The sequence below is a fragment of the Artemia franciscana genome, chromosome 17, assembly GCF_032884065.1.
Source record: "Artemia franciscana chromosome 17, ASM3288406v1, whole genome shotgun sequence".
NCBI classification, from domain to species: Eukaryota; Metazoa; Arthropoda; class Branchiopoda; order Anostraca; family Artemiidae; genus Artemia; species Artemia franciscana.
This window is the reverse complement of record NC_088879.1, coordinates 9,669,271-9,741,306: the sequence shown is the minus strand read 5'-3', so window position 1 is coordinate 9,741,306 and position 72,036 is coordinate 9,669,271. Positions and strand designations below refer to the sequence as shown.

Below are 72,036 nucleotides of genomic sequence, written 5' to 3'. Positions count from 1 at the left end.
TGCTGTGCATTTTTTATTGCAATTTAATTAAAAGTATAATGAGTCATTAATTTAAATTTAATTCGATACAAGTATATTATTTTCCATTCAATGCCAATTTCAAGATATACAGCATATATAGAATATAAAGAAAATATGAGGGGTCGGTCAGGTGGCATGCATAAAAAGAAGAACAATATTTTGTAGCCTTCCCCTGAACACAAAGCTGTAGTTCGCCGTATCCCCCCCCCCCCCCGAAGAAAAAGGTTTGCTGAACAAAATCATGTGAGAAAGCATGGTGTGCTCTCTTGTGATGTTCAAAAACGAAGTTAACTCTGATTGTAGAATTACCTTAGAGAAATTCTAGCTTCAGCTATCCACTGCATAACCTCACATGGTCAATTAGGAAGTACGAGCACTTAAGAAAAGAAGGAACGACTTGTTCAATATTTTTCGGATTAATAAATGAAGGAACGACTTGTTCAGTATTTTTCGGACAAACTTAACTTTTTTTTAATTTGAAGGTTTGTATTGCCCTATTAGTCTCTGATTTTTAATCAGCAAGCTCAGAAGTCATTAAAAATCAATTTTGGTGGAAATCAGACACCATTTTTAAAATGTGTACAAAAGTATATTTTGATGTAGGAAAGTCGTTCTGCAAGTCAGTCATTTATTCCTTTTTCCACGTGTCTTTAAAGTTTCAACTTAACAACCTTAGCCCATTCCTTTGATATTGCTGTTGTGTCCTTTTGACCCTCTTGCATATGGTGTACTTTGATTTTGTTTGACATCCCCCTCAACATTTTTGAAAAGTTTTACCTTAAAATTCATAGCCTTTTTGGAGACAAAGGATACCAAATTCCACCTACCCCAATAACCAACCTTGCATATAAACAATGGGCTACTTAGATAACTTGCATCACTTGCCCCAGGGGCTCTGGAGACTAAGTCATCTCCGGAGGTATAGTTATTTGACTTAATCGACTATTCTGAACAAGATGATTATTCCAAAATTTTGATCAGATATATTCGGAGGGAGGACAGCTAAAAATGGAATGGGAGGGGGACTGACTGCCTTCCGACGACGTTTTAACATCTTTCTCATCATGCTCTGAAAGTCTAAACTTTTAAGGTTCAAAAATCCTCTTCTGTTCTTGTGATATTGCAGATATATTTTTTTCGTAAGCAGAATGAACATCATATCTTTACATTGGGTTTAACATGACCGTCATTATTCTCCCTAATAAATCCTTAATCCCAGCGACAAATCTTACGTGTAAAAAAGACAAGTTTCATAATTTACAATCCTTAACCTCGGGGCTGGTGGGAGGGGGCATTGTATCTCCAAAGGCATAGTTACTAAACCTTTTGACTGTTTTGAACAAAATCACTTTTTCAAATTTTTAATAAGAGATGAGGGGAGGTATAGTTCTTCGACTTCAACATGATTCAGGCGTCATTCTGAAAGAATTAGAACAAAATTTAAACTCAAGCATAAAGAGCGAGGTGTTGACGAGGAAGCGAACCTCCCCATATACGTAATAATTTCTGTTTGTCTAAAGTTTTAATGTTACTCCCTACTTTCAGTCAAAAAACTTGTCTTTTTTATGTTACATAGGCAGAAATGCCCAATTTGTAAACAAAGAAAATATGTATATTAGCACATTTAGGACAACCATAATTGACGGACTAATCCAATATTGAAAATGACTCAAACCATGTGAAATGTGGATACGGTGCTGAACGGTGTAGATACGGTTTGGTCGGTAGATAGCTCAAACCAACACTAACTGAGCTCCTTGTTTCTGTCCTTAAAGGGGCTCATTCTTATCTTGTGCTCATTGAGCTCACTTAATGGGCTCATTCTTATCATCAAATCGTGTTAGATGACAAAAGATAGAGAGACAAGGAATAGGGGACAATCCATCCGTAGGCCCCTGCTAGAATAATAAAAATCTAAAGCAGACATAATAATGTTATAAGTGAAAATCATGTTTTTAACGATGGTTGCACAAATTAATGTAAAGAGACACCATAAATTGAACAAATTTTTAATTTGTTCTATTTACGGTTTTTGTTCTATTATTTGTTCTATTTGTTCTAGGTATTTAATTTAATTTAAAAGCCCCACAGTACTGCCTTCGAACCAACTTTTTTTTCTTTTTTAATGAATGTTTAGGCTATTAACCAAATCTGAAGCGATTTTTGAAATGTAGACGTCCAAGATCATTAATGCCCGAGTATGAAGTTCTCAAATGAAAATACACAAAGTATATTATTTTTTCACAAATTGTGTTTTCCTTCGATGGTGCCAATTCAAAACACTGTCGAAATACAAAAAAAAGTTGTATTTTTATAATCTGGGGGGTGTCCCCCCCCAGATTGATACCCCATTTGACCCCCCCCCCCATTTGATACCCCATTTGGTCTCAATCAAAATTGAGACTTAAGAGCGTCCGTGATTATTACAAACCTGAAGCAGGATTTATCTGTATATATATACATATATAGCCTATATATATATATATATATATATATATATATATATATATATATATATATATATATATAAATGTAGTGTCCGTTACTTATAAATACAAGGTCCTAGCAAAATACCACATATCTTTCCAATTAGGTTTTATTCCTACTAAACGTGGGTCTAATAATTTCTGAGCATATTGATTATAGAACTGAAGCTAATATTTCAGTAATTAACTACAAACACAAAGAATATTAAGTACATGTTTTAAAAATATGGCACATTTTAAAGCTTGTTGAAAATCAGAACCATCCAGGTATTTCAACTTGTTTGATTGATGTGCCATTGGTTCGCTCACCCTCACAAACACCCCCAACCTAGCTCTCCATATATATATATACGCATATTGCCAATTTAACCTCATTGACCTAGCGCTGACTATAAATCAGCTGGGGTATCAACTGTATATTATCTAGAATGACCAGTTTCTTTTGATGGGATTTTAGAAGTCTATCATCTTCCAGTATTTCTTTCATGGTGGGTTTTGATATATAAGAGAATGGATGATCGTGCCATAGTAATTTCTTTTGCTATCGTGGTTTTGGCCGCTTGGTGCATCCCAAACAGGGCTAGAGCTAGGAATTTTTCCGATTTTATTTCGTAAATTAATGGTTTAGTTTCAGCATGAGTAGGAAATTGTTTTGTTCCTCCGCATAATATATCGCAAAACGAGATTTTGTTTGTATCCTAAGTGAGTTCTTACACACCTGTAGCAATAACCAAAATTTCCTCGCGGTACTGGGCCCCCTCCCTAAGCAATAAGCAATAAATTAGAAACCAAGCAGCACCGTATTCTAGCAGCACCACACAGTAGATGTAATTTTCCTTCTTTTTCCTCTGACAGCACAATTGTCGACAAGTATCAAACAAAACCGAGTTCATCCTTACGGAGATTATTTGTCAGGTAGAGAATAAATTTGACCTTGCTGCTCCATAGCTAAAGAGAACAGTTCAAGCACCAGACACTACCAGTCCAATATCTTTATGGTTGCCAAAAACGTCTCCATTGGAATTTCAATAAATAAATAGAAGCAGTCTTATACTTTGAAATCTTCCATTGGCAAAAATATTCGTTTATTTGTTCATTCTTGGTCTTCTATTCAATAATGATGTCTTGTTTCATATTTGTCAGCAGAGCAACGTGCAGAAGAGCGACTGGACTGTACAATGAATAGACAAGAAAAACAGGAACAATAAAAACAAACAATAACAATAATAAGTAATAAAAGAATAAACAAGAGCAACAAAAAAGAAAGCAGAATGTTAAAATTAAGCAAAGAGAAACTCCAACTTTTCATTGGCGTATTTTTGATAAATGAAATAATGAACTATTGACCAAAGTCTCTGAGATAAGAGCCAATTGCAGTAACCATGAGCACAGACTAATTTGAAGAAACCATAAGGCGTCTAAAATTCAATGGGAAATTTAAACAGCCTTCAGGAAACTACCTGTCTCTCAGGAAATTTAGTCATTTATCAAATCTGTCAGAAAAAGAAGTATAAAATTGTCTAAAAATTGAATAGAATTGATTTAAAAGAATAAAATATATTATAATATAACATGAAGTCTCGAAGAAAGGGAAAAAACGAAAACAATAAACAGCCGCCAGTGAAAAAATTTAAAATTATGCAAATATTTCGGTCAAGACCTCTGCTTGACCGTCCTCAGTGCAAAATAAAACTGACAAAATATAAAAAACTAAACCTTAAAACAAAATAAAAAATTAAAATAGGATGACCCTTTCTTAGTAACGGTGAGAGGGTAACTGAAATTCTAAGTGGCATTTCACAATTTTATCTTACGTAAAGCACTCTCAAAGGCTAATCCCTATCCAGATAGATTATTATCACAGATTCTATTTGACTGCGCAACGTAATTTAGTGGATGTATGTGGAAACGATCACAGTTAATAATTTCATCATAAATGAAATTTCGAAAAATTACTCCAGTGCCTCTATTGAGAGCTACCTTTCGGTATATGTGCTTTTTTATCTCAACTACCTCGCTGAAAACTTGCATGAGATCTTTAACGGGGGCAATAATGGAGGCGTAGTCAAATCACATGGTATGGATTGTCATACAAATGTTGAGCTAAGACGGAATCATATCAGTATATGTGTATTACTTAGACTAATAAGTGTTCTCATTCAGCAGTCAATGAGTGAACTTGTTTGACTGCATTGAAACTAACACAGCGAATGTTATGTGATGTTTTGACTCTGTGAATACTCGTGATAGCATGAAATAATTTTAATTGATAATTGGATAAGAAGGAGTTTCTTGCTGTAATTTTTGGCCAGCGATTTCTGTTTTATGCAAGGTATTTTTGTAAATATCTTTTGGTATCTTTTGGTGCACGCTAGGAACTAGCGTGGGTAAATATAGTTCATTTAAAGTAGGCGAATAGTCTTATTTTCATACTGTTACTATGGGAAAGAAAGGCAGCGGTAAACGTAACAGAACCGAAGCGGACTTATCGGACCCTGTGATGAATTCGACAAATAATTCCGATGGTAGCGTTCTCACTGACTGTCAGAGAACTAATGCTGAAAATATTATTAAAATACTGGAAATGGTCCAATCCATAAATACAAACATTGAGGCGCTCCAACATAATTTCTTGGAGTTAAAATCAGATATTAGTGCAGTGACTAATCGTGTTACAACGATTGAAATTAAAAATAATATGCTGGAGAATGAAATTGTATCAGTTAAATCGGAACTTCGGATTTTGAAGAATATTGTGGAGGGCCAAACGGATATTATTAATAAATGTAAAGAGGAAATAAATTCAGTAGTCAGCCAATCATTTGTGGAGGAAAATCGCAGTAATAAGTGCAATGTATTATTTTGGGGATTGAATGAAGTACCATTCGAGGATGTTGAGTCTTTGATTAAAGAAGTGATGGTACATGGATTATTTTTTAGCGAAAATTTGCCGTCGTTTAGTGTTATCCAGTGCTCTAAAAAGTTCGTTAAAATTAAAGTGGATAATACGCAAGTTCGATTTTCTCTTCTGAAAAATGCGAAGAAACTTAAAGGGAAAAAGTTCAGCACTTATAATAATATTTTTATTGGTGATGACGTTACGCCTCGTGTGCGTATTGTACGCAAGGAACTCCTGGCCATCCGTAAATGTCTAGTGGATAAAGGAGTGGAATGCTGGGTACCCCCTGTTATTTGTGTAAAAAAAGATAACACTGTAGCGAAAGTGCTTTGGTACAATGCAAAGGATCTGTTGATACCGTAATTTGTGTATTTTGGTGATCAAGTCTTATTGAAGTTTTGTTAAGTTAGTTTTTAAGTATTCTTACGATATTGTGATGTGTGCTTATTATTAAGTTGTGAGCCATTGTGTTAGAAGCTTGAGCTTTATATGAACGGGTTACAGGCAATATTTTCATGGCCTGTTATTTTTCTTATTTGTGTTATTATGTGGATTATTTTTGTTTTTCTTTTTTGTGTCTGTTTGTTATGTTTATTGAAACCATGTACCGAGATTTATTTTGTTTTTAATGACAATGGATAATTATGATAAATGTTGTTAAATGATAAATATATGTTAAATGTTGGATCAAATGATGAATGTGACCATCTTTTTGATGTATTTTCTTCTTCTGGGCTACTTCCTTCAATTTTTTTTCCTTCACGCGTTGACCCTTCAAGAAATTCTGCCACTTTAATAGATAATATTTTCACTTCTCTTTCTCCTAATTTGAAGTTCTCGTCTGGTCTTGTTTTCACTGATCTTTCTGATCACTTCCCTATTTATCTATCACTATCTGTGCCTAAAACAGAGATTACTGTGGATGAGAAAGGCAAGTCTTCTTTTAGAACTTTTACAGATAGAGAAATTTCTAATTTAATACATAGTCTTCAGAGTAATGATTGGTCTAGTGTTCTTGAAGCTAATGATGCTGATTGTGCAACTAGATTATTTTTGTGTCGTATGGGCACTCTGTTGGATAAGCATTTTCCTCTTAGAAAGAGGCCAAGGAATTTTACACCTAAATGCCCATGGATGTCTAGAGGTCTGATCAATGCAACCCATATGAAGGCGTCTTTGTTCAAGGCTGCATGTAAAAGTAAGACACAGGAAGATCTTCTGAAGTATAAACATTACAAAAATGTGCTCACTTCTTCAGTTCGCTTAGCAAAAAAGCTGTATTTTTCACGTCGAATTAATGAGTGTAAAGGGAATTTGCGCAAGGTTTGGACTGTAATTAATGAAGCTCTCTCCCGTAAGAAACTCAAACAATCTTCCCCATCTCTTTATAGGAAAGCTGATGGATCTGTTGTGGATAAAAAATCCTTAGCAAGTGCCTTCAATTCGTATTTCACCACACTTCCCTCAGTTCTCATTCCACCCCTGAGTAGAGTAAGTTGTTTTCCTATGACAGAGAAGTCTTTTTTCCTTTCCCCATGTAGTACTACTGAGATTTCTATTATTATTTCTCAACTTCCAAGTAGTTGTTCAGTTGATAGTTTTGGTTTGAGTAATAATGTCCTTAAAAAAATCAGTCAGTTTGTTTCTCATCCCATCTCACATATAATTAACCTCTCTCTTTCTTCTGGTATTTTTCCTCATTTATTTAAAGTTGCTACCGTTGTACCCTTGCATAAAAAAGGTGATTCTTCTCTAATTTCAAATTACAGACCTATTTCTCTTCTTCCCGTCATCTCAAAGGTTGTTGAAAAAGTAGTGTATCGTCGACTCTCTTCATTTGTATTTAGTACTAATTCGACTGCTGGAAATCCTCTCATCACTAACCATCAGTATGGTTTTCGTCCCTCATTCTCTACCTTGCACGCACTTTCTGATGCAACTGAGTTTGTGCGTGTTAATCTGGACAAGGGCTTGTGTGTTTTGGGTCTATTTCTCGACTTTTCTAAGCCCTTTGATATGGTTGACCACAATGTTCTTCTGTCTAAACTATCTTTATTTGGAGTGCATGGAGTCCCACTAGAATGGTTTAGGTCCTACCTCTCAGAGAGATCTCAGTATGTTTTGGTTAACTGTACTTCTTCCTCTACTTTGCCTGTATTGAAAGGTGTCCCACAAGGCTCTGTGCTTGGTCCACTTTTATTTCTAATTTACATCAATGATCTTGTTGATGGTCTTCATCCCCATGTTCACCCTGTTCTTTTTGCTGATGACAGTAACTTTTTCATTGCTGCGGTGGACCTGCCATCTGCCACTTCTATGGCTCAAGGTCTTCTTGATAAAATAAAGGATTGGTGCTGGTCAAATGGTATGGCTCTTAACAGCCGAAAGAGTGCCATTGTCAACTTCAGGACCCCTTACCGTATGCGAGACGTACAGGAGCCAATCACCCTGACTTTTGGGAATGATATTATACCACAAGCTACTGTGGTGAAATTTCTTGGTGTGTATCTTGACTGTTTTCTTTCTTTCAAACCGCATATAACTCACACCCGTTCCTTAATCCTCCGCCAGTCTTCAATGTTGCACCGGATTAACTCATTTCTTCCTCCTGATATTATGGTTTCTCTTTATTATGCTTTTATTTATCCTTACCTTTCTTATTGCTGCTCTGTCTGGGGTAATAATAATAAATCTCTTCTCTGCTCACTTCAAAGAGCCCAAAATAGGGCAGTGAAGGCTACTTTTCTTCTCCCTCGGCTTTACCCTTCCTCTGATCTTTATAATGATACTGGAATAGCTCCGCTGGATCATATTATAGGTAAAAGTACCCTTTATTTTGCGCATTCTGCTTTTCTAGGTACTCTCCCACCGCCCCTACAGCAGTTTTTCTCACGGACAGGCTCAGGTAGGTACTTTTCTTCTTTACGTAATTCTTCTCGACGATTTATTTTACCAAAACGATCTTCTACAGCAAGCCAGAGGTCTCCAGTATATCAATCAATTCTATTATGGAACTCCATCCCTTCGGATGTCCCTCTTTTTCTTTCTGCAAAGGCATTATTTCGTCGGGTATTTCCAATTCAATAATTTTTCTCTCTTTATTAATCCTTTCCTAATTTGTATGTCTCTTCTCTTCTTTTAAAATCATTTTCAGCTATATGTTAATCTTCTTCTAAATCTTCTATCTGTTAAATATCCTATCTATTCAATGTCCTTGTCTTGTTCCAGTGTTTTTTTTTTTTTTTTTTTTTTTTTTTTTTTTTTTTTTTTTTTTTTGTATATATTTTATAGTAGTGTTTTATTCTTGTTCTCTGTGGTCCATTACAAGCAAAGCTTCTTGGGCCTAGTAACCACTTTACTTTTGTAATAGTTTTTTCTTTTAGTATCAATAAATTGATTGATTGATTGATTTGATGATCGTGATTCCCGGAGCAGTAGCCGTCTTAATACTTTGGAAGCTTCTAATGTAGATTTTGGAGGTATATTTACGGAGCAGCTACATCGGAGTTATGACATTGGGGTAGCAGGGCATTATAAATCTATTAGTTCCAAATATTTGTTTAAAGATGGAATCCAATCTGAGTATGGAGATGCGAGAGGCCTCAATGTTTTCCATCTTAATTGCCAAGGACTAAATTCTTCGTTTAATTTTTTAAATGAAGTATGTGATCTTTCGGTTTTCCAGGTCATCGGTCTTACTGAAACATGGCTGAATGACCTCAACTCCGCTCTTTATTAATAGGGGATTATCTTTATTAATAGAGGATATAGTGAATCCCGCACCTTCGGGAACCAGAATCACTACACCCTTATTTGCTGATGATGCGACATTGATGTGTGTTGCCTCAACTGAACAACAACTTATCTCAACAGTTAATGCAGCAACGACTATGACATGTCTTTGGTTGAAGATAAACCGGCTTGACCTAAATATAAATAAGTCAAATTTTGTTATCTTTTCACGGTCCCCAAATTATTATCCTTGGATTACGGAAATAGCTACACCGAAGGGAATTGTTAAGCGGTCAAATTCCGTTAAGTACCTTGGGATTATTATTGACGAAATTTTATCATTTAAGTGCCATGTAAAAGCTATAAGTAGAATATTATCGCGGAATTTAGGGATTATCCGTAAACTAAAATATTTATTTCCTTCAAATGTTATACGGTTATTATATTTTTCTCTGATTCATCCGTCTATTTTGTATTGCTCGTCTGTATGGCTTGGGACATTCCCCTCAATACTTCGCCCAATCCGCGTACTGCAGAATAATGCCATTAGATCACTTTGTGGAATAGGGAACCGGGATTCGGTCAGGTCAATGTATAGTATGATAAATATAATGCCTGCAGCCGGATTGCGTGATTTTTATACACTGGTTTTTATGTATAAGTACCATTATGGGTGCGCTCCAGAATGTTTTACAGGAAGTTTTCGAGATAGGTCTAATATTCATGATCATAGAACTCGAACAAGTGGAGATATTGAGGTTCCTCGCCTAGTTTCAAGTAGGACTGCTTTTTCAATTATTCATAGAGGGGCTAAGCTATGGAATAAGCTTGTTCCAAGTATTAAAGAATTGCCCATTAATCAATTTAAGGCCGTGCTGCGTGTGGGGTTTCTTGGTAGGTATACCTTTGAAATAGATTGAGATTGATTGATTTAGTATTGAAAATAATTGTTTATTGTTTTTTTCTTTTGTTTTCTTTTCTTTTTTTGCTTCGGGATCATGATATTATGTTGTTTGATTGTGTTCTCGTTCACATTTGATTGTGTTCGTTGTGTTCGTTACTACCACTTGAGCAATGGTCTAACCATTGACGGCTTTAAGGATTCGTGCTCTAAGCGCGGCAAACATAGGCTCAATGAAATACCCTATGAAATAGGTATATGGTGTTGGTACAGCTAGAAAAAAATAATTTTTTTTTCTCGGTACACGGTTTCACCTTTCTGCTCATTTTAGATTAACTCATTGTTTTTCTGTTTTTGTTCTTTTTTTCTTCCATTTTTTGTTCTTTTTGTTAGTAACACACACTCGCAAGCAACGCTTTTGGTGTGCTACCGATTGATTTTGTCTGTATTATTTCCTTTGATTAATAAATTAATACTACTACTACTACTACTAAGACTAAATTAGCTATTACGGACATATTGATACTGGAAAAAAAAGAAAGTATTCTGAAAAACATATTAACACTGCTCCTACTACTAAGTACATATCACTGCAGCACCAAGCCGCCAGGAAGCCAACGTAGCTACGCACGGTCATTTTCCATCCCGATATTTTCAAAGCTTTCCTCTCCCTCCCAAGAAGTTCCTATTTCCCTTAAGGGAAATGGGAATAAATTTATATACTAATACCCAGAAAATATTGGAGAATTATTTCGTTCCTTATGAAAGGTTTTACGGGGGGGGGTAGTGACTCTGTCGTTATTTATGGTTCTGCATGCTGTTTGTATGTTTATTTTCATTTTATTTTCTGCTCCTCTTAATTTTTAAATTTAGTCTTGTTTTTTATGGAAAAACTACTTTAGCTTCGGTTTTTAAATTGAAATAATTTTAAGCAATAATATCCGAAATATTAATATTAGTTTTCAGTTTGTTTTTGTTTCAACTGTTTTATCGAATCAACTTAATCAAACAAGAAACATTAACCCTCAACAGTTATAGTAGTCTTCAGTTAAACACAAGTGAAAAATTGAATCTTTTAGGGATTTGGGGGAGGGATCTGGGGCAAAACTACACTCATTTGTGGTAAGTTTGTTGATGTAAAGTGTGTATTTAAACATCCGGCTTGGACTTCTATAACCCAGATAAAGTGACCATGTTTTTTCCGTATCGTTAGATACCTGGATTTTAACCTATATGAGTTAGGTTTACAATTCGGTTTATTACTTAGGTTAAACTAATTTCAGTTAAAATAATTACAATTAATTTATTTAATAACAATTGATTTGGTACAGCTAGATGTCATTAGTAGTTTGATTTAATCATCGTAATTTAACTGATATAACCTTTAAAAGAAGAAAAATGTTTTTAGAGACATCGTTGTTTAAATCTGAGTTTCATCAGTTTATGTCACTTATAAAATTTCAAGACATTAATCTGGGGCTGGGGTATTTTTCACCATGACATAAACGCAATAGTTCTTTGAAAATCATTAATCGGTAAAAATAGTAAAATATGCTGGGTTGCTCGTAAAATTCATCTTATTTGGGGTGTATGTGCTTGTTTACCATAAACAGATTGTTATAATAAATGATGAAAAAAAAATTTTCCAGTTTAGATTTCTTGCATATAAAACATTCGTAATGATGACCGTTTTATTTGGTAAATCATAATTAGCATCCGGTAGAATTCAAGCTAAAAGCTAATGGAATGGGTTTGAGGATGACCTCTTTCACATTTAATGTAACCTTTTTATGTTCATATTTAATATTGTTCTTTTTTCATATATCAGAACTTGTTGCTGTTTTATATTGTCAGTCTTCATATTTTACTATTTAAAATTCAGATTTACGATAATGAGAATAAGTGTTGAAGGAATAACAGCGAATGGCAGTATTTCACAAATTTCAAAAATTACTGGGCATCAATTAAATTAGCGAAAACATGTATACATCCTTAAAAAAAAGTTGGATAGGGAGGTCCAAGTTTTAAGCTCTGGATCTTCTTTTTTCCAGAACAGCGACTTCTCACATCTTTGGGAGGTTTTAATGGCAAGATAATCTAAAGTCCTGGATAGACAAAACGAAGGGATAATGAAACAGACAAATAAATAGAAAATTATTGTCAGTATCACTAAATATGGATATATAAAGTGAACAAAATTCCTGAACCCCCTAAATAATGTTTTAAACCTGCTTTATTGTGGGTCTATTTTATATAGATGTGTAAAACAGGTTTTTATGCCCTGCATTTTATGCAAATGAAGTTAAAATATATGGCTCAGTATATTTAACGCAAAAAATCTTTGATTTAGACAGTGTCAAACTATCAGTTTTTACCGCTGCCTTAGTTAAAATTTGAGACCGTTGTTCACATGTCTAAAACGAATTATTTTATTTTAAAATCAAAAGCTAGTACTGTCTAAGAAATTATTTAGAGACATTCATAAATATACCCAAATGCTGAAATAAGATGTGTGGGTCGATTTCAACAATCCTTACTGTTACGTTTTATAATTATTAAATTTCTTCTCGGAAAATATATCCCAGTTTTAGTTGGTTAAAAAAAGTTAACTTTTTAAAGCAGTTAAGAAAAAAAAATCAAGCTTGTATTTCAATTTGGCAGAAACTCAAAGAATCACTTTGTAAAAGTCAATAATATTAGACATTCGCAATAGGCTAGTCTTGAAAAAAAAAAAAATTCAAAACTAAGACGAACATTCCTTGAAGTCGTACAAGTATTGAAATGAAACATCGAAAAATCTGGAAAGACTTTTCGAGACCCTAATTTAGGAAGTAGATTCATCATTAGTAGTTCCAATAAGGGAACTGAATGGAATACTAGATTTTCTATCTAACAGGCGCGGTGTTTCCACTACTATCAATTTTTCAATCCATCTTCCCCCGAAAAAGAATAAACCGAGCTATTTTTTTTACCGAAAGCCTGCACATAACTCTCTGGCTACTGATTTTGTACCGAAATCATTGATGTTTTATGGATTGTCTGCAATCCAGTGAAAATACTTAACAAATTACTTCCTTTCCAGGTTCTACTTGTTTCTATTTGCTTTTTAAAATTGTTGTTCTTTTGATAAAGAAAATTATAGCTAAGATACATGAATGACATGTGTTCTATATTCTGCCATCACAATTATGCTAGAGAAACAAAAAATTGACGTGGAAAGATACTTATTTGCTTCCTTAATCCTCATTTTAGGGAGGCATTGAGATCATTGTTAGCTTTCTCCATGTAGGTTGGTCTGCAGCAAGGGCCTCTGCATCAGAAAGCAAAATCCCAGCCTGGTCCAGGAATTTCCCGAGACTATCATTCAACCGAAACTTGGTTCTTCCTCTTGGATGCTTCTAGCCACGTTCAAAGTCGTAAAGAATCCAAGCTGGAGTGTAGGCAGGCAGTTGCTAAAGATTTCTTAAAGATTTTAGGGCAAGAAACAGTTTTTTATAATATTATATTATCTATTTTTATCTACTAACACAAGGTTTTTTGATTTACTAGATCCATCTTAAACAAAGGATAACTGCTCTTCCAGGTCTCAATCTCTACTAATTTCAAAACTTTATGCCAAAATTCAACATTCTAATTGGTTGAGCGTTAGAAGCTAAGGGTCGGATATACAGTTAGGTTTAATTTTGATTCCATCAACAAGTTTGACTGAATTTGGCATGGCCGTGATGGATTTGAACATTATAGTCACTCTTTTTTTCGATTTCATTTAATTTTCAGATGGCGCGACAGTTTTACAACACAACAGCAACTTGAAAGCGAGGTTTTGAAACTTGCCTGCATTTTTTTCCCATAGCCTGCATTTTAATAGCGGACAGTTCTTACATATAACTTTGAAGAACAATGGCAGATGACTGGGGTAAATTGGGTTTTTATTAATATCGTGATTCTCTAGGGATTTTTTAGATTTAAGCTGGTTCTAAAAGAGACAACTAGCCTATTGCAGCTAGGCTAGGATTGTGCAGAACTGGCCCAATTTCCATTGTATGCTACTACCAGCCCCACTTTATATTTAAAAAATCCGTCCCTGTAATCCTTAAGCCCAGGAATTTGTTTGAACAGAACTAAAAATTCTTATAGCCTAATTAGACTAGGCCTACATGAAAGAAAAAGGCTGAGTAACATATGCCTAACCATAGAGCAGAGAGCAAAAACCTATATAATGCTAGAAGTGGAAAGTGATTAAATGGTAAATTTATACTTAACTATATATATTACCTAAGGAAAAGTGAATTTGTCATCTGATGCCTTTTTTATGCTCTTTCCAAGTGTTATAATTGCTTCTGGGGCAAATTCAGGGTATTAGCTTACAGTTTGGGCTGTTTTTGTTGATCAAATTGTCATTTTTTCCCATTATTATTCACTCTTTGAAATCATTTTTAACACAAGACCCATTTTAACACTACCTATTATGTATCACAAGATTCAGTTACCTTAAATTGCAGATTGGGGCAAGCTAATGGTTTCTCCCTCTGAAGCTCCAGAGTTGATCATGTAAGCTGTTTACAATGTTTGGTAAAACAAGCTGTCTAAACTGGAAATGGTAAAATTCTAGTTAATTGACTTCTTGCTATCTTGGAAAGAGTTTAGGTTAGGAAAATGAAACTTTCAGGGATGGGTCTACAGGCTAAAGTATATCCTGGGAAGGTATTTTAAAGTACCCACCTCCATTCCTTCTCCCTCTAGAGGGCCCTGAAATTTGCCTACATGACAGGTCTATACCTATTGAAATTTTGACAAAACAACATTTTACCTTAATTTTCAGTTACTAGTTGCTTTTTCTCTGTCTTTAGTTTTAAAAATGCAACTCCTGCTATTTGAGAATAATTTTGAGCCATATCAATTTTTTTTTTCAAAATTAAGGAAATGTATATGCATATCTTTAAAACCTTATAAAATGAAATTGAGCAAAGTTATGAAGCTGAAAACAATTTTGTTGTACTTCAATTAAGCAGGCAATCTATTTTGCAAGGTTTCACTTTTATAACACACATTTTTAAAGGTCAGGGCCCTCTAAATAGGGAAAGAATAGAGGTATTTGCTTCAAAATGCCTTTCTGGGACATACTTTAGTCTGTAGATTCATCCCTGAATATTTCATTTTCCTAACCTAAACCCTCTCTGAGATAACAGGAAGTCAATTAACTAGAATTTTACCCTAGAAACTATTACCCTAAATTGCAACTTGAAGCAATTGAAGGATTTTCCATCCTGTAGCATTGCTCAGTATTACTTCAAAAATTGCCATGTGGATTGATTTGGAATTGTTTTGTATATTAAGTTGATTTTATTGACTAGGGTTTATGCTATGGTCTAGGACTACAAGATGTCCTATTCCAGCCTCCATTCCTTATTGCTCCACTCCTTGTCAAATGAGACTTTGAATTCTTTGATGGTCTTTCTGGATACAGTATGATTGCTCAGGGAGTTCCATAGGTCTACTACCCAGTTGGTTAGGAAGTGATCATGTTCCCTCCTGTGAGTATTGACCTTTATGAGCTTCTTAGAATGAACTTCCTACTATACAGAAATTATGAGTGATGACTTGAATTAGTATTTAAAATGTAATTTTGTTCATATTGTACAACCCTAACTTTTCCCTTGGCTTCAAAACCCTGCCCACTTTATGCATTTTTTAGTTTATCATAGAGGAGGAGGGTCAACCAGAAATGGATGTGCTTCTAGAATTAGCATTTTTAAGTGCTATAGTATGGAAACTTTGCTGCAACAGCATAGTTTCTACTTTAGACAGCTTGTGATGAAACTAAATAATTACCCAATGTTCTTCAGAGACCAGGTGCAGTTGAATGAACTGGTCCTGCCTAGTTGAGTTTACACTCACATCAGGAGGATTGTGACAGGATGTCAGGAGGAGTCCTTTTTGTGCTCTTGAAACCTAACTTGAATTTGCTGACATTTTTAACATCTGTAAGTGTAAATACTGCTTTGGAGTAGAATCTTATGGGATATTTATCTACACCTTCTTCTGTCAGCATTCGTATTTTCAATATTTATTGAAAACACATACTTTAATTAAACATTTGGCATCAAGGAAGAAGAAAATGGCATAATATTATAAAATTTATTTATCCAACTTAATTTTTGGAAAATCAGTGCTTGTGGATTATATAATATTAAAAAAATGGATTCATAATGAAACAGTAACTTTGAGACCAATGTTTTAAGGCTTTTTTATATCCTAAAACTGGAAATTTCTAGTCACTTTCAAGAACAACAACATGAACAATAGGGAATATAAATGACAACTGGGACACTCAAAGAGAAAGAGACTGGGACACAAGGAATGTTTGATTAGCAATCACCATCAACAAAGCACCAGGACACAAATGACAACTGGGACACAGGGAGTATAAATGACAACCAGGACATAAGTAAAAAAAAAACTAAAAAAAGGTAAAAACTAAAAAAAAAAAAACTAATAAAAAAAACTAAAAAGGAAAAGAACTGAAAAATAAAGGAGAAAAACAAAACTAAAAAGGTAAAAACTACCAAAAAATACAAAAAGAAAAAAAAAACTTAAAAAAAAGTAATAACTAAAAAGAAAAAAGGGGAAAAACACAAAAATTTATTCCATCATATACCAATTCAAAAACAAATGTATATACAGACCGGGACACAAATGATGACTGGGACACAGGGACACAACTACAATGGGGACGCCAGGGGGCACAGGGGGATATATAAATGACAATGGGGACACAGGGAATGTTCGATTAGCAATCACCATCAACAAAGCTCAAGGGCAATCATTAGAATCATGAGGTATAACTAAAAAAAAAGATAAAAACAAAAAAAGACCAATTCAAAAACGAATGTATATATAGACCAGGACACAAACGACAACCAGGACACAAGGAATATAAATGACGACTGGGACACTCAAAGAGAAATTACAGACTGGGACACCAGGACACAAATGACAACCGGGACACAGGGAATATAAATGACGACCGGGACACAGGGACACAACTACAACAGGGATGCCAGGGGCACAAGGGGATATATAAATGATGACGGAAACACAGGTAATGGTTGATTAGCAATCACCATCAACAAAGCTCAAGGGCAATCATTAGAATCATGAGGTATAGATCTGAATACGGATTGTTTTCCCATGGACAATTATATATTGCATGTTAAAGAGTCGGTAAACCTGACAATCTATTTATATGCACAGACAATGGGACAGCAAAGAATGTTGTATATTCATAAGTTTTACGTAGTTAAAAACATATATATATATATCTATCTATATTCACAGGTGGGACACAGGGACACAACTACAATGGCGCGTAACTAATATGGCGCAGAACGACTTACGCGTGCGGGGGGCGCAAAGCGCCCCCACCAACTAGGTGTTGGGGTGGCGCGAGGCGCCACCCCAACAGCTAGTCTATATAGACAGTAAAAAATATAATATAGACAGTATAATATATAAAAAAAAAATAAAAAATATAGACAGTAAAAAATATAGACAGTAAAAATATAGTCTATGTAGACAGTAAAAAATGACAACCGGGACACTCAAAGAGAAAGCGACCAGGACACAAGGAATGTTTGATTAGCAATCACCATCAACAAAGCACCAGGACACAAATGACAACCGGGACACAGGGAATATAAATGATGACCAGGACACTCAAAGAGAAATTACAGACTGGGACACTGGAACACAAATGACAACCAGGACAAAAATGACGACCGGGACACAAGGAATATAAATAGTTGTCTGTGGGTCTGTCGAGTGACGTCATGTTTGTGTGTCAACTGACGGAATTACAGACCAGGACATTGGAACACAAATGGTGACCAGTGTTCAATTAGCAATCACCATCAACAAAGCTCAAGGGCAATCATTAGAATAATGAGGTATAGATCTGAATACAGATTGTTTTTCCCATGGACAATTATATGTTGTATGCTTGATTGACGTGATTGACATAATTGGAATGGATCCGTTCTCTTTGGAGGAGCGGGGGGGGGGTGTTAATTTGTAAAAATTAGAAAAATTGAGGTATTTTTAATTTAGGAACAGGTGACCAGATCTTAATGAAATTTGAATTTTAGTAGGAATTAATGTCTCAGAGCTCTTATTTCAAATCCCGACCAGATCTGTTGACATTGGAGGGAGTTGGCAGGGGAAATCTTGGAAAAACTTGGAGTGGAGGAATCAGGATAAAGCTTGGTGGATAGAATAAGCAAATGTCCTTGATGCGTGATTGACGTAACCGTACTGGATTTGCCCTCTTTGGGGGAGTTATGGGGAGGGGTTCAGTAATTTGGCGAGTTTTCCAAGATTTCCCCTTCCAACTCTGAAAAATAAGAAAAAATGATGTATTTTTAACTTACGAAGGAGTGATGGATCTTAATGAAATTTCATATTTAGAAGGACCTCGTAATTCAGATGTCTTGTTTTAAATCTCAGCCCAATCCAGCGTAATTGGGGGGGGGGGCACCGGAAATCTTTGAAAATACTTAAAGCGGTGAGATCAGGATGAAACTGGATGGGAAGAATAAAAACCTGTCTAAGATACGTGACTAACATAACCGGACCGGATCTGCTCTCTTTGGTGGAGTTGGGGGGGGGGGATAATTTTGAAAATTGAAGTATTTGTAACTTACGAAAGGGTGGCCAGATCTTAATGAAATTTGATATTTAGAAGGATCTTGTGCTTTAAAGCTCTAATTTTAAATGCCGACCATATGCTGTGACATTGGGGGGATTGGAGGGGGAAACCGGAATTCTTGGAAAACGTGAAAATTTGGGTATTTTTATCTTACAAAAAGGTGATCGGATCTTAATGAAATTTGATATTTAGAAGGAATCCATGTCTCAGAGCTCTCATTTCAAATCCCGACCAGATCTTTTGACACTGGGGGGAATTGGAGGGGGAAATCTTGGAAAACACTTGGAGTGGAGGAATTGGGATGAAGCTTGGTGGATAGAATAAGCAAATGTCCTTGATACGTGATTGACGTAACCGTACTGGATTCGCTCTCTTTGGGGGAGTTGGGGGGAGGGGTTCAGTGATTTGGCAAGTTTGGTGCTTCTGGACGTGCTAGGACGATGAAAATTGGTAGGTGTGTCAGGGAGCTGCACAAATTGACTTGATAAAGTCGTTTTCCCAGATTCGACCATCTGGGGGGCTAAAGGGAGAGGAAAAATTAGAAAAAATTAGGTATTTTTAACTTACGAGTGGGTGATCGGATCTTAATGAATTTTGATATTTAGAAGGACATCATGACTCAGAGCTTTCATTTTAAATCCTGACCGGTATTAAACCTCTTACTTTCCTTTTAAATCAATCTATTGATTCTCAGAATTTTGCTAGAGCTCATACCATATGAGCTCTTAGTTCTTGTTTTCCATCTTTTTTTACATTACCTTTTCCTCTTGTAAGATTTTTTTCTAGTGACCTCATTCCATGTTTTTTTCACTCTTTTTATGGTACTTGGTATTTACCAAGGATGATGAAATTTGGTTGGCGTATCAGGGACCAGACCAGATTAAATTAGAAATAGTCGTTTCCCCTGTTCGACCATCTGGGGATGGGGGTGGGGGTGGGGGAATGTTTAATTCAGAAAAATCAGAAAAAACGAGGTATTTTTAACTTACAAACAGGTGATCGGATCTTAATGAAATTTGAAATTTAGGAGGATATTGTGTCCCAGAGCTCATATTTTAAATCCCGACTGGATCCGGTGACATTGGGGGTAATTGGAGGGGGAAACCTAAAATCTTGGAAAATGCTTAGAGGGGAGGGATCAGGATGAAACTTGGTGAGAAAAATAAGCACATACCCTAGATACGTGATTGACATAACCGGAACGGATCTGCCCTCTTTGGGGGAGTTGGGGGGTGGAGGGTTGAATCTGAAAAATAGAAAAAATGAGTATTTTTAACTTATAAAGGAGTGATTGGATCTTAATGGAATTTCATATTTTGAAGGACCTCGTAACTCATATGTCTTATTTTAGATCCCGACCGGATCCAATATCATCAGGGGGAGTTGGGGGGACTGGAAATCTTGAAAAACGCTTGGGGTGGAGAGATCAGGATGAAACCTGGTGGGAAGAATAAGCACAAGTCCAAGATACGCGACTGACATAACCGGATCAGATCCGCTCTCTTTGGGGGAGTTGGGGGGGGGCAATTCGGAAAAATTAGAAAAATGACGTATTTGTAACTTATGAATGGGTGATCAGATCTTAATGAAATTTGATTTAGAAGGATCTTGTTCTTCAGGGCTCTTATTTTAAATCCTCGACCAGATCCAGTGACATTGGGCGAAGAGGTTGGAGGGAAACCAGAAATCTGGGAAAACGTGAAAATTGAGGTATCTTTGCCTTATGAATGGGTGATTGTATCTTCATGAAACTTGCTGTATTTTACAATCTTATGTCTCAGATGCTCCATTTTCAATTCGAATCGGATGGGGGGACATAGGGGGTTGGAGGGGGGAAACAGAGTGGAGAGATCGGTATGAAACTTAAGGAGAAGAATAAGCACAAGTTCTAGATATCTGATTGACATAATTGGAACGGATCCAATCTCTTTGGGGGGGGGGATTTCCAGTGCTTTGGCGAGTTTGGTGCTTCTGGACGTGCTAGGACAATGAAAATTGGTAGGCGTGTCAGGGACCTACACAAATTGACATGATTTCAGTCGTTTCCCCGATTCGACCATCTGGAGGGCTGGATGGAAAGGAAAAATTGAAAAAATGGGGTATTTTTAACTTCTGAATGGGTGATTGGATCTTAATGGAATTTTATATTTAAAAGAACCTCGGTCTCAGAGCTCTTATTTTAAATCCCGAGTGTATCTGGTGATATTGGGGGAGTTGGAGGGGGAAAACAGGAAATCTTGGAAAACGCTTAGAGTGGAGAGATCGGGATGAAACTTGGTGGGAAGAATAAGCACAAGTCCTAGATACGTGATTGACATAACTGGAATGAATACGCTCTCTTTGGGGGAGTTGGGGGGCGGGGGGTTAATTTGGACAAATTAGAAAAACTGAGGTATTTTGAACTTAAGAGCAGATGACCAGATCTTAATGGAATTTGATATTTAGAAGGAACCCATGTCTCAGAGCTCTTATTTTAAATTCTGACCAGATGTGGTGACATTGGGGGGAGTTGGAGGGGGAAACCGGAAATCTTGGAAAACGCTTAGAGTGGAGAGATTGGGATGAAACTTGGTAGGTAGGATAAGCAAATGTATTAGACACTTGATTGACGTAGCCGGACTGGACCCGCTCTCTTTGGGGGAGTTAGGGGGATCCAGGGCTTTGGCGGGCTTGGTGCTTCTGGACGTGCTAGGACAACGAAAATTGGTTGGCGTGTCAGGGACCTGTGCAAATTGACTTGATAAAATCATTTCCCCGATTCAAGCATCTGGGTGCTGAAGGAACAGGAAAAATTAGAAAAAAATGAGGTGTTTTTAACTTACGAGTGGGTGATTACTTATTTAGTTTACTTATTGGTACCTAGTGTTTTTGTTTTCAGTTTTTTCTAATTTTTTCATTTCAGTTTTTCTTTTTAGAGAATGAAGACTTTGAGCCTCCTCCAGTACCAGTCCCTAGACGCGTTGGTGATAAATGGGAAGGAGAAGATGAGGATGAACCAGTGAAGGTTAGTTATTTTATGCTTCATACCATCTGAGATTACTTCATGCTTTGTTTAATCCTCTTCCAAATATCATAATTGTTTCTGAGGTAAATCCCTTTTCCTGTTAATGGTGCCCAAAAGTTAATTACTACCTTGTTTATAGTTTTTAGATTTAGATATAAAGTTAATCGTTTTTTCAAATCAGTAATTAGATATAAAAAGAGATAAGAGCTCATATATGGCACTTGTGACGAGAGGTCAGATCCAGTCTGTTTATGTCAATCATGCATCTAGAGCTTGTGCTTATTATTGAACTTGCCAAAGCACTAGAATTTCCCCCCGCCCTAACTCCCCCAAAGAGATCTGAGCTGGTCCGGTTATGTCAATCATGTATCTAGATATTGTGCTTATTCTTCCCATCAAGTTTCATCCCAATCTCTCCACTCTAGGCGTTTTCCAGGATTTCAGGTTCCCAAGATTTTCGTTCCCCCCCTCCATCCCCGAACGTCCCCGGATCCAATCCGAATTGAAAATGGAGCATCCGAGACATGATATCTTTCTATATATCAGGTTTCATTAAGATCCGATTACCTATTAATGAGATAAACATACCTCAATTTTCATGATTTGGATCTAGTTTTGGATCTTCTTCATGTAAAAATTGAGGTGGTCCAGGATTCCAACCTGAAACCTCTCACACCCTAAGCGAGAATCATATTGGTAGACCAGCAAGCCACACTTAAGAACAACAATCATTTGTTTTATTGGCAAATAAAATTCTTCTCAACTATCTCGTTTGCTTGCTCCCCTCAGATGGTCGAATTAGGTAAGCAACTATTTCCAATTTAATCTGGTCTGATCCTTAATATGCATGCCACCTTTCATTGTCCTGGCTTATCTGGGAATGCCCAAACTGGCAAAACCAGGACTGTCAGACAGACAGACAAAAATTGTGATCACTATATGTCACCTGGTAAATACCCAGTGCCATAAAAATTAGCTTTTAGATGAGCTTTTAAACAACTCTCTATGATGTTAGTGTTTTGCTAGCAATAAAGAACAAAAAAGAAAATAGAGGACACATTAGCACTATCCATGCAAAACTTTGATTTCCCTTGTTGTTCAAGGTGGGGCTGTAAGTTTCCTGTTTTGTGTTGTAATGGGTCCTGTGCCCCAGTCTTTAAAGAGTGATCCTGGGGTCTCAAATCTGCTGCCACATCCTCTCATCAGAAGCTAGCAAGGCCAACTCAAGGCGAATATCCTGCAGAGTCTTAAACGAGGAAGAATCAGGCTCTTTATTGATTATATTTATTGGCACAAAGAATGCAAACAAAAATATGACTTGTCCCAGGTAACTTGTTACAGACAAACAACATCGACGATTTACTAGTATATACGATTTACAAATAATAAGTTGATCAATTTTAGAGAATGCTTACACTCAGAACAATATGGTCTGTCCAAAATCCAATAAAACTGATGTATGTAGCAATATAATTTGCTACAGCTAAACACTGCAAATGTTAAGAGAACTCTGTTTTAGTTTTACTTTCTCTATTTATACTTTACTCCAAACCCTAAATATTGCTAGCTCTGACATCCTTGTTCACCACAACCTATCCAGTGTTTTGTCTCTATTGGAATATATATTGGAATATATCGGAATATATAATATATATTGGAATATATCGGAATATATATTGGATATATTGGAATATAAATACTCTGTTTTACAAGAACTTCCTGTTATTTATATCAGATTTATATATATTTAGATTTACTTAAATTAGATTTAAATTTATTTAAATTGTTCAATTACGTTGTATGGTTGTATGTAATAAAATATTGTAAATATTTTATTTAAATTAGAATTAAATTTATTTAAATTATTCAATTAGGTTTTATGGGGGGTTGTATGGTTGTATGTCATAAAATATTGTAAATATTTAAATTAGATTTATTTATATTTATATCAGTTCTGTTTTACAAGAACTTATTTATATCAGATTTAACAGACTAAGGGCTTGAAGACTAAAAGTCAAATGACTATTGACTTGTTTCAAAGGACTAAGGGGCTATTGAACATTTAATATACTCATTATATTAGGGTGTTCAACACTGATGATTACAATGACCTACTTTTCGTTTTGCTGTGATGCCTTTCTGGATGGGTTTCTGGCACTTTTTAAAAATTCCTGTCAATTTGTTTTCAAAATTACGTTTTACCATTAAAGCCTATATAAATAATAATTAACAATCCTGAACCAGCTATAACTGGTAATTTTTTCTCAGTCTACAGTAACATACTACTACATGAAACTTTTAGTTATATGGGCTGTTTTGAGCCCCATTAAGGGGTCAAAACAGTCATGAATCATTAATAATGACTCTGTGACTACTGTCACCATCTTGTTATGCTATCTTGTTTTCACGCATCTAGATAAATTCTTTATTTTTCCTATGTCTCACCCTTTCTTCTTTTTGCCTTTTTGCCTGTGGAGATATTGATTACAATTGTCCTTTTATTTAATTTCACTAATTATAAATTTGTTATTTTAGGATTCTTGGGAAGATGAAGAAGCTGAAGAGAAACCAGCTGAACCAAAAATACCTGAAACTAAAATCAGCAAAAAGAAAAAGTTGGAACAGAAAATTGCTGAAAAAGAGGTTTCCTTTTCTTATTTCTTTTGAGTTAAATAGGCAGTATCTAAATTAAGTGTTATTACTATGATAGAAGTATTTTATCACCCTAAGCCATAGCAGAATTTTACAGCTCGTGGAAGCTAGTGGGGTAGTCTCCCTCTCTTAGATTTAACCAAAGAATCCCTCTAGTAAAAATTGGATATGTAGTTAATAATAGATACTTTTTATATGTTGGCCCTAAACTAGTTGGCTCTGACTCATGCATATGTCCTTGTCCAGTTTGTAATAGTAAATTATTTTAAAGATAAAATAATTAGTTAACTTCAAGGTATTCATTGACTCTAGGCATGTGAACATTGTGCCTGGTGGTAAATATAATTTTATCCAACGAATTTTTGGTTATGTTTCGGGGTGGTTTAAGGGTTTTTTTCATCTGCATTTTAAGACTAATTTACGAGTTGGGGAAATATTTTTTAGCTTTTTAGACGAAATCGTCTTTTTACCTGCATTTCTATTACCAATTTACAAGTCGAAAAATTATTTTGGCAGAGGAGGGTTCAAAGTCTAATAAGAATTTGTTTTTGTATCCATATTTTCACAAGTTTGCATTTGCAATTTTTTTTTCTCCTTTTTTTACTGAAAATGCCAAAAAGATCTAATTTATGTGCATTATAATGCGTTATGGAATTTTCTTTTTTTGAATCAATCCAAATAGATTCTTATTTATATTTTTCCCTTCATTGAAGTTTCCTTTGCTGTGTCTACGTGTCCTGTAATTTTCAAGTGTGTCCTGAAAAGAGACAAAAAGAAAAAGAAATTAAATTTTAGTGCTAGTAATTGATAAAGCCAATTTTTATTCCGACATTTTTGGCCTCATTGATGTCCCCTTCGTCCAGCATTTGCCGTGAAGGTTTTTTGGCCCATTTCCCTTAGAATTGAGGAGTAAATTAAATAAATAAATAAAATCGCAAAACAAGCAAGGCACAAAACAAAGCAATGATTTACATAGGCTTAAAGTAAAGTATGTAAGAGAAAACAAAATAATTAAAATATCAACCATTTTTTGAATTCTGGACAGAAAAAGAAAAGGTTATGCATAGAGATTATTTTCAAGCTTTTGTCAAAAAATCATTTATTTTAATTGTAGCCAACTCAAACAACCCTTTAATTTGAATCTTAAATCTAATTTAGTGCTACAAAAACTTGGAAAACAAGTAAAAATTTACAATAAATCGTAAATTGTTTTTATGGATAAGTGTTAGTGTCTGTAACATTTATAAATGCGAATGTTACTTTGACGTAACTGTTGCATTCTAGACAGGGGTCTGACCACTTTGAACTATGGCTGAAATCGGGTTTATGGCAGAATTGATAAAAATAACGCAAGCTCATTTTGCGTAATGTTACAACTTAGTGTGATTTAGTCCAAAGCTGGTGCTAAATTATTTGTATAGTATTTTTAAATTAAACCTCGATTTTATTCTTTTCCAACTATCATATGTAAAAACTGTGCAATCATAACATACATTAGAGGTTAAAGTAGGCAAGTGCATGATTGCTTACTTTCATGGGTCCAATAATATTAATTATAATTTGGATGACAAATGCGCAAAAAACTAGAAAATATTGATACCCCCTCCTCCCCCCATAAGGTATGTCCCTGATCTGTACAAAACATCAGAAAGAAGAAGCAAATAGGGAATTCTGTTCAGTAGGCAGTGGAATTATAATTTGAATGAATATTTCGGCCCTATGTCCAAGGGCCGTCCTCAGCAAAGCATAAATATGTCAAAGAAAAGAGACTTACAATAACATACAACCATTAAAAGTAAAATTTTTAAAACAGTCCCAGTATCCTTACTTCAGCGAAGTTCAACCAGGACTGATAAATAAACAAGAAAGTTCTTTGAAATGAAAGAAAATAATTAAAAACACGTTACTATTGCTAATCTTACCATTTTGACAGCTAACCTCGGAGGTTTTTTTGTAGCTGGTTCTGTGTTAACGTCTACTCGTTTTTTAAATATTTTGTAAGATCGTTTTTAATTAAATTTGTGTATAGAGCATCTAGTAAATATTCCCCCAAGTCCCTATTTGGGGAAATAATATTGATTTCAATTGCTTCCCAATTAATCGGTTTTATGCCAAGTTGCTAATAAGGGTGGGTTTTTAAAAAAGTATTTCATGGCTAGGGTTTTCAAATACATGTGTGCTTAAAGCAGAATCAAAAGAAACATTAGCAAGATTAGAATTTAGAGCTTTGATGATATCATCTTTATGTTGAAGGCGTTTCTCTAAATTTCAACTACTAAGGTTAACTGTAAATTTCTATCATATGTATTAAGGTGATCTAAAAAAAAACCTAAGTTCATTTCCCCCATGATTCCAAATTGAAATCACGTCATCCATATAACAACCCTAAAAGATATGTTTCAAGAAATATGAATTTAGCGCCCAATTTTCAATCATGTTTTACATAAATATTCGCCAGTAACCTGGAGAGAGGTGCTCCCATCAGCAAACCCTGTATTTGCTGGTAAAAAGAATTACAGTACTGGAAACGCATTGAATACTTGTTACAGAGTTTAATTAAGGTCAATAAGATCTCGCAATCTATTCCCGTAGTTGAAACTTCTTTTAAATGATAATTTTCGTTCCTCTTTTTATAGTAATTGCTCAGATACTTCCATATCAATATTTGTGTACATATAAACAATGTCAAAACTACTTATAATTGTATTTTGTTTGATACTTAAGTTTTTGAGTTTTTTAACTAAATCTACCGAACTACATATATATGATTTTTGAGAATAAAGCAAAAGTTGGAAGGCTGTGCATAGCTATTTTCCAATATTCATGTCTTTTTCCATTATCTTTTTTTTTAATTGTTCCAATGGGTATCAATAAGACTAGCCCTAACTTTGTCTGGGTCGGAGATATATGTATAATATTTGTGCAAAGAGAACTCTAGAGAGGAAATTAAATCTTCCACAGGAACTTGTTTTGGAAGAAAAAAGAATTTCGGATGTTTTTCGAGAGTTTGAATTTTTTTTTGGTTCAAGAGTTTTATTGGACAGTCAGTCCAGGAGTGAATCTTCAAGTATAAACAGGGTTTTTTCTATTTAAGTTTTTCCTAGGACTTTAGACCTGGGGGTTTGTAAATTCTTTCCCTTTTCTTTGATTTGTCATACAATTGAAGTTCAATATTAAAGTCAGTATACCAGTATTCTGTTTGTTAATACTTCCATTATTTTCCCCGTTAAAGTTCTCACGCATGTTTTGAGGGAGGGAGTTGAAATTAAGAAACAAATACACAATGAAGTTGCTCATAGTAGAGATACAGTGAAACTTAGCCCATTTATAATAATTTTCATTATTAAAAAAATAAAAACCCTTCATATAATTTTTATTCATCAACTTCTTTTTCACAACTGATTTCTGGTAATATCATACCTGGTAAGTGATTAGCGATCGAAACAGCTTTACACAAAGTGACTTCCCCGGTTTGAATAGCCATTCTTTTAGCACTTCTATTTTTAATTTTAATATTTTTATTAATACGTTTATTTTGTTCATTACTTTTATTTCGTTCCCCTTCACTGTTGCTTCTAGGGGCTGCTTTTAATTTAGTATTCGTTTTGTGTTTGTTTTTTGCGTCCTTGGAACTTTAATCCATATATTTTATTTATTCTTGTATTTACTTTTGTGCACTGAGGACGGCCGAAGGGATGTATTGACCAAATTATCTGCGTATATGTTTCTCAATTTATCCTCATTTTTCTTCACAGTTGTTTTTCATTTTGTCAGTGTAGTCTGATAAGCAATTATTTACCCTAGTTAATTTTCAGCAAAAGAAGTACCATGAGGAATCCAGACGCCTTCAGAACGGCGATGAGGATGAAGAAGATATCGATTTAACCCCTGAAGAACGACTTGCAGAGAAACTTAGGAAGCAAAAGTTGCAGGAAGAATCAGATTTACTTATGGCTAGGGAAACATTCGGTATGATTCTTTTGATGTTTTTTCTTTATATTTATTTCAGCATTTTAGTTGCAGAGAAACTTAGGAAGCAAAAATTGCTAGGGAAACATTCGGTATGCCTCTTTTGATTTTTCTTCCTTATATTTGTTGCAGCATTTTAGTTGCAGAGAAACTTAGGAAGCAAAAATTGCTAGGGAAACATTCGGTATGCCTCTTTTGATTTTTCTTCCTTATATTTGTTGCAGCATTTTAGTTGCAGAGAAACTTAGGAAGCAAAAATTGCTAGGGAAACATTCGGTATGCCTCTTTTGATTTTTCTTCCTTTTATTTGTTGCAGCATTTTGCGGACTCTTAAAACGGTTGGATGGGCTGAGGCTCAGGCCCTAAAGACACGTTGTATCCACAAAGAAAATGTAGCACCACTAGGTGCTGGCCCATTGGTGGCCCTTGGCTCTGATATTCTGAGATGGGACTGGTATACATTTTTCTCCATTTGTAGACTGGCCTTCCTTGGTAGAATGAAGGTGTCCACCATTCTTTGCCCCATCTCGATTGCCCTGCTTGCCAACTTCGAACCGACTTGAACATGCAAGACTCATCTCCTAGGAGAGGTTAGTTGTATCCACTGCTTGTAGTCCTCGGACTACAAGTCCTCGGAGCCAGTACTAGCCAGAGAACTTCTTTCTTGCCCTCTGATTTCTCCTCAAATGAACTTTTCTTACGCCATTTTTTGGATTTCTAGGCGGATTCATTCCCTCCCTTGAGTTTAATTTTTGCAGCCATTATGGCTTTACATTCTTACGCTATTATTTTATGGCTCTTACGCCATTATTGGGATTTCCATGTGGATTCATTCCCTTCCCTGAGTTTGATTTTTGCAGCCATTATGGCTTTACGTTCTTACGCTATTATTTTATGGCTCTTACGCTATTATTGGGATTTCCGTGTGGATTCATTCCCTTCCCTGAGTTTCATTTTTGCAGCCATTATGGCTTTACGTTCTTACGCTATTATTACGTTACTATTTTATGGCTCTTACGCCATTATTGGGATTTCCATATGGATTCATTCCCTTCCCTGAGTTTCATTTTTGCAGCCATTATGGCTTTACTTTCTACGCCATTCTTTTGTGGCTCTTATGCCATTATTGGGATTTCCAGGTGGATTCACTCCCTACCCTGAGTTCGATTTTTGCAGCCATTATGGCTATTAGTCTATCCAATCTTGGTAGTGTCTTCCACAAAATAGCTGGCTCAAGGATATACACTGGGTAGGAGGATCAGTACCAGGACGGTGACTGAACTTAGCAGTAATAAGCTCCTATTACTCAGGGCACCGCGAGAAGGATGTCACTACTGCCCCTGCTTTTTATTATTTAGGCGATTTTTTTTTAAGTTTAAATGTATTTACGTTTGTTTTTTTCGGATACGCGGGTCCTTGAGAATATTCCAGAATTAATTGAATTAACTGCTTCTTATTATTTAAGCAGTGACTGAAATTAGCACTAATAAGCCCCTATCATCGTAGAGATGATGCTAGGTAGGAAGAACATTGATAAAGTGGATAGCTTCAATAACCTGGGTAGAGAAGACTTCTCTGAAAAGAAGAAGACTTCTCCCTGGGTAGAAGAAGACTTCTGGGTAGAAACTTCTTTTGGTAAAGAAGTTTTGTAATGCTGAGAAGGTGAAGTGGCTTGGACTAGGAAAGAATAAGGATGAAGAGATGTGCTAAGTAGCAAGAAAATTGATCAATTGGATGGCTTCACTTATCTGGGTAGTATTTTTAGTAATGATGGTAGGTGCAGTAATATAAAGTATAGCCAAGGTCCAAAGTGTTGTTGTTGTTTTTTGTTGTTTGTAAGTAACAAAATATTATTACGGCCAATAAACCGACATATTATACCGTGCCTCTAAGCCATATTCTACAAATGAAGGATGAGATATTGCCAAAGATAATTCTTTTCAGTCATCTGTCTAAGGCCAAGCGAAAAAGCTCGTTCCCCAATGGTTTAGGAAGAGACCATAGGAAAGGATTTAAAGGAAATTGGAGTCTTAATGGAGAGGTTAAAAATGAAGCTTCGAACGAATTCGGGTGGAGGAGGAGGCTCCGTAGCTCTGTTGGCCTAAGGCGGCTTGGTGCTGCCTTGAGTTGTTAGTAATAGTAGTAGTGGTAACGAATGCCTATAGGACGTGAATAATCTTGGATACAGGGGCCAAATTTGCCCCCCCCCCTTTGGACTATCGAATAACTCGGCAAAAAATGGCGAGTCAGAAATCAGAGAAGTATATTATATTACCAAACCGCCTAATCCTTCGATAAATATTCCCCCTCCCCCCAGTTTTCCCTGCTGTACCCGCTTACGTTGTAATATTTATTTCTGCATGATGAAATAACAGGCTGCGTATCTAAATTTATATTTTAGGTTGGAATGAAACAGCACCCAGAGGTGTATGTTCTAAGATGTATATTTGTATGATTAAATGCAAAGATAGCGTTATAAATTTATGCTATTATTTTACAGGCTTAGATGATGTAGCACCCAGTGGTGTAGTGGACTCACTGAACCCCTCCAACCCAGAAGAATTTTTAATAGCAAAAGATGCCTTAGTGAATAAGATCAAAGACTGGCAATCCCGACCTGGTTACAATGACTTCGTGGAGGGACTTATCAGAGACTTGTGTACTTCACGTAAGTAGTCATGAGGGGGTGTTGTCCCTTAACAGTAATTACACTGACACTTTTAACTGAGGGAAATGCGGCCAAATACGTATTGGAGCATGGAGACCCTTTTAAGAAATTCATGGTTTCCTATAATTTCAATGTAACATTCCTGTTATCTGCCTTATTAGCTTTAAATAAATGTTTAAGGTTTAATATGGTTAGTAACTTTATTGTATATAAATATAAATTAGAAAAATTGTTTAGAGTAGAGGGTAGGGGAGTATTAAAAAAACACAGAAGGCTTTCCTAGGTGACGGGTTGTGATCTTGTGACAGTGTTGTGGTTATCGTTTCGCCTGGAAACTCTAGGAACTATAGTTTCTGTGGGGTGTTGCTATGGCTTTTATGGGGTAGGGGCCGTCGTGCAAAAAGTGGGGTAGCAATGCCACTTGGCAGTTTTCGAATTTGTTGGCAGATATTACAAGTTGTGCTGCTAACGTGTCGACAGCTTTTGGAATTCTGCTACTGGCAGCTTTGGAACTTTTTCTATACCTGAGTAGGTACCTGTCTACCGCCAGTAGCTCGTGGAGTAAAAATAGCTACACGCACAGAAGACACAACTTTTTTCTTCTGTTTTTGACACGAACACATTTCCGCTATGCTTTTTTATTTTTTATGCCACATTGGAGGTAGGTCCAATTGTAACCTCTTTTAGATATATTTCGTCCAAATATTTGATTGACTCTACTGTTTTCTGGGATATTCTTTATCCCATGTTTTATGGGATATTCTGGGCTAATTTGGTTATAGTTATATGGCTAGCATTTAAGGCTGCATCTCGTGCTCAACAGAGCATATTGTAATAATTTGGTTATATTGGTTATAGTTATATGGCTAATATTTAAGGCTACTTCCCGCGCTCAACAATGCTTATTGCAATAAATCGCAATAATTTGTTGAATAAGTGTACTTATTGTGTTCTATTGAACGGGGTTTGAACATCAAAATGAAATCTTTAAAAAAAGAATAATATTCCTATAGATCCTTTGAAACTAACCGAAATTGTTGTTACAAAGGACAATTGCAGGGTATTGAGCCCTGAAGCACAATACGAAAATGTTAATTGGAATAAATGCCATTGAACGTAGTTTAATAATTGCAATTGGTTATTTAACGCCATAAACTATAATAATAATAAATAATAATAAATTATAATAATAATTTTTTATGAAAAAAGTTGTTGTTTGAATAGCTTTATCGTATTTCGTCTCTTTGTTATACGTATAGTATTAAAGGATATTTCCTGAAGGAGAATACAATGGTAAACACTATTATGGCTATTATATTTTGGCTGTTTTGTTAAAGCCCATTTTTTTTTTTTACTAAGATCTTCCTTATCTACTCTTACTTCCATCCGCCAAAATTTTTGTTTTTAGGCTTAAGTGCTGAGATTTTAGAGCTCACTAATGCCCATGATAATTGGACAAGGTGGGGAGCCTCCCCTCCTTATCCAAGGAGGGGAGGCTACCAGGTATCAAGTTCCGTGCGCTGAAATTTTTGTCCGACTCGTAAAAAATGAAACAAGAATACATGTAAATGAATTTCTGAAGCCTTTTTAAGTTTTGTTGTATTCTCATTTGGGGTTCCCATCTAGCCCATGTCTACTCGACGTTTTGCAGTCAAGTACAGACAGTTGAAATTTTTGTTTCTCGCCCAAATCCCTTGGCTTATAAATGCAAGTTCACTTGCATAAGAGTCGAGGCAGATTGCAGGAGGCCCTTGTAGGCCTTGAATTGGACTCGTTATTTCTATTCATATTCATTTCTTTGGCGGGGTAATCAGTTGTAAATAGATTGCCAAATTTGTCAACCTCCTGCTTCCCCCTTTCTGCGATCGTGAATTAACCAGAGAGAGAACCTCCAACAGGTTGAACCCAACCCACCGTGAATTAGCATGAGAGGGTTGACTCTAGTTCAGCGTTGTCGAGTGATAGCCATGAGAGGGAAAATTTTCAAGTAATTTAACCCGTAGTCAACCTGCGTGTGTTCCCCAGCGAGAACCTCCAACAGGTACGACTCTAGTTTGGCATTTGTGAAGGGACACACATGCACGGAAAGGTGTAGCATAAATGGCAGACAGTAACAACGGCAATCAAACGGATAAAAATTAACCCTTGACTGGGCTGCCCACTTAATTCAACAATCTGTCTTGGCTTTTTTCTACAATTTGCCATGACTTCCACTTTTCCCACAACTATTCCCTCTTTTGTTAAATTGGATACGGCCTTGTAATAGAGTTTATTTATTATAAAAATGGATATAGATCTATAATAATGCTTAGAGGTTATGACCTGTAAGTGATTAAACACAAGTTTAAAAAAAATCATTTCAATTAAATAAGGGCAAAAGATAAAAAACGAAAGGGGCGAAAATGGCACATGTCGCACTTTTAATTGTCACAGCTGAACAATATACAGATTTCTGTCTGAATGTTAAACGATCATAACTCACTTGGCAATTCTTCCTACATTAGATCCTCTAAACTAATTTTTTTTTTCTATATTATTTTTCTATTATTCTGTATCAATTTTTTTTCTATATTCTATTTATTAGACAATTAATATACTATACTATATATTATTACTATACAATAAGTATACATTTGATAATTAAAATACATTATTTAGAATTTCGGCAGTACCAATTGAATATAGCTTAATATCCTGTCTCAATGTTATTCAGATGTTATCAGATTTCTGTCTGAATGTTAAACGATTATAACTCATTTGGCAATTCTTCCTACATTATATCCTCTAAACTAATTTTTTTTCTATATTCTTTTTCTATTATTCTGTATCAATTTTTTTTCTATATTCTATTTATTAGACAATTAATATACTATACTATATATTATTACTATACAATAAGTATACATTTGATAATTAAAATACATTATTTAGACTTTCGGCAGTACCAATTGAATATAGCTTAATATCCGTGCAGTACTACTAATCCACTGGTAGCTTGTAAGAAGAGAGGCTGGTACATGTCTAATACTAAATCTTTGTCCAACCCTTATTATCAGCGACCTATGTGTCAAATAACATTAAGTTTAGTAACTGTGAAGAGATGTGAAACGCAAAGAAAAATATAGATGCAATAATTCATGATGATCATGATGAAAAGTCACAAAAAAAAATGCGATAAATTATTTAAAAGGCAAAATATATAATTGAAAATAAAATAAAAGACCCAAGAAGAGAGGAGAGGTAGGTGGAGAAAATGCACCAATCCTACGATGACACCTGTGCAGAAACACTATATTTTTCAGCAAATATTTTAGGAATTTATCACATTGGCCTAATCCCTAAACAAAATGTTGGGGGAGGGGAGGGGTCAAACCTAAATCTTAATCCAACCATTATTATCAGCGGCCTATGTGTCAAATAGCTTCGAGTTTCGTAACCATAAAGAGATATGAAACGCAAAGAAAAAAATAGATGTAATATTTCATGATGATTATATGTAAATAAGCATAATAAAATTCAGAAATTCTTGCTGAAGGCAGTGCCTTACTAATTCGTCCTGGTTATCGCCAGTCAAGACTTACATCTACATTCTGAATAACTTAGAGGAATTAAATGACTAGCGAAAGTTTTGACTAAGATATAATATAAAAATGACTTATATTATATATGCAAATAAGTATAATATACAAATGATATATAATTAGATATAATTGGGCATTAATATAGTTAGATATAATATACATACAATGTATAATATGTAAATAATTATCTGTATATTATTATGAAAATAATGTACAAGATACAAATAACGAAAATCAATAATATGGTAGACACGGATGTATCGTGGAGGAATACATTTTAAATAAGCTAAAATTTCCTAATGTCACCTAATCAAGCTAATAAAAGTTCTTCATTTTAGAATCATCTCTGCTACTAGTTTATTGAGGAGTGTATTTAGTTGATCTTTGAAAAGCTTAAGTAAGCGTAGGATTGCATCGTTGTGTTACGATGTTTTATTAAAATCGATAATTAACATCGTTATGTTAATCTTAACATTTTGTTTACCCCTAACTGGAAGAAACTATAAATAATTTCTGTGACCATAGTGCCTTTCCGTTTACAATTTTGAGCAAATGAAAATATAGAAAAACGGGTATAATATTTTAAACTAAGATAGTAGACAAAGACAATAACAAAAAAAAAAGAAAAAAAAAAATCCCAGTATTTCGGTTTCACATCCGAAAGCCTTTTCCAACGAGAAAAAGTAGCCTTAGCAAAACATGAAAAAACAACAACAACAAAAACAAACAAAGATAACAGCAGCACAAACGCTATATAAACGAGAAGGGCGAAAAGATAGATAGATAGTTACATGTTTATTACAACAAGAATTAAACCATTTAAACAAAAAGCGCAAATGCCTAATGGCATACTTAAGCGCGTGGTATATCACAAAAAAAAAACAACACACAAACAAAAGACAAAACCGTCGTTACTTCGGCTTAAACTAATTTGCACTTCATTTGAAAATCAAACTTCAACCCTCACAACGGAAAATATAATGGGAGACTAGCAACATGATTTCTTAATAACTTCAGAAATTTATTTCTATCATTACTATTTCTCACAGCTATTGGGATTCAATTCCAAACTTTTGGACCAATATGACGCAAACTAAATCCCGATCGCACCGTTGGCCTAATTTCAAAAGAGAAATCAGAACTATGAGATGTTAGGTAATTGTGGAATTGTGAATTTGTCGGGAATAATCTTGGGAAATTTAGTGAAAGTTGTCCAAAAACATAATTGTGGCAAATATTAGAAATGGCAATAAAATGATGTTGATGAACAGAGAAGAAACCAGAAGATCCATAAAGATGGCTAACTGAGGATCTATCATTAACATTAAACATTAATCTAAGGGCTTTATTTTGTAGAGTTTGAAGAGGTTTAAACGTTGAAGGAATAATAGATGCCCAAGCAGAAACACAATAAAGAAAATATGGATTAACAAAAGAAAAATATATTGTCTTTAAAATATTCCTTGGGAAAAAATGGCGTAAACGAGAAAGAATCCCGATATTTCGCGAGATTTTTAGAGACATTGTTTTCACGTGTTCACGGAAAGACAGGTGTTCATCCAAAATAATTCTAAGATATTTAAATTTACAAACACGTTTTAGTACCCTATCATTTAGATAAAGAGAAAACTGTTTAGTTTTCTGAGAACCAGATCGAGAAAACAGCATATATTGACATTTCTTCTCATTTAATGAAAGTAAATTTCTGGCATACCAATCCCCAACAGATAAAAGTGTGTTATTAAGATTATGAAAGAGTATGGATAAATCAGCATGGGATGCAAAAATAACAACATCATCTGCAAACATTACAATTTTACAAAGTGGTAATACCTCAAGCAAATCATTAATAAATGGAAGGAATAAGGTCGGTCCCAGGACAGACCCTTGAGGGACCCCACAACTTGTCAAAAAACTTTCCGAACGGATACCATGAATTCTATCATGACATTCAAGTTTTCTATCCGTAAGATAAGTTTTTATAAAATTTAAAGATTTTGAAGCAAAACCATATTTTTGGAGTTTCATTAACAGCAGACGATGGTCGACTCTGTCAAAGACCTTGACGACATCAAGAAATACCGCCAACGCATGCTGATCACTGTCAGTTGTATCATTTATCTCAAGCAGAAGTTGATGAATTGCCAAATCCGTTGATTTTCCTTTAATGAAACCAAACTGAGAAGGATGAAAAATATTTTTACCAATTAAATAATTATGGAGCTGATGGTTCGCTATCTTTTCCAAAAGTTTACTAAACACTGATAAAAGTGATATACGTCTATAATTTGAAGGATCACTAGTAATTCCGCCTTTATGTAGTGCAATAACATTAGCTTTCTTCAACAAATCGGGAAAAACTCCATGTACAAATCACAAATTATATAGTGGGGCAACATCAGTAGCTACCTGCTTTACTGTTCGAATAGAAAAACCAAATTCATCAGAAGAAGAACTATTTTTAAGCTTCATGATAATTTTTTTCACATGTTGGGGCGTCGTTTCGGAAAAATCAAAAGGGTTTTCAGTTTGATGATCATTATCAAAAGAAATGGTAGGGACATTTAACAATGGAGAAAAAAAAACCCGATTTAAGCTTTTTTCCTACTGAACTAAAATAGTCTCCCAATATATTCAAAATTTCTTTACGGTCAGTTACCTTCCTTCCATCAACTTCTAGGCAATCAACACTAGATTTAGATTTATGGCTAGGTCGAATTCTTTCATTAATCAATTGCCAAATTTTTTTTCATATCCGACTTATACTGAATAAAATTAACTTTATAATATGTTCTCTTTGCATATCTAACAATCGAATTTAACTTATTTCTATATGCTCTATATTCTTCAAAAGAGGCATCACTTGGATTTTTTAAATACCTCTTAAATTTTATATTCTTATTCTTAATTGAAATCAAAATTCCTTCGGTAATCCAAGGATCAATTTTTTTTTAATATTTCCCATGTATTAACTTAGTTGTAGTAGCCTCCTCTCTGAGCCGTATCATATCAGAAATAAATTTAGAAAATGCAACATTAACATCATTCGAACCATAAACTAGACTCCAATCGTTTAATTAGTTCACGTAGTAGCTTAAAATCAATCCACTCAAATCGTTTATGTGAATTATCATCTCTAGCATCCCAAGAACGAGTATAAACTCTCACTAAATCTAGAAGAACAATCACCGGGAAATGGTCTGACATATCAGATAAAATTACAGAGGATTTCAATGCTTTAACTGAATTAACAGAAAAAAATATGTTATCAATCAGTGTAGCTGTAGTATTTGTAACCCTAGTTGGGAGAGAAACGCTGGGAAGAAAACCAGCACACAGCATAATATTCAAAAATTCCTTATGAGTACTAAGATCTAAATTCAGCAAATCAAAATTAAAGTCCCCTGATACAATAACCGGTTTCTTTGACTCGCTGAGTTTTAAAAGAACCGACTCAAAAACCTCAAAAAATTTTTTCGGGTTACTCTATGGAGGTCTATATACTGAACCAAATATAAACGAATCAACACTCGTGGGGTTAATTTCCACAAATAGCGTTTCACATAAACCCTCTTCCCAAATTGATATATACTCTATTACACTAAAAGACCAATCCTGGCGAATAGAGATCACCTGTCCACCTCGTGCATTCAATTTCCTACTGCGAATTTCCTACTGCGACTTGATTAGTCGGGCCAGAGCAGTAAATTTCTACCAAATACGATTCAGAAATATACGGAGGATCCTTTCACGTAAAAACATTCTTTTTATTGAGTAACGTGCAATATGGTAGCCGTTGTGAAGTTTGATTCCCGTCAGAGCCAGGCTTGTTTGTGATAGAGCACACAGTCTAGGGGAGCTCTTTCTACCATAGCACAAGCAAAAGATTTGGAAAATGTTTGGAGCAGGCAGAAGTTTGCCACTATTATTCACCTTTCATCATAGGAACCTCGAACATAGACATAGGTGAAGAACTAGACAAAAACGTTTCACATATGGCCACAATATCTTTTGGACTAGATGATAGCAAAAACTTGAGTTCATTATACGCACTTTGTAAACCTTGAACATTAACATAAAGCACTGTGACCGGGAATTTACATCTGTCGGGCTCACACTCTAAAGTGCCTTCTGAAGTAAAATCATAGTCGGGTAAATTTTTAGCATAAGGCACATTTTCATCACCACCAAAATCGCATCTAATTTTAAACGGGAATCCAAAGAAGTCTGGAAGCGGTTCATATTACACAGTCACAAGGAAAACAAGAAACCACCATTTATTTATGCTATCGACGGCTCATTAGCGAAATCATGGATTTCAATTACATCACTAATCGATTTACACGGAATATTTTGCGAGCCCCTTTTCACATAAATATCTCCTCTCATGGTCCACACGTTCTTCTTGTTGAATTTGTTGCGCGCTAGTTTGAAAACTTCCTGCCTTTCTTTGGTGAGGGCCTCGTTGACAAAAATAAGCGAACCTTTGAGCTTTTTTCGATTACGCAGGATTTCGACAGATGTCACTTCAGATACAAAGGTAAGCTCAATTGGCACCCGAGACTGGTCAAAAGACCCTAAACGCCTTACAGTCTTGACCATAGTATTATTAAGATGGAGTCCCATATATGCATTCAGACGATCTAAGACTTATTCGCCTAGAGTAGGTAGGTCCCGAGCGGTCGTTTCAATTCCAGAAACAATGATCTTGTTAAGAAGAGAAGTCTGGCTAAGATCATAAAGTTTAGTTTCTAATTTTTGAATTTTAGCACCATTTTAGGCGATTTTGCACTTCAAGTCATTAAGACATTTCTCAATTTGATCGAATTTAGGCTGGAACTGTAGTTCTATGGCTTTATACACAGCCTGTGTTATAGTGTCCAAAAATTCATTTCTAAACTGCTTTGGAGACACGGTGTCTAACTTCGCAAACTCATTATCTACCTGTTTTCTGATCTCATCTTCTATTCCTTCGCGCAAAGTCAACAGATCGCTTTGCAGTGACAAAACTGAGTTCGATAAGTCATCAGGTAGACCTTCCGAATCCTCCATGCACAGCTTAATAGCCCTTTGAACATTTTTTCGCCCATCCTTTAATGCGTCAGCATGCTTTGTTAAGTAACGCCAAATATTCTCCGACGTCACGATCTTAACTTCATCACTACCATAACAGGTAACCTCATAATTACAGCCACCGTTCTTGATACGTATCACTTGCGTGATTTTACATGGCCAAAGTTTGTAGTATCGAAACCGAGCATACGCTCTATCTCCCGCTTGCATAGCTCCGGAGGCAAACAAAGTCAACTAGCAGGAAAACACTTCAATATCGCAAGGGGGGCTTCTTCTCGTATTCCTACGCCTCTCCAAAGAAAAAGAAAGCTTGCATTTAGTTCAAAGGATGCTTTCTTGCATCCTAAAATGCAAGAAAGCTTGCGTTTAAATCAAAACCCAAGATCACGTAGCAAAGCACAAGACCAAGATGTCTGCTATTATAAACGTTTTTCTTTGGCTAATTTCTTAAAAAATTATGTATATATTTTTTTATTGTTGATAAATGCTTCCGGATGTAAAGCCGAAATATTCACTTTTTTAAAATATGCTTTTCATTGTCAATGTACTGTCTTAAGTAAAAACATTATAACTTTTTGTGTTTTCATTTGTTTTAACACATAACTAAATTTAACCACTTTCGGAAATTGTGCCACATTTTTTAATGTGGCACTCATTGACTGCGCCACAAGTTCTCTAGTCCCGTGTGAATCAACTGTCAAATTGTTGTTCAAAACGGCGAGAAAAAAGTACAATTTAAGAACTCAGGTTAATTATTCTTCTTGTTTTGGGCCGTGGGGGGTTGCTCAAATGAATATTACTTTATTGTTAGTGTAAATTGAATAAGTAAAACTTTTTCCAATATGATTAAACGCGAGCTTTGAGATGCGCAAGAAAGGCCTTACGGTTGAGTCTCCCTCTGGGAGATTCCTGTAGTGTCTGCATCTATGAGAGTGTTAACTTTGATCTTATATGATTGGACAAACATCTGTAGGAGTTCTGTTAGATTTATGTTAGTTTTGTATTTAGATAATTTGCTTTTTTCTTTTAGTGGATGTTGACCCTCTCAAGAAGATCAGTTTAGTCACAAAAGCATTTTACGAGGAGAAGTTGAAATTGACAAAACCACCAAAGGGAAAAGCAAAGGGGAAAAAAGTTGCTACATTGAAGCTAGACAAAGATAACGTAAGTACTTACTGAGTGGCGGTTTTAGGGGAGGGGTAGAGATGGTGCTTGCCCTGTGTGCAGAAATATTAGGGGTGTAAAATTTTAAATAAATAATCTAACGGTGATAATCATTTTGAAATTTTATTTTTACTAAAATAAAGTAGATGATGCATTTCAATAATCAATAAGTTGTTAATTAATTAGTAAAATAAATTAAAACGAAATAATTCGAATTAAATAACTTAAAAAATGGTTACGGCATAAATTATTAGTTAATTAACAAATTGAAAATAGTTTTGTCAATAAATGAAAATAAAAAAAATGGCCTGAAAATTATGCGAGAGACGGTGGGGGGGCACTAATCAAGGTTTCGCCCCGGGAGGAAAAGAGGCCGGAATAGCCACTTTACTTACTTGGAGCTGGACCAGACTTTTTCCCTGTCACATTCATCTAAAATTCGGATGTTTCGTTTGAATTTGTTTGACTGTAAGCTGGAATTCCAAGAGCTAGAATTATGACATTACTTAGGTTTTTTTCTTAGAAAGGGGTCTAAACTTACATAAAACTTTTCTAATTTTCATGTTTCTGTCGTATTTTTCTGTCGAAAATTGTTGTAAGTTATAATAAAATCCAACTAACATATTTAAGGGAAGGTTTAACCAACACATTTGTTAAAAAACTGAAACTTCGGAATTTATTGAGAATCGAATAAAATAAGGAAAAACGAATTGCACTAATCGATCAATGGTGTGAATTCAAGCACATTGGCTGGCTAAACAATCTCAATATCGTACAAAAACATATATTATAGAAATTTCAATAGAAAGTCTCATTTAAAACATAAACAAAATTTTGACTTTTGTTCTAATTCTTTAAGAACGACTACTGAAATACAATGGCTGTTTAATTAGAATAATAAGGTTTATTTTAAAATTCTAATGAAAAACTTTAGCATAAAGAGTGAGGTCTTGAGGAGGAAGCAACCCCTTTCGTATGCCCCAAATTATATGGTTCCCATATATTCTGTCACTTTTCTTTGTCTTGTCTCACGCTAAGCTGAAAGAAACTAACGCAGAAACAGGTTTGTTCTCGATTTTTACATAGCGTAAACTTAAGTGAGTGGCGTATAATACACAAGTAACAAAATTCCTTCCCCCTACGGAATAAAAATAAAGCTCAAATAAAGTCTTCAAATTAGGAAAGCCTTATATTCCACGGGGGGGGGGGGGGGTAAACGGTTAGAACCATATATTTATGTAAGAATACGTTTCCATTTGTTAATTTAAAGTACAGCAAACATGTCGGGCGGGGTGCTTAAACCCTCATCACACCAAGCGAGAATAAATTATCGCCATTCCTTTTGACTACTAAATACTTTACGTACGGAAAACGAAGCCGCCCTCCTCTTTAACACTCAACATCGAAACGAAATAAAATAAAATATAAGTAATAAATATTCATTTCCACGTTTAAGGTGTTTCCTTAACATACTTGTAAAATTATATTTATCCTGAATTAAACCTACCTGAATTAAGTAGTTGGAATGGAGTATTTTTCAGACTACACTGTTTTCCATTTACACAAATTAATTTGGAATAAAAGTGGAACAAAACAAAAGATGAAAAAAAATTAGATAATAAAAAAATCTGAATATTTTGACTCTCGGTCCATGAGCCTTTTTCAACGGAAAAGAAATTGAAGTAAAAAGAAACAGTTTTCAAAAATAGAATCACCTAAAAAACTACAACCAACTCACAAAAGAGAAGAAGAAGAAGCAGCAAAAACAAACAAATAAATGCAAATCACATTTTAAACACTTCCAGAACGGCAAATTTGTTTTTTGTTCTTTTTTTCGTCTCTTGTGCGTTGTTTTGTAGTCTTTTAGATGACATTATTTTTTTAGCTGTTTATTTTTCCTTCATTTTTTCATTGAAAAAGGCTCCCAGACAGAGGATCGAAATTTTCGTTTTTTATTATTATTTTAAGTTCTGGATTTTTTTTATCTTTGGTTTTGTTTCACCGCTTTATTTAAATTTAACTTGTTTTTCTCTCTTAATATTTGGATCAGATCAGACCTGGGCAAAGAAAATGTCTACCTCAAAAGATATTTACGTTTGCGTAGCTTCATATTTTAAATATCCCAATATGCATTGATACCATGAAAATTTGTCTGATTCTTAAAATAATTTCTGTGTCAGATTTTTTTTCGAGAAACCGTATTTTTTTTTTAGATTTTATTTAATCGATAAATTAAGCAAGAAAAAAGGGTTTTTAATTTCGACAAAGCAGTGAACAAAAAAATAAAAACAAAACTACACTTCAACTAAAAAAAAAAATCCGAATATTTCGGAATATTTTTTTTCTCAAAGGAAAAAAAAATATCAACATTTTTTTTGTGTGTCTTATGTTTTAAGAAACATTTTTTTCTTCTTTTTTGTCGTTTGTTTATTTTTTTTGTTGAGAAAAGCTTTTTTGTTCACTGCTTTGTCGAAATTAAAGCCTGTTTTCTCTTGTTTAATTTTTCGTAAATGGAAAAATAGTGTGGTCTAAGAAATTATTTATTTATTAGATAATTAATATACTATATTATGCATTATTATTATACAATAAATATACACTTGATAATTAAAATACATTACTTGGACTTTCGGGAGTACCAATTGAAGATATCCGTACATAATATCTGTGTACATCCGTATCCGTATAATATCCGTACTTAATATCCGTACAGTGCTACTAATCCAGTGGTAGCTTGTAAGGGAAGAGGCCGGTACTGTCTACCGCGGTAACTTTATTCATTTATAGTATATATATATATATATATATATATATATATATATATATATATATATATATATATATATATATCCCATTAAATCCCAAATTAAATCATTTCTAGAAAAAGTAGGAATGCCTTATTTATGGAATAATGGTCTTTGCTCTAGTGATGTACCAACAAATTTAGAAAGCCAGGTACGATTTATAATAGAGAGTCAGGAAATTCAGCATTGGCAAGGGCTGGTTTTAGATTCTACAACCCTACAACATTATAATCAGGCAAAACCTAGTTTTGGAGAGGAAGTTTATTTTAAATTTAATTTACCGGCTATGATTCTACGTCGTTGGATTCAGCTTAGGGCGAATTGTCTTCCAATCCAGAACAGGAAAAAAACTTTCGACAAAAATAAAATGATAGTTGGTCCTGATAGGCGGTATGTTTGTCCCCTTTGTAATGATGACGATGAAGACTTGGATCATTTTCTCCGGAAATGCCCGGTGCTCTTGGATTTACGGGAAATTTATTTGCATGGGATTAATTTGATGCTTCCGGGTATTCTACAAAATAGTAACCCAACCACAATATTTCGAGTGAGAGTATATATAGATAAATCCTTAATAAGAAGAAACAGTTTTATATGACTATTTTCTTTTGTTGTTAGATTAGGCACTTTTTGCGTTGAATTCTGTTTTTTGTGCGTGTTTGTAATTCGTACTGTTGTTATTTTCCTTGCTTGTTTGTTATTTATTTATATTTTTGTGTGTATATGGCCCATGGGCTTTTGAAATACACCTATCTATCTCTCTATCTATCTATATATAATATAATTTATTAATTTAAATTATTAATTTATTTTTGTGTTATTAATATATGACTTTATTCAGTTGAATAAAACGATCAACTTTTTTTTCAACTGAAAGTAAGGCAAGTAGTGAAGAATTAAAAATCAAGCGGTTGTGGGCAGCGGCTAATTGTACAAAATGCCAAGACAGATAGTTCGATTGAGTGAGAGGCAAATCCGGGATTACCCCAAATTAGGATTGTATATATAAAAAATTCCGTTCATTTGTTAATAGATAAATCATCTATTATCCGTCCATGCGTCATTCCTTGGGCAGAACTAAGGTAGATAGTCATAGAACTACGATACTAATAGAACCTATAGTTTTCCAAATGTTTGGTTAAATGGCCCGGGTAAACGGCTGGAGTAATAATTAACACTTACAACGAACAGGAATTGTTACTTATATGAGGAAGACACATCTCTTGACTTTTTCGTCCAATTATTTAAGAATGACTCCCGAAACACTATTAGACTAGTAATCTTTTTCAAGAGTTATAAAAAAACTTTAGTGTAAAGAGCGTGGTATTGAGGATGGGGTAACCCCCCTCATATACGTAATAATTTCTGTTTCTTTTAAGTTCTAATATTAGTCCTTACTCTCAGCAGAAAAAAACTTTTTTTGTTTTATTCCTGATTGTCTTTAAAAAATGCCGGGAAATCTGGCTTCCCCTTCATGGAAAATTCCCTTCCTCTAAGAAAAACTAATAAAGTTTTATTTTAATGTTTTTAATGTTTTTAAATGTTTTAGTGTTTTAATAATTAAATGTCAATTAATAAAATAACAATAATAAATAATGTTAGTAATAAAGTAAAATAAATGTTTAAATGTTTTAATGTTTTTTTAAAAATGTTTTAATGTTTTTAAATGTTTAATAATGTTTTAAATAATGTTTTTTGATGAAAATCAAGCAAATATTTCGACAAGGACCTCCGCCAAATCGTCCCCAGTGCTAAAAAAAACGAAAGCAAAAAACAACATTTTATTATTATTTTTTTTTTTGTTAGCACTGAGGACGACTTGGCGGAGGTCCTTGTCGAAATATTTGCTTGATTTTCATCTTCATATTTTGCTACCAGCTGACAAAATCCTCGTTTTCTCATCTATTTGATTTTATTTTTCATTTATTATATCCTTTGCTTTCTTCGTTTCATACTGATCTATTCTGAAGGGTGACAGTTTTATTTCTTTTTTGACATATAATTTGTTGTGTCTGATAGACATAGTTCAATCACATGCATAGCGGAAGTAGTATTCAATCCTGGCCCTCTGTTCCCCAAAATATTAGTATTTTCATTTTATTTTACTGGTGTTTTTAATAACAATTTGGAATTAAAATGGAATAGTTGTGGGCATCAAGTCATGGCTAATTGTAGAAAAAGCCAAGAGAGATAGTCCAATTGAATGAGAAGCAAACCTGGCATTAATCCCCCCCCCCTTATTAGGATTGTATAAAAAAGAGGTTAGTTCATTTCTTAATAGATATGTCTATCTATTATTCGTCCATGCGTCATTGCTAGGGCAGTAGAACCATGGCAGATAGTCGAGCTAAGATAGTGATATAACCTATAGTTTTCCAAGTGTTTGATTAATTTGGCTTGGGTAAACCGGTAACTTGGGTAATTTGCCATAACAATGAGCAAATTAACATGCGTAGGGCCGATAACCCCCTTGCCTTCTCAAAACCAGAACATAATTTGCGCTTTAATGAAAACAAAAACCAAATGACCGTATATTGTGAGTATAATTAACGTATACTGTTATTTATTTTTTAAGGTTTTCTTTTTTTTTTATAAAAGTAAAAAAAGGTAAAACAGTTAAAACTTATTTTGTTTTCAATAAACCGCAAATTATGTTCTGGTCTTGAGAAAGAATATGGGTTATTGGCCCTTGACCAAACCTGGCATTAGTTTTCCCCTTATTAGGATTGTATAAAAAGGAGGTTAGTTGATTTGTTAATAGATATGTCTATATATTATCCGTCCATGCGTCATTGCTAGGGCAGTAGAGCCAAGGTATTTAAATCTCGTCCCTACATATATGAAAGAATATGTTTTACAAATATCATCTTTTACAAATTTACTGTTACCTTCCCTCATCAGCCCGGTCACTTCTAATCTTTTTATGGCACTTGGTATTAACCAAGTGACATATAGCAATCGCAAATTCTGTCGGTCCCGGTTTTGCTACTTTAGGCACTTCCAGGTAAGCTAGGACGATGATGGCAGGCGTATCAGGACCGGACCAGATTAAATTAGAAATAGTAGTTTTCCCGATTTGACCATTAATTCTGAAAAAATAGAAAAATTGAAGTATTTTTAACTTACGAACGGTTGATCAGATCTTAATGAAATTTGATGTTTGGAAGGATATCGTGTCTCAGAGCTGTTATTTTAAATTCTGACCGGATCTGGTGATATTGGGGGGAGTTGGGAGGGGGAAACCTAAAATCTTGGAAAACACTTAGAGTGGAAGGATCGGGATGAAACTTGGTGGGAAAAATAAGCACAAGTCCTAGATACATGATTGACATAACCGGAACGAATCCGCTCTCTTTGGGGTAGTTGGGGGGGGGGGGGTAATTCTGAAAAATTAAAAAAAGAGGTATTTTTAACTTTCGAACGGGTGATCGGATCTCAATGAAATTTGATATTTAGAAGGATATCGTGTTTCAGAGATCTTATTTTAAATCCCGACCAGATCTGGTGACATTGGGGGGGGGGGGGGAGGGGGAAACCTAAAACTTGGAAAACACTTAGAGTGGAGGGATCGGGATGAAACTTGGTGGGAAAAATAAGCACAAGTCCTAGATACATGAGATCAGCACCGCCGGTACGGACTGTAAAGTCTAATGCCGTATCCTCCTAGATACATGATTGACATAACCGGAACGGATCCGCTCTCTTTGGGGTAATTGGGGGGGGGGGGTTAATTCTGAAAAATTAGAAAAAATGAGGTATTTTAAACTTACGAACGGGTGATCGGATCTCAATGAAATTTGATATTTAGAAGGATATCGTGTCTCAAAGCTCTTATTTTAAATCCCGACCGGATCTGGTAACATTGGGGGGAGTTTAGGGTGGGGGAACCTAAAATGATGGAAAACGCTTAGATTGGAGGGATTGGGCTGAAACTTGGTGGGAAGAATAAGCAGAAGTCTTAGATACGTGATTTCCATAATTGGAACGGATCCGCTCTATTGGGGGGGGGGGTAATTCTGAAAAATTAGAAAAAATGACGTATTATTAACTTACGAAGAAGTGATCGGATTTTCATGAAACTTCATATTTAGAAGGACCTCGTAACTCAGATCTCTTACTTTAAATCTCAACCGGATCCAGCGTAATTGGGGGAGGGGGACCGGAAATCTTAGAAAATACTTAAAGCGGTGAGATCAGGATGAAACTGGATGGGAAGAATAAAAACCTGTCTAAGATACGTGACTGACATAACCGGACTGGAACTGCTCTCTTTGGGGTAGTTGGGGGGGGGGGTTAATTGTGAAAAACTAAAAAAAATCAGGTATTTTTAACTTACGAACGGGTGATCGGATCTCAATGAAATTTGATATTTAGAAGGATATCGTGTCTCAAAGCTCTTATTTTAAGTCCCGACCGGATCTTGTGACATTGGGGGAAGTTTGGGGTGGGGGAACCTAAAATGATGGAAAACGCTTAGATTGGAGGAATCAGGATGAAACTTGGTGGGAAAAATAAGCAGAAGTCTTAGATACGTGATTTACATAATTGGAACGGATCCGCTCTATTGGGGGGGGGGGGGCTAATTCTGAAAAATTTGAAAAATGACGTATTTTCAACTTACGAAGGAGTGATCGGATCTTAATGAAACTTCATATTTAGAAGGACCTCGTAACTCAGATCTTTTATTTTAAATCTCAACCGGATCCAGCGTAATTGGGGGGGGGGGCAGTTGGGGGGTACCGGAAATCTTTGAAAATACTTAATTCGGTGAGATCAGGATGAAACTGGATGGGAAGAATAAAAACCTGTCTATGATACGTGACTGACATAACCGGACCGGATCTGCTCTCTTTGGTGGAGTTGGGGGGGGGGGGGGTAATTTTGAAAATTGAACTATTTGTAAATTACGAAAGGGTGACCAGATCTGAATGAAATTTGGTAGTTACAAGGATCTTGTGCTTTAAAGCTCTAATTTTTAATTCCGACCAGATCCTGTGACGTTGGGGGGATTGGAGGGGGAAACCGGAACTCTTGGAAAACGTGAAAATCGGGGTATTTTTATCTTACGAATAGGTGATCGGATCTTAATGAAATTTGATTTTTAGAAGGAATTCATGTCTCAGAACTCTTATTTCAAATCCCGACCAGATCTTTTGACATTGGGGGGAGTTGGAGGGGGAAATCTTGGAAAACGCTAAGTAGAGGAATCGGGATGAAGCTTGGTGGATAGAATATGCAAATGTCCTTGATGCGTGATTGACGGAACCGTACTGGATTCGCTCTCTTTGGGGGAGGGGTTCAAGGATTTGGCGAGTTTGGTGCTTCTGGACGTGCTAGAACGATGAAAATTGGTAGGCGTGTCAGGGAGCTGCACAAATTGACTTGATAAAGTCGTTTTCCCAGATTCGACCATCTGGGGGGCTAAAGGGAAAAATTATAATAAATTAGGTATTTATAACATACGAGTGGGTGATCGGATCTTAATGAATATTGATATTCAGAAAGATATCGTGACTCAGAGCTCTTATTTTAAATCCTGACCGGCATTAAGCCTCTTATTTTCCTTTTAAATCAATCTATTGATTCATAGAATTTTGTTAGAGCTCATACCATATGATCTCTTGGCTCTTAGCTCTTCATGCCTCGTCTTTAGTGCCATATGAGCTCTTAGCTCTTGTTTTTTTTCATAACATCTGTTGTGTCCTATAGACATGGTTGAAGCACATATGCAGGAATAGTATTTCAGCTTAGCTCTCTGCTCCCCAAAATATTCTTTAGATTTTCTATTTTTTTGTCACTACAAAAAAAATATTTACAAATCTCTTCTTAAGCAAATACACTGTCGCTTGATTTGTTAAGTATTGATTTGTTAAGTCCTATAGACATGGTTGAAGCACATATGCAGCACGAATAGTATTTCAGCTTAGCTCTCTGCTCCCCAAAATATTCTTTAGATTTTCTATCTTTTTGTCACTACAAAAAAAATATTTACAAATCTCTTCTTAAGCAAATACACTGTCGCTTGATTTGTTAAGTATTTCTTAAGTACTTCTTAAGTATAAGTTTGTCAAATATTGTTTATTTTTGTTCGATATCTGATTGGCTTTTTTTTCTAGACGTACTACGACGAAGACTATGGAGGTGATTATGACGACTTTATGTAGGAATTTTGGAATTAAATAGTTCAGACAAGAAATTAACTTTACGTGGTTACATTGATGTACTCAAATATTTTCGCGGAATTTTTTTTTTTACTGTGAAGGGTTTGTGAATTGCATCACTGTTTTTTTCTGTGAAGCTTCGTTATTTGTGAAGTGCCTATCAGCTGTAAAGTTTTCATGAAGGCTGTAGACTATATGTAAAGCTTATGTGTCATGTTATGCTTTTATCTACAGTTGAAGTAGTTTTGACTTATCAATGTGAATGAAGGACTAAATGCCGGGGACGGGATGGGGCTATTTACTTAACTTTATGTAAACAAACAAAATAAGAAATTTCATTACAAAACAAATAAAATATGCCGAATTTGTTTTTATTATCCATTAGAAAGAACAAAGTTCAACGCTTTCATAAATCATTTTGAATTAACAGGGGAATTAATGTAACAAAAAAAAAGGAATGTGAAAAATATACACAAAACTCAAAATAGAAACTCGGAAGGGTTAGTTGTAAAAAGCCAATATAATTAGAAAGAGGGTGTAAAACTGCGAAATTTGGCAAAATTGTTTCCTCTTCTCAAACTAGAAGGGATAGAGACTCAAAACTGCAAAATATAGAGATAGAGATTACAAAATCAAAAACTGCACAGTGGTTTCAATTTAATGCAATTTTTTAAAAATTAATATTAAAGGGTTGGGGTAAGGACGGAGGGGCAATAATTTTTCTTTGGACAGAGGTAAGGGTAAAAAAATTCCTTCAAACATAATTTGAATACATTCTTTCATTAGGGCACGTTAAAAAAAGCCTTATTAGGATGAACTTGTCTAAATATATTTCATGAATAGCATATGTAACTTTCGTGAAAGTTACAGGTAGTTCAAACGAGGCTATTATTTTATGGTTAATTTTGTATAAAAGAAATTAAAAAGAATTAATCAAGACAAAATAAATTATAGCGAAATATATCGGTGAAATTTAATTTTATACTGTGGGTTTGATTACATTTTTAACGATTCATTTATTTATTCCTGTAAAATTTCGAAGTTCCTCGGGCATTCTGGCAAATATGTATGTTTTTGTACCTAAGGTACCTCTTGGCCTGTCGGCTTCAGGTCGTAAGTTTTAAATTGTTAGGATACAAAAAGTTTTGGCCCATTTCTGGGCCCCATTTTTGTACCTCCTGTATGATATCTTAAACCAGTAAAAATAACGAAAAGGTATATTTTATCTTATTGATTCTCCAAAGTGAAAATTTAAGTTATGAAATAGAAAGCAATGTGTATCAGTCACAAGATTTTTTGAAGTAGTCTGTCAGTTTTTCTGTTGTTGTTACTATACGTCTGAATAAGTATTAAAATGAAGTGCCGAGTATTGAAGGGTGGAAATTTTGAAATATACCATGTGTTCAATTTGGTAATCTAATTGTGTAGTAAAATTGTAAATTTGATGATAAACACAAGTTCAAATAGGAATAAATCCTTTTATTAGACGATGAAAAAAAGCAATAAAAAACATATACTGGATATTTCGATCACATGTATATTGATCGGCGTTTCTGCTGATGACGATCACTGTACATGTGATTGAAATATCCAGTATATTTTTTTTATTGCTTTTTTTCACTGTCTAATTAAAAGATTTATCCCTTTTCGAACTGTTGTTTATCATCAAGGAAAGGTAGTGTAGTCTTTGAAATTACCTACTGTTAATTTGAGAATCTAAAATTGGAATTTCATTATAGGATTATTAGTGAATGCTAAACTATTAACATCGGTAAAAAAAAGTCAACTGTCGGAATTAGATTGACAATTAAATAGCTCTCTGAGGAATACTCAATTAATACTATTATTACTAACAGCTCGCAGCAGCACCGCGCCCCCTGAGGCCAACAAAGCCGCGCTCACTCCTCCTACCTCAATCAATTTAAGGCTTCATTTACCACCTCCCATGAAGTTGCGATTTCCTTTAATTCCTTTCTTGTGACCTCTTCGCATCTCATTGGGGTACGGCTATTTTTTTTTCTTTTGGCCCCAAATGGACGGTAAACAAGAACAATGTGTGATTATCTGTCATCCTTCACCGTGAAACTTATCCTGGCTATCTCAAACTTTAGTTCATTATAGCCCCAGAAAGGGGCTAGGAAGGACCTTTTTTGACATAAGGTAGTCAAATGAGTAACCAAATCGGTGAAACTTTAAACTGTGGGCTAGAAAGCACCTGTTTTTGACATAAGGTCAATCAAACGAGTACCGAAAACTATCAAACTTTAGTTCATTATAGCCCTAGAAAGGGGCTAGAAAGGACCTTTTTTTGACATAAGGTAGTCAAACGAGTAACCAAATCTGTGAAACTTTAGTTTATTATAGCCCTATAAAGGGCTAGAAAGCGCCTGTTTTTGACATAAGGTGAGTCAAACGAGTACCGAAAACTATCAAACTTTAGTTCATTATAGCCCAGAAAAGGAGCTAGAAAACACCCGTTTGTGACGTAAGTTTAGTCAAACGAGTACTGAAAATTGTCAAATCACTATATCCGAAGAAAAACTAGAAAGCTTCTTTTTTGAGTTAAGGTTTGTTAAACGATTTCACAAATCTATTCTTAGATAATTTTTTTGTAAAACATTGAACAAATGTCCCTTTACCTTTCGAAGCACCCACGCTTGGTAACCATAAATGACCACTGTCAATACTCACTTGATTTATCCCTAGTAATTTGAAATATTTATAAAAATAAACTAGGCAAGTTCTAACCTCTGAACCATACATGCATACATATTTGAATTTTAAAGGAAGGGGGGTCTGAAACATTTTTAGGTAAGACAACCAAATGTCTCAAGAAAGATCGGTACTGGTCAAATATAGGAACTCATTAAAAAAAAGTGAGGGAAGATTATTGCAGTTCCCACCCTTGTGCGGATGTGTTCTAGTTATATTTAAGTACTAAAGAGATAGGGGTGCGCCAAAATTTGGCCCAAGAAGGTTCAAAAACCAAAATTGGCTCTGTTATAGCTCTTCATTTTGTTCCTTCAAGGTTTACATTTGTATGCATATACGGTCTCTAATTTTATTGCTTGATTTTGCAAAGGGCACGAATTCTAGGCTGAAACAATTAGGTTTCAGATTTTGTTTTTAGAAGTGTTGTCAGCTGTAAAATTCAGTGATAAATTTACTTGTTGCAGTATTTTAAGGTGTGTAAGGCGGTGTGTAACTTCAACCGGTTTGGAAATACAATTTTTCTTTAATTTGTCTTATTGTAAGAAGTCTTCTCAGACTGAAGTTAGTTAAAGAAGAAATTACAATATCGATTCTTATGTATAATATATTAAGAGCAGGTTTGTATCCTGGGGGACCCGGTTTACCTTCCTCCCCGAAATATTTTTTTTGACTTTTAGGTGATCTTGAAGAAAACGTAAAAAACTAGGCTGCTAACGGGAATCAATAAGCTATTGCATTCAATAATTCAGGTGCTGGAAAATCAACTATGAGGCTAGGCTTTGAGCCAATTTTCAGGAGCAAGGAGGGGACAAATTGGATTGGTTGTTCAATCAGTTCAGGCTGTTACGTTGTGGAGTGGAAAGCTCCACATTTCAAACAGTTCGTGGTAACGAACTGTAGTAAGGAGCGACCCGGCTCAATAGTAAACGAAACTCTAAAAAACGGAATATTGATGTTAAAATATACATCAAAAGAATCAGATTTTCATGCTGATTTTAAATATATAAGTTTCATCAAATTTAGTCTTTGTCATCAAGAGTTGCGAGCCTGAAAAAATTTGCCTTATTTTAGAAAATAAGGGAAAACACCCCCTAAAAGTCACAGAATCTTAACGAAAATCACACCATCGCATTCGGCGTATCAGAGAACCCTATAGCAAAATTTTCAAGTTCTCTGGTCCCTGGGGGAGAGGCTGCAAGTTACAAACATCGACCAGTGTTTACATATAATAATGCGTTATTGGGAAGTGTACAGTTGTTTTCAGGGGATTTTTTTTTGGTTGTGGGGGTGGGTTTGAAGGGAGGGGGCTATGTCGGAGGATCTTTCTTTAGAGAAATATGTCTTGGGGGAACAGAAATTCAATGAAAAGGGCGCATGATTTTCTAAAATTACTATAAAAAAAAACAATGAAAAATAAACATGGAAAAGCTTTTTCAATTGAAAGTAAAGAGTAGCATTGAAACTTAAAACGAACAGAGATTATTACGCATATGAGGGGTTCTAAAAATACTTTAGCATAAAGAGAGAGGTATTTAGGAGGAGATAAATACCTCGCTCTTTATGCTATAGTATTTTTAGTAATTTCAACTATTTATTCTACGGCCTTTCTGATTCAGGGGTCATTCTTGAAGAATTGGGACAAAACTTACGATTTAGTGTAAAGAACGAGGTATTAATGAGGGTACAAACCCCTTCATATACATATTAAAAATTAAAGAATATAAAAGTTTGTTACGTAAGTTAATTCTTAAGTTACGTATATTTTTTACTAATAAAAACATTCGTTGAAAATTAAAAGTTCTAGTAGCCTTTTTAAGTAACCGAAAAATTGGAGGGCAGCTAGGCCTCCTTCCCCACCCCTTATTTGTCAAAATCGTCTGATCAAAACTAAGAGAATGCCATTTAGCCAAAAAAAAATTAATATACTAATTTCATTTCAATAATTTATGTGCGGAGAGCCAAAATCAAACATGCATTAATTCAAAAACGTTCAGAAATTAAATAAAAAAAACTAGTTTTTTTAACTGAGAGTAAGGAGCGACATTTAAACTTAAAACGAACAGAAATTACTCCGTATATGAAATGGGTTGTCCCCTCCGCAGTCCCTCGCTCTTTACGCTAAAGTTTGACTCTTTGCCTCAATTCTGCTTTTTAAAACAATTAAAAGCTTTAGTGTAAAGAGCGAGGGATTGCGGAGGGGACAACCCATTTCATATACGGATTAATTTCTGTTCGTTTTAAGTTTTAATGTCGCTCCTTACTTTCAGTTAAAAAAACTATTTTTTTTATGTAATATAAATAAAGCTCCTTCATTTATAAATGAAAGCTCCTTCATAAACGAAATTATAAATGAAAGCTCCTTCATGAAAGCTAAGTAAAAAAGCTCCTTCATTTATAAATGAAGGGAAATTGTGACATAAAGCTTTCTTGGCCCAAGCGAACCAGGATGTACGTTTCTGATCTTAAAGTTAATGAGTCCTCAGAGGATTCTTAATCTGCTTCGGTGGGTTTGCAAGATACTGAAGCAGTTCCTAATGCTTCTAAACCCTTCTTCCGGTGCCCACAAATGCCGCATATATTTCTTTATGATCCAGAATGATCGAATTGCCGCGTGTGGAGAACTTCTTTAGTAATCCTTTGTCAAACATAAACAAGTATTTGCTTTTTGGGGCCTGGTGACGAAAAAGTGGATGACTCCAATGCTGAGGAGCTGTCTGTTTTCGTCCTCTGGAAGCCTTCATTAGAGTTTTGTGTCGGTTACTACTTTAACTGGACAAGGTCTGGCTTCGTCAATCCTTTAGTTCATTGTATGCTTTGGGCTTAATTTGAAAAAGATGGTTGGCCAAGGCTATGAAGGAGCAGCAGCAATAAATGGTCATCTCAGTGGTGTTCAGGCAGTTATGCGTGGACAGCAACTGAAGGTAATATACGTGGACTGTAGTGCGCACAGTCTCAACATTTCTTGTCTTCTGTCTGTTCAATTCCAGCTTTTAAGCAATCCTTCGAAGCCTCGTCGCAAGTTTGCAACTTGTATGGCGCTTCACAACTCAGAATAAAGAATCTCAAAGAAAAGAAAATTAACGAACTTCCACCGGAGTCAGATTCGACTCTACGATACAAGATTAGTTGAGTGTCACGATTCAGATATGCGTCCTCTTGAGCTCTCTCGAATTGCTCTCCTTCCTCCAGAAGATCTCGAGGATAATAACAATCAGTGAAACGACTGGAAAGCGTCGCAGTTGCTGAATTCCATGAACTGGTCTCAGTTTGTAATGTGGCTAAAGAACTTTTCCGTCTGAGATTCTTCCCTTCTGTAGGGCTCTAGTTGGTCGACTGCGATTTGGCCGCCTCTTAGAGACAAGTAAAGACTGTCGTTGCTGTTTGTCAATATCTTAGGATGACTGGTCCAAGGACGAGATGTGGAAGGAGTGTGCATCCACATTATCCTGATCTCCTTGCTCATAAAAGAGTCTATTTATTCCTTTTTTCGACCACCTCATAGCATAGCTGAAGCAATTTTACCAGAATCTTCCGTCGCATTTTTGTGTCCATTTTCCTTCTAAGATTATTTCAGTTAATCCCAAGACCAAATAGTATGAGCAAAGAGTAGGAACTGGTTTGACAAAAATTATCAACGCCATCTAGTTTTTGAAGACTTTTTAGAGTAACAATGAGAATAAATAACTTAATTAGTGTAATTTGTAAAACAAAATAGTAATAATTGTTTTATCTCAGTCCTTGACAGAAAAATGCTTGCAAGGCCTGAAAAAAAAACCAAGCGTTGCCAAATGCTAGATGACGTTTGTAGCTATGTTTCCATTTTATAAGTTACCCATACTGTTTTCCCAAGACCATGAAAGTCGAGCATTTGCTCGAGTTCCTAGGCAGACTGCTTGCAGCAAGAGGTTGAGCAAAAAGAGGTTGGCATAGCAAATGAAAAGAATTTCCTATAACACAAAGGTCTTGAGGTGCTGAGTCTTCTCTTCGGGGATAAAATTCTTTACATTCGAAATATTCCAAAATGTTTCTCTTCTTTTTGCTTTTCTTGTGACGTTGCCTGCGACCTCTACTAGTCTAGAAAGAACCTTTTCCACACTTAAAAGACTCAAAGCCTGGTTAAGAAACCAACAGGACAAGAACGGTTGAGTTATTTAGCCCTGCTTGCAATTCTTAGGAGAATTGATACCTGCCATGGAAAGGTAATCGATATTTTTGCATTGACAAAAATTATTGTTTACATTCTGTTTTGTTACTAGAAGTAGAATTAACCTCTTGGTCGACTTTACGAATCTCAGATTTATATTGATTCTTGGCTTGCTTTTATGATGCTTAAAAAAATATCTATTAAAGATAGAATACTATTGTTAGTGAACACGTCCTTGTTCACAAGGGGTTGATTACCAGGGTATGGAACTAGTAGCTCAGCCTTAACTTTATTCGAGACCGTGAGACAAAGTTCACAGGAGGATGTTCCTCCCCGTACCCCAAACAAAAGTCCTTTGTACGGCCCTGATTAGGAAATATGAATTATTATTGTACTAGTACTATTATTGTAGGGAACACAATCTCCAGTTTTATTTTGATTATACTTGGGATTACTGATTAACATCATACTATAAATTTCAGTCATACCAGAATTAAAATTGCTAGAACTAATGTAATTATTACTATAACTATTGAAATAATTTTAGCAATTGCATTTAAAATATAGTGGTATGAATTACAGTCTCCGATGTTATGAATTACCAATTCATGTACCGAGTGCCGGTTAACATTGGGGGGAGGGAGGGGGCTTGCGATTTTTTTTTTGTTAAATAAAGACCATGAAAATACTGACATGTCATCCAGAAATCTCGAACTTGGTCGGTAAACGCAGCAGTTTTACCGACTCCTACCGTTATTTTGTAGATGGTGCCACAACTTCTCATTTGGTTAAATAAAGAGCATAAAAATAATGACATGACATATACTGATATCTCAATCTTGGTCGGTAAAATCCTTACTCCCTCCAAAAAAGATTTGAAAAATTTTGGACCCTGGATATTAAATAGCATGACTATACCAGAACTATTGTTTTTGAGACGTAAGAACGACGAAAACCTGGTTTTCCACACTTTTTTTGGCAATTTATTAAATCGTTGACACATTATTATGAATTGTTAGTCTCGGGGAAACATAGGTTCCTTTTAACAAGCCACCCAACTGTTGTTTTAATTTGCGCGCTGTTTCTGACAAGTGGCCAATGGGCCTCTTCTTAAAAAATACACATCATGGAAATTTCTCCTTTCATATTTTTCTACCTTTTTCACAAACACACTCGTATTTTATCAGAAATGGCATGACTATACCAGAACTATTGTTTTTGAGACGTAAGAACGACGAAAACCTGGTTTTCCACACTTTTTTTGGCAATTTATTAAATCGTTGGCACATTATTATGAATTGTTAGTCTCGGGGAAACATAGGTTCCTTTTAACAAGCCACCCAACTGTTGTTTTAATTTGCGCGCTGTTTCTGACAAGTGGCCAATGGGCCTCGTCTTAAAAAATACACATCATGGAAATTTCTCCTTTCATATTTTTCTACCTTTTTCACAAACACACTCGTATTTTATCAGAAATGGCATGACTATACCAGAACTATTGTTTTTGAGAAGTAAGAAAGACGAAAACCTGGTTTTCCATACTTTTTTGGCAATTTATTAAATCGTTGGCACATTATTATGAATTGTTAGTCTCGGGGAAACATAGGTTCCTTTTAACAAGCCACCCAACTGTTGTTTTAATTTGCGCGCTGTTTCTGACAAGTGGCCAATGGGCCTCTTCTTAAAAAATACACATCATGGAAATTTCTCCTTTCATATTTTTCTACCTTTTTCACAAACACACTCGTATTTTATCAGAAATGGCATGACTATACCAGAACTATTGTTTTTGAGACGTAAGAACGACGAAAACCTGGTTTTCCACACTTTTTTTGGCAATTTATTAAATCGTTGGCACATTATTATGAATTGTTAGTCTCGGGGAAACATAGGTTCCTTTTAACAAGCCACCCAACTGTTGTTTTAATTTGCGCGCTGTTTCTGACAAGTGGCCAATGGGCCTCGTCTTAAAAAATACACATCATGGAAATTTCTCCTTTCATATTTTTCTACCTTTTTCACAAACACACTCGTATTTTATCAGAAATGGCATGACTATACCAGAACTATTGTTTTTGAGACGTAAGAACGACGAAAACCTGGTTTTCCACACTTTTTTTTGGCAATTTATTAAATCGTTGGCACATTATTATGAATTGTTAGTCTCGGGGAAACATAGGTTCCTTTTAACAAGCCACCCAACTGTTGTTTTAATTTGCGCGCTGTTTCTGACAAGTGGCCAATGGGCCTCGTCTTAAAAAATACACATCATGGAAATTTCTCCTTTCATATTTTTCTACCTTTTTCACAAACACACTCGTATTTTATCAGAAATGGCATGACTATACCAGAACTATTGTTTTTGAGACGTAAGAACGACGAAAACCTGGTTTTCCACACTTTTTTTTGGCAATTTATTAAATCGTTGGCACATTATTATGAATTGTTAGTCTCGGGGAAACATAGGTTCCTTTTAACAAGCCACCCAACTGTTGTTTTAATTTGCGCGCTGTTTCTGACAAGTGGCCAATGGGCTTCGTCTTAAAAAATACACATATCATGGAAATTTCTCCTTTCATATTTTTCTACCTTTTTCACAAACACACTCGTATTTTATCAGAAAGATATCTTCTCAAAACACTCTTTCTAAAATAGGAACCCCCAAATGAGAAACTGGTTGTATTTGGTCAAAAGTCGCTCCTGTCTCAGTTAAGGTAAGCATTTTATAGTATGTAAAAAATAATAGATATGTACACAGGTAGTAAGGAGTGGAATGGATCCATCTTTCTTAGAAGTGGCGATGGATCCTACGCTATCCTATGCTTCAAGCGTATTTATAAACCCAAATTTTTCATTTGAAATCGTTATTGAGTTTTTTTTTTGTAAAAAATACTGCATATACATCAATATGAGACTGGGGAAAATCTATTCTTGAGTGGCATCAATTAGGGTTATGTGCCCCCTATATTTTGAAAAATACTTTTGTTAAGGGTACTGCCATTTAAAAATGTCTTTTTTTTAGTATTGTCAGTAAAAAAAAAGAAAAAATTGCCTCCTCCACGTAGATATTGAGTACATTTCCCTACTAAATCTTCGTGAATAGACGTCATCACGTATCCCCACCGGGTATATTGTTGTAATTTTTGGCGGGACTAAATCCATAATGAAAAAAAAACAGAATCAAAGAAAAAAAATGTGATGTTTTTAGCTGAGAGGGTTTCAAGCCAGCCACCCACATAGCTGTAACTTCAAGAAGAAAAGATGTCCACTTTCCAGTGTTAGAATGAACATGGTTAAAAAAGGGGTGTCACTACGAAAATCTGCCGTCTCAGAACACAAATAGACGCCTTGTGATAGGCACGTACTCTACTAATTGCTTTGTACTAAAGTGATTTTTCTAAAAACTATGATTATTAGATGAGACGTTTTGACTAGACACGGTCAAGAGCTTTTCCTGAAGGTAAGGTGAAAGAGTAACCGAATAAAAAAATCTGATGTTGGATAAGAGAATTAAATTTTCAATTGAAAATTTAAAATGTAAACGTTTTCTTAATGCTAATCTTGTACCTGGTTTCACGGAATTGGAACTTCATTTAGTCCAAAATCTTAGAATTTTATATTCTATGATACCAAATTAAAAATTAGCATTCAGAAAGCCAAATATAGAATAAATTCTTAACTGAAAATATGTTTCTGCCATTTGATATCGATTTTTCTTTTCAGTTGCCTTTTCACCAATACACCAGAAAGGGCTTCTTATATTTTTATTATATGTTTTTTATATATTTTATCATATGTTAGATTTATTATATGTTGTTCCGAGGACTTTTATCAGTGGCATTATTCGGAGAAAAATTCTTTTTCTGGGGGTATTTCTTATTGAAAATGTCTTTTTTTACGTTGTCCTTATAAAATTTTTAAAAAGCAAGAAATGTACCCTCCTAGATATTAAGAAGTACACTCTTCCCATCCTCTTTAATTTTCATCAAATGCTTTTTTGTTCTTCATATTTACGCTCAGGGCGACTGAGAGGAGGTCTCGCCCCTAATATTTGCATTTTTTTTTTTATTGGCTGTTGAATCACCTTGTTTTTTTCGTTTTAAATAAGTTTTCTCTTTTTACTTCTAACTTCCTAATTATATTAAAAAAAGTTTCTTTTCAATATGCTTGAAAAAGCATACAAATATTCCATCTGACAAATAAAGTTCCTATAAACCTACTTCGTTATTAATTTTTCAGTTTATTAGATACATAATGCTCAGAATGACATTCATTAAAATATAAATTTACACATACAAATAATTATACAATATACAAACGTATATCAATATGTGCGAGTTCTTTTTCCTGGAAGTTTGATCCATGCGTCGCCACCCGGATCGATATGGGTGATCTCTGAGAGTTGTTTTGAATGAAAATTTATCGTTCAAGTGGCATGTTCAAACAATAAGAGTGAGAATTTCCTGTGGACTTGGAATCATCCGAAAGTTAAAGTTTTCCTTTAAAGTTTAAACTTTTCCTATCCTCTGTCTTTTATATTTCTCTCTCATTTAACCTTATATATGTTACTGTTCGTTTGTGTGGATGTCCACATTTCCCTCGTTACTTGCTCCTATTCACCATCTTCATGAGAAAGCGGCGAGAATTCACCAGTCGACACTGGAGAATTAGGAGGCCAACACCTCTGTTGGCCTCCTTAAGATTAAACATATTTATGTTTTATCTTTATCTTCGTTGACATATCAATACATCTAGGGAGATTTCCCATGTTGTTTTTCGGGACTACTTAAACTAGTAGGGGAAGCAAATTTGTACATAGTTCGAAACTGGGAGGATGTGATGATTCTGGCTACTCCCACGGTTCGTTCAGACTTCAGTCTGGCCGTGACTGTGGGGCGTGATTGGAACTTGGTTCCTGCTGAGATCCGTCAGTCACGAACACTTGACTCCTTTAAGAGATAGATGAAAAGCTTCATATTAAAGGTAAATATTAGTTGTTGTATGGTTCAATGTATTTTGGGTTGTTGTTTTGTTGGTGTTGAATCCTCGATGACGCAGAGAATTTTAAATTGTTTTTTATTGTCGGGTGATAGGAAGGTCGCTGTTTCTTGGGGACTATTGGTGAATTGATTTCTTTAACTTATAGATTGATGGAATTAAATGGAACTTGATCTTGTTGTTCAAGTCAAGGGACAGTAAGTTTTCTATTACGGATTTCGGACAAGGCGGTTCTAATAGTGTACTTCTTGTTTTGATCTGACAATATTTTTAGGAGTTATAAGTTATTTTATTTCTTAGCATTGGACGTGATCACCTCTTACTAGGCTACTAGCTACCGCTGTAAATCCAGAACAAAAAAAAGCCAGTGATTAGTTCGAATAGTAGGAGATGATACTCGGAGAACTAGGTACCGTACCCCAGAAAAGCAACTTTTCGAAAGACACCCGCATTATTTTAATTTTGGGTTTACTTTCCGTCAGCTTAATATTTAACTTTTGGTTACTACATGCCGTGCTTTGGTCTTTACAAGGTTTCAGATATTTTTGCAGGTATGATATCAATTTTCCCATTAATGTTGAACAACACCATTCCTTTATATGATTTTTTTTCTTTTGTGTTGGTCATGTGGGACCAAGTATATATTTATACCTTTTTGATGTTATATTTTTCAAATAAAATGTAATTTTAATTCGATTAAACATGAAATAAAACGAAACTTTTTAAATTTTTTTTTTAGGTATTTCTCTAGTTTCAACTAAAAAATTAGAATGTCACGTCATAGATATCACAAAGTGAATGGAACATTTTTATTAAAAGTTACCACGGTGTAGTGGAGAGAGGACTCATCCATCGGCACTAAAGGAATCGAGTTTAACTCACTATGTGGTAACGAATGCGCATAGAATAAGAGCCTTAGTTTGACCAGAGTATTCCATTAAATTTCAGGGTATTTAGAAAAATAATGCCCTTATCCATAGTCAATTTTTTTTTTAAATTTTTTGGGGTTGTTGTTTCGCTGGCATTGGATCTTCGATGACACAGAGAATTTTGAATTGTATTTTATTGTCGGGTGATATGAAGGTCGCTGTTTCGTGGGGACTGTCAGTGAGTTGATTCCTTTTGCTTATAGATTTATATTTAGACGTTGGTTAGTATGTTTTTGCCAAGTTTCACACACACACACAGACACACACGCACGCATACACAAGACACACAAGGCCATATTTGCCCCCCCCCCTATGGACTATCGAATAACTCGGCAAAAGATGGCGAATCAGAAATCAGAGAAGTATATTATATTACCAAACCGCCTAATCCTTCGATAGATATTCCCCCTCCCCCCAGTTTTCCCTGCTGTACCCGCTTACGTTGTAATATTTATTTCTGCATGATGAAATAAAAGGCTGCGTATCTAAATTTATATTTTAGTTTGGAATGAAACAGCACCCAGAGGTGTATGTTCTAAGATGTATATTTGTATGATTAAATGCAAAGATAGCGTTATAAATTTATGCTATTATTTTACAGGCTTAGATGATGTAGCACCCAGTGGTGTAGTGGACTCACTGAACCCCTCCAACCCAGAAGAATTTTTAATAGCAAAAGATGCCTTTGTAAATAAGATTAAAAACTGGCAATCCCGACCTGGTTACAATGACTTCGTGGAGAGAATTATCAGAGACTTGTGTACTTCACGTAAGTAGTCATGAGGGGGTGCTGTCCCTTAAAAGTAATTACACTGAAATTTTTAACTGAGGGAAATGTGGCCAAATACGTATTGGAGAATCTAGACCCTTTTAAGAAATTGGCCTTAGACCGGTCCAGCGTTCCTCACGGAGCTTTTTATTGTTAGTCCCCCCAACTTCACCATCATCATTTTTATTGACAAATAATTAGACTATATTTGTCAATATACACTGTGACCCAGTACCCATGTCAATAAACTTGCTAGAGAAAGACTATTACAATTTTGAATCTGTTGAAAGCTTGCCGTTATGAAGCAGGTTTGTACTTGCCTTTTTTTTCTGATGGAGATTTTCAGTGATAAAATATTGATGATGCTGAGGAACGAGGGGACTTTTGGGAACTAATCTGCTTGGCGTCTCTGGACCCGAACAGCGAGAATTCGCAGTTTCCCCTAATCTCAACATAATATTCCTGTTGTCTGCCTTATTAGCTTTAAACAAAAAATTTTAAGGTTTATTATGGTTAGTTTCATTTAAGGTTCAGACTCGGCACCACTAACAGCTCACTGTTTATTTATAACTTTATTATATATAAATATAAATTAGAAAAATTATTTAGGGTAGGGGAGTATTAAAAAAAACACAGAAGACTTTCTTAGGTGATGGGTTGTGGTCTTGTGACAGTGTTGTGGTTATTATTTCGCCTGGAAACTCTAGGAACTATGGTTTCTGTGAGGTGTTGCTATGGCTTTTACGGGGTAGGAGCCGTTGTGCAAAAGTGGTTTAGCAATGTAGCAGTGTTACTTGGCTGTTTTCAAATTTGTTGGCAGATTATGTCTGAAAATATCATTTTTACATATAAAAATAATTTTTTCTCAAAGAAAAGCTGCCAAAACACAAGAAGTGCTGCTAAATTGTTGGCAGCTTTTAGAATTCTGTCGAATTCTGCTACTGGAAGCTTTGGAACTTTTTCCATACCTGGGTAGGGGGGGGGGTACATGTCTAACACCAGTAGCTCAAGGAGTGGCGGCCCTCGAAGTGAAAATAGCCACAATGCACAGGAGACACAACTTTTTACTTCTGTTTTTGACACAAACACATTTCCGCTTTGCTTTTTCATTTTTAATGCCACATTGGTGAAAGGTCCAATTGTAGCCGCTTTTAGATATTTTTGTCCAAATACTTGATTGATTTATTGTTTTCTGGGATATTCTTTAAGTGAGAATGCCTAAAATTGAAAAGAATCCCACAATTTGTGAAAATAAATTTCCCAGTGTAAAATTTTTCCTGGAGTTTTCACCCCCGGAAACTTCCATCCCGATGGAATATTCTCGCCGCTCAAAATTCATCTTCACAGAATCCCCCCCCCCCTTTGAAAAATGTTGGTATACTTCCCAAAAACAAATACTACATCTAAACAATTGGCAAACTTCATAGCTTGCGACCCTTCCTCCGGGGGCTCTGAAGTGGGGTTCATGCCATACCCCAGGACATAGTTATGGACCTTTCAATTATACTGAAAAAAATGGCTATTTCAGAAGTTCAATGAGATGAGTTTGTGAAAAAGGACGTGGGATGGGGCTAGTTACCCTGCAATCCTTTGGTCACTAGAACATTTAATTTCTGTTCAAATGAGCCCTAGCTCAATTTTAAAAGATTATTGGTTCGATACGATCATCCGCTGGGAAGAACAAAGAAAAAAAAACATCCATTCGTGATCTTCCTTCTGGCAAAACAACAAAATACTCCAAAGATAATATGAAAAAAACTTCGTTTTCTTAAAGAGTTAAAGAGGCTGCGTCCCAAAGTCGAACCTTAAAACGTACAGGAATTAGGAGAGGCAGTTCGGAAAAGCCCCCCGCTTTTAAAGACTCTTTTGTACAGGTTTTTTGTTGTGGGGGGCTGCTGCCCCCCTAATCCCCCTCTCTTGGCTTCGGAAAGGCCCTCTTTTAATTAACAAAACAAAAAACCTGTAACAAAACAACGTTAAGGGGGGGGGGTGGGGTTGGGTGGTCGAAACTTTCGGCCAGATTTTCTCCATGAAGGAAAAGTAGGAGGGGGATGAAATTTGGCGTGTTTCTTAGTTGGAGCTCGGGCTACGAAATGCATCCCTCCCCATCCCTCTGCGACCACTGGAACCGAAGATCGCTTAACATTGTCGTGGTTCGCCTCTTTAAAGAGGCACGAGTGTGCCTCCTTGATCGGAGCTTGAAAACTGTAGCATAGGATTATCTGATGCGCTGAATCTGATGATGCAATAAGATTCCTTGACTTTTTGAGAATGCTACCACCCAACCATTTTTTGAAAATCAGACAAGTTTTCTCAGACTCGTAACTTTTGATGTTTAACATTAAACTTAACGAATTTTACATATTCTGAATAAGCATAAAAAGTTAATTCCTTTGATGTACCTATTTTTATCAAATTCTGTTTTTTAGAGTTTCGGTTATTGTTGGACTGAGTCACTCCTTACTTATAGTTCGATATCACGAACTGTTTGAAAGGCCACTGGAACTTTGAATGTCTGCATTACTTGGAGTCCAAATATTCTTCAGCACAGCTGACTTAGGCGTTGACGAATCTCGCAATAGGTTGTTTGATTCCGATTGATCTTTGTTTCTATCTGAATGCTTTCTTTTAAAGCTTGCATTATCTTTAATATAATAAATCTCATTCAAACTTAATCATGATCTTAGTAACAGTTTTTTGCTAACCGTTTCCTTTTCCAGCTTTCCGTCCCATTTTCCGGAGAACACCGTATCTTAGAATCCTTGTAAACCTATTCCCCCAATAAAAGTTTGAAAACTGAGTTTTAAAGTAAAGAAATGTCTACAGCATCACAAAAAAAGGTGTACATGGAACCAGATTCAATATTATCAAGTCTGGCCCTCACGTCTCGTAGTATGTTCAATTTTTGTTTTCCAGGCGTAATTAAGTAATTTTAACAGTAAATCCTCAAGTAGTTCAGTCAGACTTGGAGAAGGGGAGGGGGAATCCATCAAAAACAAAATCAAATTTCTGTCTTGGGTACTTTTAATTATAGACAAGGGCGATACCAACTCTTTTCCTCTAAGGAGGGGAGGAGGTGAAATATATATTTTAACAAGAAAATTATATAGTCCCAAGAAACTATAAAAATCGTAGAAAACTATTACTACAGTTTACATCATCCTTTGTGTTTTCAAAGCCCACTTTGAGAAAATAAGATGTATAAAAAGTTCTACGGGGCATAAAGTTGTTAAAAAAAAAAGAAATCTGCATTAGGGATTGTTGTTTCGAATATTTGCTGAAACTGTAAGAGTTTCTAAATCTAGCATCCTCATCTTTTACAGTGTGTCCAGACTATCAACTTTATTAAAAAGTTGAACTGAGAGCTGGGAGTGTAAACAGGTACTTTTGTTCTTATTTTAATTTCTGGCAAAGCTGATAGTCAGAAACATGGAAACAAAGACGATAGTGTATGGAAAACAAAGTATATTGTTTACTTGTTTGTTTCCTTCCTTGTTTGTTTCCTTGTTTGCTCCCCTTTTTGTTTGTTTGGGAAACAAACTTTCCCAGTATACAGGGAAACAAAGACGATAGTGTATGGGAAACAAAGTATATTGTTTGCTTGTTTGTTTCCTTCCTTGTTTGTTTTCCTTGTTTGTTTCCTTGTTTGTTCCCCTTTTTGTTTGTTTGGGAAACAAACTTTCCCAGTGTACTGCGAAACAAAGACGATAGTGTATGGGAAACAAAGTATATTGTTTCCGTTTTTGTTCCCTTCCTTGTTTGTTTTCCTTGTTTGTTTCCTTCCTTGTTTGTTTCCTTCCTTGTTTGTTTCCTTGTTTGTTCCCCTTTTTGTTTGTTTGGGAAACAAACTTTCCCAGTGTACTGGGAAACAAAGACGATAGCAACAAAGACGATAATGTATACCGTTTTTTCGGAAAAAGTGCTGGGACAAGAAAACACAAAGTGATTGATAAATTTATTATGTGCTTTAGAACAAAAAAGCTAGATATTCCTACTTCCTATTCTGAGTCCATTTTCTTGAAATTAGATAGTCTGGACAAGCTATTATTAATTAAAAACGAATGAGAATGCCTGAAATCGGAAAGAAATTTGTAAATTTAGAATTAGGGACTGTTTCTTTTCCACACATTGAAGGGTAGGAGCATCATTTTTGCTCGTTTAATTTTAAAAAAGAAATTGATTAATTTTAAAAAGAATAACTTTTTTTGTCAAAATATTAAGGACGTAGCCATATCAGAATTCGCTGTAAATTATACCACATATCCATTAGGAAGAATACTGCGAAAAACTACTTTTTTACTCGATCACAAGGCCGTATTCTAGGTGTTTGACCCACCCCCCGTAACTTTTGTCTGATTCGTATAAACGTAACAAAAATGTATTCATATAAACATACCCCCTCCCTCCAAACGAAAGACCTGGATACGGCCTTTCTCAACCAGTACCGCTTTACGATCTAGAATGAGTGGAAAAATCTGGTTAATAAGAAAAGCAGTCCAGAAGATGAGTTATTCGCCAGCATTGATGCCGTATCAATGGTCGGTCATTATGCGCGGCTCCCACGGCGTAAATAAAGTTAATAAAGCTGTCCAAAATGTTAATAAGCCGTTTTCCTCGTAAGACTTTGTCATCTTTATTGCTGTCGGACAAAAGTTGAACTTCATATAACTTTTTCAAGAAAGTCTGCAAAGTTCAGTCAATAGCAAAAGACTTGGGGAAATTTTAAATAAAGCACACACAAATAAGTGTCTGCATGTATAATAGTGTACACTTGTTTATGTACTTTTCTTGGTAAATTAGTAAGGCTTAAGCAGAAAAATATTTTCATCTAAGCCTTACTTTTTAAAATCTTATCCCCCTTCTTGCGTAAGCGGGATAAACATTAATTTGTGCAATTTCATGGAAAACTTTATTAACTTTGTTGAAGCCGTACAAACCCAACATTACGGCAACTCTAAATGTCCATGATTTCTTTACTTATTTCTAATTTTATCATTTTGTTATTTTATTTGAAAATTTTTTGGATTATCTTATTTGTCATAACTCACTATTTTGTCTTCAAAATAATCTTTAAGATCACAGTCAAACGAGGCAAAATGAAAAAACGCAGAACAAGCAATAAAACTGAGGCAACTCATAACCGGTGAAAAATGAAAGAAAAGCAAACATTTCTGTGAAGATCACCAATATGTCGTCCTCTGTGTACGAAGAAGACTACAAAATAAATAATTCAATCTACAGGAAATTATTAACGAGAAACTTTAAAACAGAAAATAAAACCTGTATTATTAGCTAACAACAGGGGGTGTCGTTTTTTTTTTGGGGGGAGCAAGGGGGGGTAGTTGCCCCCAATAATTTGTAGAAAATAACTACTGTATAGCCCACGACCCTTGACGATCTAGATATTCACCCCTCTTCCCCCCCCCCATAAAAGTACTGGACCTACTCCCCTGGCTAACAATATTAACTAACAGTTTTTACAAGGAAACAAAATCTGGTGGAAATTTCGCCCATTCTATAATTGGGCTTTAAATAAAAACAAAACACAAGCTTGAAAATAAAGCCTGAAGATTTCAGTGATTATTTGGCGACCTCAAGGGACCAAAAAGGAATCGGTGTATTTATTGGCCAAGTGATGTAGTTCAGAAAGTTTTAGGCTCTAATTTGTTGGGTAAAGATCGTTCTCCAGTGTGTCCAATAGGACAAGAGAAACTCAAGGAAGTAAAAGAGATTAGTGCATCGATTGATCAAGTGAGAATACCTCGTGAGAATACTATGAAGTTTTTCATGTTGCTGGTGCATACAATATTTTTGCTACCAAATTGCTGCTACCAAAAGTTCGTCTTAATGTAAGATTAGTTTTTCATGATTTCACCAATATTCACCAAAGAAGATTTTGTCTTCAATTAACAGGGTAAATATTGTTTTTCAATTTGTCCAGAAGTTTTGTCAAGAAATATTTTGCATCTCTGAATTTCCTACTAATAGTGTGAGCATGGAAACATGCTTTGCTACATTACCAGGTTTTAAATATTGAGCATTGAATTTGACGAATTTTCTCCAACAATGCTTCAATTTGTTAGCGAAATTTTCTAACATATTAGTTAATAGTCTTCGTCTGGGGGGGGGGGCAGAAACAGGATCGTTAGTAAAATTAATAGCCAGCAGAGAACGTTGTTAGAACGTCTTACGAAGTCTTTAGAATAAAACTGTTCCCCTCGTTTTTATGGTGCTTGGAATCGCAAATTCTGTCGGTCTGTCTGTCTGTCGGTCTATCTGTCGGTCTGTCGGTCTCTCGGTCTCGGTTTTGCTACTTTAGGCACTTCCAGTTAAGCTAGGACGATGAAATTTGACAGGCTAATCAGGGACTGTGCCGGACTAAATTAGAAATAGTCGTTTTCCCGATTTGACCATCTGGGGGGAGGGAGTGGGGGCCCTGTTAATTCGGAAAAATAGAAAAATGAAGTATTTTTAACTTACGAACGGTTGATCAGATCATAATGAAATTTGATGTTTGGATGGATATCGTGTCTCAGAGCTGTTATTTTAAATTCCGACCGGATCTGGTGATACTGGTGGGAGTTGGGAGGGGGAAACCTAAAATCTTGGAAAACACTTAGAGTGGAGGGATCGGGATGAAACTTGATGGGAAAAATTAGCACAAGTCCTAGATACATGATTGACATAACCGGAACGGATCCGCTCTCTTTGGGGTAGTTGGGGGGGGGGGGGGGGTAATTCTGAAAAATTAAAAATTAGGTATTTTTAACTTACGAACAGGTGATCGGATCTCAATGAAATTTGATATTTAGAAGGATATCGTGTCTCAAAGCTCTTATTTTAATACCCGACCGGATCTGGTGACATTGGGGGGAGTTTGGGGGGACCTAAAGTCATGGAAAACGCTTAGATTGGGGATCAGGATGAAAATTGGTGGGAAAAATAAGCAGAAGTCTTAAATACGTGATTTATATAATTGGAATGGATCCGCTCTATTGGGGGGGGGGGGTAGTTCTGAAAAATTAGAAAAAATGACGTATTTTTATCTTACGAAGGAGTGATCGGATCTTCATGGAATTTCATATTTAGAAGGACCCGTAACTCAGATCTCTTATTTTAAATCTCAACCGGATCCAGCGTCATTGGGGGGGCAGTTGGTGGGGGGACCCGAAATCTTAGAAAATATTTAAAGCGGAGAGATCTGGATGAAACTGGATGGGAAGAATAAAAACCGTGAATAACATAACCGGACCGGATCTGCTCTCTTTGGTGGATTTGGGGGGGGGGTAATTTGGAAAAATGAGGTATTTGTAGCTTAAGAAAGGATGATCAGATCTTATTGAAATTTGTTATTTAAAAGGATCTTGTGCTTTAAAGCTCTAATTTTAAATTCTGACCAGATCCTGTGACATTGGGGGCAGTTTGAGGGGGGAACCGGAATTCTTGGAAAACACGAAAATTGGGGTATTTTTATCTTACGAATGGTGATCAGATCTTAATGAAATTTGATATTTAGAAGGAATTCATGTCTCAGAGATCTTATTTCAAATCCCAACAAGATCTTTTGACATTGGGGGGAGTTGGAAGGGGAAATCTTGGAAAACACTTGGAGTGGAGGAATCAGGATGATGCTTGGTGGATAGAATAAACAAATGTCCTTGATACGTGATTGACGTAACCGTACTGGATTCGCTCTCTTTGGGGGTGTAGGGGGAGGGGTTCAGTGATTTGGCGAGTTTGGTACTTCTGGACGTGTTAGGACGATGAAAATCTGGTAGGCGTGTTAGGGAGCTGCACAAATTGACCTGATAAAGTCGTTTTCCCAGATTCGACCATCTGGGGGGCTAAAAGGGGAGGAAAAATTAGAAAAAAATTGGGTATTTATAACTTACGAGTGGGTGATCAGATCTTAATGAATTTTGATGTTTAGAAGGACATCATGACTCAGAGCTCTTATTTTAAATCCTGACCGGCATTAAGCCTCTGATTAAAAAAAAAAATCAATCTATTGATTCTTAGAATTTGTTAGAGCTCATACCCGATGAGCTCTTAGCTCTTGTTCTTCGTTATCTTACGTTTTCCTGTGTCATTTTCAAAATTTATTGCAGTGAAAATGCCGCCAACTAAAGAGAAAAAACATAATAAGAGCCATTTAAATTAATTTATTCATTTAATTTGGTCATGTAAAATAAATCGTTTTAATTAGTCACGAAAATTAGTCATTTAAATTAATTTGAAAATCCCAGTTGATCATCTAACTGAAAATGATTTTCATGTTTCTACTTGCTTGGTGATGTAGGGGTTGGTTCCAAAACTCAATTACCAAATGATCATTAATCATTTGTTATTTACCTTAAATATTATCTTGGAATAAAAATCATTAATTAATGTTATAATTAATTAAACATTAATCGAAGAATTGATCATTAAATATATAATTTACCATCACTAAAAAAAAGTTGGATTGTGAATATATGCATAGTAACATGCCGCTAATATATAAAAATATTTATTGAAAATATACATTTAATACAATTAATTGACTCACAATTATAGCTAATTTGCCGCACCTGCAGTAGCACTAATTTTAAAAAAGCTGAGGAGGGGGCAAGGATTATCTTACTTTTCACATTTTATATTTTAATGAAGATTAGAATAAAGGTAT

The 72,036-nt window shown here is 35.2% G+C and overlaps 1 protein-coding gene across 1 annotated transcript; it reads left to right on the top strand.

Moving 5' to 3' along the window:
- The first annotated feature begins 13,824 nt into the window (after positions 1 to 13,824).
- Positions 13,825 to 53,058, top strand: LOC136037802 (eukaryotic translation initiation factor 3 subunit J-like). The gene is made up of 7 exons (XM_065720635.1): positions 13,825 to 13,955; positions 21,659 to 21,747; positions 24,283 to 24,390; positions 28,215 to 28,368; positions 30,869 to 31,036; positions 40,721 to 40,854; positions 49,775 to 53,058. Exons 1-7 carry the CDS (start codon positions 13,940 to 13,942, stop codon positions 49,820 to 49,822), a joined length of 717 nt encoding a protein of 238 aa, XP_065576707.1. The 5' UTR covers positions 13,825 to 13,939; the 3' UTR covers positions 49,823 to 53,058.
- Positions 53,059 to 72,036: the final 18,978 nt, after the last annotated feature.

Bases quoted from the DNA above. Each gene is read 5' to 3' on its own strand.
- LOC136037802 (XM_065720635.1), top strand. The intron at 28,369-30,868 runs GTATGATTCTTT...ATTATTTTACAG, and splicing joins TATGGCTAGGGAAACATTCG to GCTTAGATGATGTAGCACCC. The intron at 40,855-49,774 runs GTAAGTACTTAC...TTTTTTTTCTAG, and splicing joins TGAAGCTAGACAAAGATAAC to ACGTACTACGACGAAGACTA.